The following is a 70376-nucleotide window of genomic DNA, read 5'->3' as shown; positions in this document are numbered from 1 at the left end:
CTGGGTCTGCAATCTGTGCTGTTTCGAGCAACGTCCATTCGATCCACAGATGAAAAGGATCCGTTCCTCGTATGTCCAGATTTCTCGATAGCTGAGATGAACTTCTTCAAATGCTTGATATATTCTGGGTAGAGCTCAAGGTCACAATGGTTGCCACCTTTAACCCATAATGGCTCGTACTTGTCTTTACAAAGCTCCCATAGCTGTTTACCATGGGAGCAATCTACTACATCATCTGCCGTACCCTGCAACATTTAAAAACATCATGGACTCTTAGAAAACAATTCAATAGCAGATAGTATAATACTAAAGCTTCAACAAAACTTCCAGCTATCATGAATATTGAGTCCGAATATTGAGTATGACAATGCAGCTTTCCAAACATGGTAAATTAACTCAGTTTAAAAAATAGAATTCAGAAAAAAAAAGTAGCAATAGTATCACAGTGGGAGAACAAATTCGACAGCCAAAAAAGTTTACGGTCTGAAATAGATGCAACATCCAAAGGCATACAATACAGGTTGAATCATCAAACCATCCAAGTGTTCTCAATTGCACTATTTTTCAAAAACTATACAGTATCAATGGAATTTTTCTATCTGTAGAATGTGTGTATATCTATTCAATCACTATTAACTACTTTTAACAACTGAATGTACAGAATAAATCCCTCTACCAGCTTGCCAGTATTAACGATCAGTAGAAGCACTTTTACAACCCTCTGAAGCATATAAAAACTTACATGAATAAGCAGTACAGGACATTGGACTAATGGGATTTTGTCGATATTCTGTGCCACAAGATAGAACAACATTAGTACATGGAGAATTCATACATACAGTACAATGAATAAAAGAAACCTGATACATTACTTGTATGAAATTAGATCGACCTTATAAATGTCAAACCAATATGTTCGCTTCACAGGATACATAACTCGCAATCCTGAGAGCATAGCGCTGTGAAGCACGACCGCTCTTAATCTAGACAAACGAGACGCCAAATCTAAAGTTGGTCCACTGCCAACAGACTGTCCGTACAATATTATATCCTCTTCCTTCACACCATAAATTTCTTGAAGGCATTCATATGCAGCTTCTATGTCCGCATAAGTGTTTTGCTCACTTGGCTTTGAAAATAAAGAACACACAAAAAGAAGTTAATAATTTCCATTAAAAATTTGCCATGGCTATTGAATTCGTTCCCCGTCACTCATACCTTCCCGGTGGACTGCCCATAGCCTGAATAATCATATCTGCCAAAAAGAAATTAATATTTAGAAGTTGGCACAGTGAATTCAAACTTTCGCATGCAAAGTTATGCTGGTTGGTTATTATTTTGTGGTCTACATGGGGTTTACAAAATTTGATGACAAGATTGAGAACTCTAAGACAGAATAGAGCTGAATACTTATCTTGTATGTGTTAAATTCTGGTTGAGGTAAACAGAAAACGGAAGACCTTCCAATAAAAGGAGGCAAAAAATTACTTCTTCTAAGACAACTAGAGTAAACCCATAGCTCTTTCTTGACTACTGAGAGGGGATGCCTCTAAACTAAAAAAAAATTGAAATTTCAAGCCTAACTTATTTTTAAAAATCGATGTTTCGCTCCTCCAAATACATGGCATCTGTATCCACTGGGCTTGTTTCAACCCCCTCCCTCAATTACAATCGTTTAACGAAGTAAATATTTTCAAAACATGTTCGAGTAAAAAACTGAAGCAGAAGTAACATTCAACTTAGGCCATCGCATCATTCAGAATCTACAAATTCACCCGCCTTCCTAAATATTCATATTCCACCACATGAAACCATGCATTAACAAAAAATGAATATATATATTTTACCATCCAACTATGCCAATCTCGTATATAAAAATGCAGAAACAAAACTTATACATTTATCGAAACAAAGACTGCGAATTTTGAAAATACCCCATCAAATTCACCCGGAGGTGAATGCTGAGCTCACTAAAGAGGTCATACATCTGCCCTAGATCAGCGGCGTTGCCGTGGGAGTACAACAACGTGAGCTTCGCCGTCGGGTTCTTCACGTAAACCACCACAATCTCCGTCCCCCTTTTCGATTTAACTTTCAGAACGTCAACATTTTCCTTCTCCGCCACCTCCGTCATCCGAAGCTTTCCCGTCGCCTCCGCCACCGTCACCGCATACGAAGGTGGATTCGGCGGAAAAAACGCAAACTTCGCCGCCATCGACGACGTCACCGCCCCCATTTACGCAAATATGCACCAATAAATTAAGCAAAAGCAACAATTAAAAACCTGAAAAATAATCGTTCTCCCTCAGATTAGAAAGCTACGGATGCGTACAGGTGATTGGATTGAAGATTCATTTCCAACAATCTAGAATTGCCCGTTGTGAATTTGGGAAAATTTTCGAATATATATTAATCTTAAATATAATCTTTAAAATCTGCTTCTGAAAAAACCAAAAAAAAAAGATAGGGGGAAGAACTGAGGAGAGATCCCCGGAGATGGTAGCACGTGTGGGGTAACATGCTGCTGGAGGGCTGTATTTAATTGCTGCAATTCAAAATTCAATTTATAGCATTCTTTTTTTTTTTTTTAAAAGATGCATTTTAAAATAAGATCTTAATAATATATACGAGTAATCTAATTTTTTTTTTTTTAAATTATGTATCTAAACCTGTAGATATTTTTCCCTTAATGACAAAAATTTATGTGAGACGATTTCATATGTCGTATTTTATGAGACAGATCTCTTATTTAGGTCATCCAGGAAAAAATATTACTTTTTAGAGTAGGTCTCTTATGAGACGGTCTCACGAATCTTTATATGTGAGAACAGAGACGAATCAAACATACCAATATTCACAATAAAAAATAATTAACTTGGACATAAAAAATAATATTTTTTCATGAATTACCCAAATAAAAAATCTGTTTCACAAAATAAGACACGTATGACCGTCTCACACAAGTTTTTGCCTACTTTTTATGCTAAGATAATTATTTTTTATTGTGAATATCGGTATGATTGACCATCTTACAGATAAATATTCGTTAGGCATCTCACAAGAGACATACTCCGACCTAAAATAAATATCTTGAACTGTCCTGTCCAGTATACATATAAGTTTACGCCTTGACATCAAATTCTCAAGTGTAAGATTTGACCTCGAGTTTGACACTAAATCTAACAAAATTTTCTCCAACTAAAAATAATATATACATACGAACCACGTTTGACAAAACAAATAGAAAACAGGAACATCTCAAATCAAGTCACGCCAATTTCTTTTGTTTTTCTCAATAATTTTGTTCCACCACCTTAACTAATTCAGGCAGTTTTTCCATTGTTCTGATTCCTAAGTAGAACAATACCCTAAACTAGAGTCATTCCGTTGTCTTAAGAGCCTAACACACACAACCTAGATTACATCAAAATTGATGGCGTGGATCGTTAAAATATCCCATCTAGAGGATTCATCGAACCATACCCGAGCACGCTTGACCGATCAATCTGAATTGGCACCAACCCGGTTCAAATACAAGTTGTTGGTTGTCTATAATCATACATCACGCGTTCAACCAAGAACAAATCCATGCCTCCCAGAATCACCACAAAGCATCATGTTTAAACAAAAGGACAATCTTGTCACCTTTCTCCTCCTTCTAGCTCCTCTTGATCCTCGATCTGTGCATCTTCTTTGCTGCTTACTTCTACTCCTCCCTCAGGACTCTCACCACCGCCACTCAGCCGGAAAAGAAGCCCAGTGGCGGTCGAGTCTGAATCTTCTTTTTCGAGATATTCATCATCTTCCTTGTCCATTGATCGAGAAGGAGCATCTCCATCCATCCAGGATGGACAATGGTGCATAGCTCCAAGAGCATCGTGTAGCTGCTAACGAGCTGAAGGGCTTGAAGCATGGGACGACCCTTCAGCTGGGTTGTTTTGCAAGCACGAGCACTCGAGAACAGGGAAGGACAAAAACGACGAGGTTTTCGATCTAGCGGATTCCTGAATCAGCCCATCGATTAAATTTCTTCTCATATGTACTTCGTACCGATGTTATCCAGGTGTGGTTGGCTTGGAAAAAGTGGTCCCAGGATCTCATCTAAAAGCTTCGCGATTTCTTTCCTACACCGCGACAAGAAAAACATAATAAGACGGCGTCTAGCATCCGGGGCAAATCCAATAAATCAGCAGAGCGGGGGTAACCGAGACAACTCGAAAAGGATTTTGGGGTTTGAAACTTCCAATTTGGAAAAAGAAAGAAGAAGAAGAAACGCACACACATAATTTCGAAACTTTTATCTGATGGGGCGTGGTGCTATGGTGTCACGAAAATCACCTGTCTAAGCGAAAAGTTTTGGAGGCAGCAAACTGATAGAGCCTGTGCCCCATAACCAAGCTAGCAAAATTTGGGTTTCCTTTACCATCACGATAAAATCCTGCAATAAATACATCTGCTTCTAGACAGATCGTGTAGTCTATCGCCTCCCATAGCAATTTATGTGCATTGATCCTCAACTCGATAACCGTACTCTCCGGCTCATTATCGCTCTCAGACACCCAACCCCACCAACCTTCAATGTTGTAAGGATATTTCGGTCGAGCTGGTGGTGGAGGGATCGGACGTGGTCGGGGCCCAGAATTTTTCCAGTCATCGGGCTTCTGTTCGACTTTCACTGGAGGTGATTTAGTCTTAGGAGCTTTGTCCACCGGATTAGCTTCCCCGCCATACATTTTATTTAGCTCCCACGGCACGCTCAAGGAAGTCCGGTCAACAACATTTTCAAACATCGCATGAAAGGGAATCAGTTTCTTCTGCCCACCAAAGACCTCGCCACCAGAAACATAGATTATTGTATCCCATGGGTAGCCATACGCTCGAAGAAGTATACCAACCTGTAGAAAAATATTTTTAATAATCATAACCAGTCTCAAAAGATGAAAATAACAGATTATATTAATGAAATATACCTCCTCAGGCATAAGTGGACATAGACCATTACGAAACTGCGCAGCTGAATCTACAGAGAGGTTCCCATCTGACAATTCCCCGCTTTAGCATCCAGGCTCGCTTATGTTGGATAAGTTCAGTATGCACATCCTAAATAGGAACAGTAGGCAAAACAAAGACAAATGTTTTGAAAACCTTAGCGAACTGACAAAAAAATAATACAGAAGCTAACACTGGCAGGCAAAAGGTTTAACTATAAAGGTACCTGAAAGAGCTCAGCACAGCCATGATATGCTAGAGCATCCCTAGTCATCTCTGGATCATAGGCTATAAATGGACGCCCAGAAGCTCGCAACCTGTACAGAATCTTTGTGGCAAGTTCCTGGACCTCCTCTCTGAACCTTAAAGCATGATACGCAACCCTACACCTCAGCCTTTGATATTCTTCTAGGTGTGAAGGAAGTACTGCCTAAGCCATACAAGATCATATCACAAAGAAATATTGGTCTAAGCATGATACGCCTAAGCAAGCCGCCGCCGCCGTAATTAAAAAGGATAGCTGTGTGCAACAAAAGATTACATGTTCTAGTGTATACCTGCAAGCACCCACCATCCGGTACAACGAGCTCGACAACTGAGTGCATATTCAACACTGGAAGAACATGGTGGAGATAGAAATATGGAGATGCTGACTTGGAGACTTTGAAAGATGGGATCTTCTTCTTTCTTCTCGCGCCTTTAAGATCCTTTGGTAGTGTTTTGACGACCTTGACATCCTCTGCTAAAGCCACCATAAACTGATCCTCGTTATAGAGGTAAGCGAAACTCTTAAACTGTGTGCTGCATAACATTAATGAGCATCGAGTTAACCAATCTTTTGTGCGGCAGAAACATGTATTAAAGTTGAAAAGAAACCAACCTGATTCCTTTGCTACTTGTGGTGGATTGTATCTCAGGAATAACTAGAGTGGCATTCAGAAGCCGGGCAACAACAACAACATCACAAATCTGCAGAAAAGTAAGATATTGCAAAGAATTCTTCTTTATAAAAAGAATGACAAAAAAACGGTGCCAGAAGGATGAGGCCGTGTTCAATAGTAACACTCACGGAGTTTTTTATTTCATGAAAACCACCTTGTATCCTCACAAATAAAACTCCGTTGCTAGTTACAGGAGCTGCAACATATCGGATCTCATTAAGTAATAAACAGGATAATTGGGACGAAAATATAAAGATTTCTTTATTTCTTTTTAATATTTTCATAAACCAACAAGACGGAATTGCCATCAATCCACCTCAACTCATCAAGTAAGTTCCGAACATCAAATGCTAAATCAACTGTAAAAGAAATAAATCTTACCTACATAGTGTCCTCTTGGATTAGCATAAGGATGTATCGAATCAAGAGGCCTGACTGGACCCCAAAGTCTTCTATAAAATGCAGTCTGCAAAATGGCGAAACTTCCATAAAACCACGAAACAAAATAAAAAGAATCTTTAATTATACCTATGAAGGTACGGAAATCCACAAAACAAAAAATAGAAAGTGTAAATTAACATTGGGGGATCTAAAACTAAAATTATGAGTAACTCAAAAGGATACTAATTAGCAATTATACCAGAAGATTGGCCCCACTAAACACCATGTTAGAAAAATATTATTCATAAAACCCACCCCATTTCCCTAAAAAGTTCCTCGAATTTTCGCAATTCAATAAACCAAAATCTTCTCTCTACAAGAAAAGCACAATTCAGTGACACAGTATCGGCAAACTCAAATCCTAGAATTGAACAGCGCAAAACAAATCACACCAGAAAACACAGGAAATTACACGGAAAGTTTGGATCTTTATCATATTACATCGCTGGAAAAATCTGCATTCTCGAAGATGGGCCTCCAAGAAAAGATGGTGATTGAAGACTGGTACTCAGAAGCAGCAACCCCGTAAGTGTATCTCGCGAGAAGAAAATGCGCGAAGAGTGAAACAGCAGAAAGAGCTAGGCCTATAAGCCCCACCCACTTCAGCCTGGACTTGAAAAACACTCCCTTCTCGCCGCCGCTAGCGCCGCCGCCTTTGGCGGACGAAACCCACCTCATTTCACGCATGCGCACACCAACTGAGAGTGAGAGAGGATGGAGACGCGGTGAGAGTGGAAGTCAAAAGAAAAGAAAGGAACGGGTGATGACGCGTGCGAGTAAGATCATTGCACGGATAGCGGATAAACTTCAGAGTTCAGACACAGACTTATTTGTTGTACATGGGGTGTCTATGTAACAAATGTGTGTGTCTGTATATGCATACATAAAGTGAAAAAATACTAAATATATCATATTTCTTATAAGTAGGTTTCTTGTATCGTGTCATAAATCTTTATCTGTTAAACAAAAAATCAACAATCAATAAATTTAAAATCAATCATATATAACCCATAAATCCAAGCACACCATAACATAATTTATCTACATTTTTTCGATTTCTATTTGCTGCGATTTGCCGCATTAAATTTCCACAAGTATCCAAGGTAAAAGGACACGTACACATATCTATACTATTATATTAAGTACGAGGCCCTAATAATAACCGCTCTGTGAGGACACCAACATTCTTTCCTGTTTTACCTTTTTTAATTTTTTTATATTTACTATTTATTATTTTATTATAGTTGAGCCCCTAATAATAACCGTTCTATGAGAACACCAACTTTCTTTCCTATTTTACCTTTTCTCATTTTTTATATTATATTTTTTCTTAACAAATAATATTATATTCACCGTCATAAGGAAACTGCTCACGTGAAAAATAATATTATTTCTTCTCCAAACTAGCCACCGTGAAAAATAAACTCTCTTCTTTATATTGTGACGTCATTATGTTGTAATATCATGAATATTTAATATATTAGCCACATGTATTCAGGACACACGCAACGTGTGTACCACAGTTACTAGTATCTATGAAAAACCCCTTTAATTTATTGAACACGTGAGGGGGAGGGGGGTATGGGATGGCAGCTCCAATTTAAGTTTTTAACTACTCCAGACGAAATAATAGCAGCCTAGAGGTGGCATTTTCCAACTATTTAAGAGACTAAGGTAAAGGTCCAGAATGCAAATGTACGTATAAATAAATTAAAAGAAGTGAAATAAGTGGACCATCTTATTTTTTTTAATTTTCTTACTAGATAGTCTCACTAAGTCGACAATGTTTATATTTATAATAACAAGTAATATTCTGACATAAAAAAATATTTTTTTCCATGGATAACCTAATTAATAGGAGATATCTCTTGTAAAATTGACTTGTTGGATCATTTAAGATTTTTTTTTAAAAAAATTCAAGTCGTTAGTTAGATTTGGTATAATAGGATAATAGAGCTTATATATATATATAATAATTATTTTTATCCGATTTGAGAAAAATAAATTAAAACATATAAACATAACTGTGAATCGAAATACATATGTCATATATATATATATATATATTTGAAATAGAATGATTGTCGATTAATTTGGTTTAATCCATAAGATCAAAACTAAAATGAGAAGTTTTGAAATATTGACTGCGTATGTCATATACATATAATGAGAAATAATTGAAATTAGTAATTCAAGATATACTATGTTTGTATATATTAAATTTTTTGTTACATAAAATATGATTTTACATAATAAATTTTTTTTTAAAAAAAAAGCAGACATAAAACTTTGACTAATTTGTTTGATTTTAGAACATTTGGTTTTCAAGAATTTTATGTTTTTTTTTATATTTTATAGAAGCGATAAATGTAATTTTCCCTGAAGTTTTATGTAATTTTTTTTTATTTTATCTAAATGGACACAATTTATAATGTTTGAAACTTTCGCCGCGTAAGAAATTTGACTCTCGAACAAAACCCACAAAGGCGGTGTGCCCAAGTCCACTCTCTAAACCCAACCAATCGGCAAATCTGGCTTCTTCTGCCAATTTCCCAGTGATCACCATTTAAATCTCGCCCCCAAAACCCTGTTTGCCTCTTCAATCAATGTTGTTTCGCTCCCCGTTTTTTCCCCCGCTGTACCAGTCAAACCACTCCACGAGTTATATAATGATTTGTTGTTTATCAGCTGAACAAGTCAATTGTAGCTGAAAAACAATTGATGGGATTTCCTCTGACATGGGTAATTTCTTCTCTTTAATCGTGTTCCGAGTTTTTCTTCCTCGAGTTGAAATGCAGCCAATATTTGGGTATGTAAAGCGATTCGTTCTCGCTTCGTTTTGGTGATCCATGTTGTTGTAAAAAACTAATCAAGAACTCCAGTTGCAGCTTCAAGATTCTTTGGCCTTTTTCCTAGTATCAGTGCATAAAGTGTGGGCTTGTATGAGAGATATTGACGGGTGATCGTAAGTGAAAATCGAGAGAAATTAAAAGAAATGAACACACAAGATTTTATGTGGTACGGTCGTTGAGACCTACTCCACTGCAGCCAACAGCAAAGGAATTTGCCACTACGAAGAATGAATGAAAAGTGTAGAATTACAAATGGCTTTCACGTATATATATACTTACTCCTAACCAACAATTTCTAACTGCTAACTGAATCAACCATCATATAAATATATCCATGCCAAGTGAAAGTTAACCAACCCAACTCTTTTGTGGTTGCCCTCATTCCCTTTGAATTTAATGTCTTAATGAGTGTAGGTGCAAAGCCAAAAGTAACACCTGTTTTGGTGCTGTTTATATTCTACCTGTACTGTTGTTGTTTGTGAAGTTTTTGGGAAACCCACTCATCTGATGCCTTCAAAATTCGTTTTTTCTGATGTTTACCTTTTGTATGTAAAACGTATATGAGTTAGATCACGTTTCCATTGTGTTTCTTTTTATTGTAGTATCATGTGGATCATAAAAAAAGTGAGATGCCACGATAAGAAGTCATTGAATTTATTTCTTAGGGTTCTGTGGTGCAAAATAAATATTTGTTTCATTTTGAATTGATACAATCTTTTAGTTTTGAGTGTTAGAACAAATTAGCGATAACTTCTGATGGAGTGATTTGGGAACCCATGTATATGTTGCTTTAATTCGTGCTTATTGTTATTGGCTATGTATTTATGTTATATTTTCATGGTTCATATAATTTGCATACATTCATAATTTAGAGGCGGATACAGAGTTCTACGATTCACAAGTTCTGACTGCAAGCAGCCGATTATATAGATGTATGAATTAAATCAAAGTATTATGTTCCAATTTCTCAATTTTTTGTTCTCTTAAAAAGAAAAAAACAAAGCAAGAATGGGACAAGGCGGAGCAGAATACAGGAAGATGAAATATTTTATGTTGTCACCACCACTTGAACCTCTCCCCTTTTAAACCCAAGTAAAAGCAAAAAAATATGTTATGTTGGTTTCTTCTTTACATGTGAAATGATGATTCATGAATTAATGATGGGTCAATGTTGTTGAACTATTTGCACTTGGTCCATCTGTAGATTTAACTATTGCAAATTTGCTTGTGTATGCAATAAAAAACCATTTCTTCGTTTGCGAATTATTGTCGTTGAATTTTCCGGTGACATTTTGTAGGGTGATCACCTTATTGTGCCGTAACCTATAAAATCATGTTCTGGAGAAAAAATTCTGTTGTTGCAATAGGACGACTACGTATAGTGTCTTCTACTGGCAAAATGGAGTTCTTATTCTCTTTAAACTGTTTGGTCTTTAATTGACTTGTGCAATTTTTTAATGTACAACTACAGTGACCATGGTACTTTTCCTGCAAAATGCTCCTGATTTGTAATACGGTTGAAGAACCATAAAATGGATTTGGTTATAATTGGCATCTCTGTTGGCTTGACTCTGGGCATACTCATAGCATCACTTGTATTCTTTGGCATTTGTTGGTATAAGAAACGTGCTCATTTTCGGCGCTACTCAAATGAACGATCTGTTGCTATCCTTCCTATACGAACTAATGGCTTAGGTACAAGCATTGATTCAAGCGCCTCTATCTCAAATTCTGTAGCTATCCCAGGGTCAGAGTTCCTTGACCAAAAACCTCAACATTCCTGGTGGAGTAAGCATACCAAAGATCGGTTTGCTTCAGCATCTGGTATTCCAAGATACCATTACAAGTATGTTGTCCAGTTGAATTACTTTTCACACTCATTCATGTTTCGCTTAAATATAAACGTTTTTTGAGATTCTTTTTCTTGACTGCGTATAATAGCATATTACCATTGCTAAAAGTTGGTGAATTCTGGACGATCAAGTATATCCTGGCTAATCCCACTACAAATTAGAATACATTTGGACATATATAATTTTGATATACTATTTAAAGTAATAGTTGGAGATATTAGGAGTGGAGGGTGTCGGACATTTCCTTATTTTTGTATTCATCCCATGAATTATATGCTTGGGAAGGGTGAAGTGGAGGAGTTTGATGAAAGAGAGGGCGGGAGGGATTTGCTCACTCATGGTAGGTTGATTTTACCAAGCTCGGTTATGCTTTTCAATCAGGATACTTTTCACTCGGTAATTTTCTTTCTTGTTTTGGGATATACGTCACATGTAGCATTCAGTGGAATAATGAGGGAACACAGAATTTCACAACTATTCTTGGCCAGGGTTCATTTGGCCCAGTATATAAAGCCACAATGCCTGCAGGTGAAGTGTTTGCTGTAAAAGTTCTCGCTTCAAATTCCAAACAAGGGGAAAGGGAATTTCACACAGAGGTAGCGGCAAGATCCTTAAATGTTCACCCGGATATTGAAATATAAACTGAATTTCACGTCACTCCTCCAATCAACTACCCTCACTTTACGATATGCATTTATATTTTTAATTCATCATTTGATATTATCCAACAAGAAAGTCCACCCTTGAATAAAGAGATCATTCACTTTCCCATTGAGGGAATACATTTTAGAACAAATTGAAACGTTATGGACTAAAACATAAAAACTCGACCTAGTGACAAAGAAATATTTGCAATTAGGAAATAGGAAAATTTTAGAACAATATACATTGTGTCGTTTTTAAAACATTTTCCAGTTCAAATAATAAACTCACTCCCAATATGCTGCCACTGTCTGAACTTGATCAGCTCCTTAAATGACAGGAATGTTAATGCTACTATTTCTCATCCTAATGGGAAGGCTTATTTTGCCATTTGAGCGGATAATATACAATTCCACAAAGTATGTGAAGAAAAAAATTATTTTATCATGAAATACTAAAAAAAGTAAGAAAACATATAGTTCAAAGGGCACCTTGGAGAAAAATAAATATAAAAAGTTAACGAATTTACTGTTTTGGCTGTATTTTTTTCTTTCTTAAAGTTTTTACCTGGTGAGATAAACTGCATCAGATTCACTTTATGTAGATGTTCAATTCAGTTCTTGATGTTATGGTATCTACCTTTTCTCAGGTTTCTTTGCTAGCTAGGCTGCATCACAGAAATTTGGTAAATTTAGTTGGATACTGTGTTGATAAAGGAGAACACATGCTAGTTTATGAGTACATGAGCAACGGCAGTTTGGAAAACCTTATATATGGTAAGTTAATACATATGATCTGGTCTGCTGAATACTATTACGCATAATCACTATTATCTTATAGCATTGCCTTTGCCACTCTCACTATGTATTTGAATAATAGCCAAGTGGAAGAATAAAACTAGTTATGTCCTATTATCCATGAATTAACCAAAGACACAGTGAAGAGGATTTTGCAAAATTTGAAAGATGTGATGGTTTCCATAATGTCCAACCGCAGTAACGAGTCTTATTGACTTTGATATGGTGTTGTTTGGGGCCATATGAATAATATCAAGAGTCATGTTCATACCTAGATAAATCGATGTGGGTCATGTATCATCTTCTTGTATACTTTTATGCTCAACTGGTTTTTGATTCATCACACTTTATTTTTGTTATAAGAGCGAGAAAAGGAGGCGGTATGATGACATTAAAATTAACGTTAAAAGGTCTGTTCTTTGACTCATTATATGTTGGGTCTGTTCTATCATGACAAATTCACTTTTTTAAGTCAAATCTTCTCTGCACAAGTAATTTTATGTTATGCAACGAGTTAAATAATTTGTTTCTGATCCAGGCCATTCACATGCACAATCTATAATGGATTCTAAGCTTTTCATTTTGATACTGTGATTATGTTTTAGTTTCTTATTTAATTTTCATGTACTACGTGTTCCATATGCAGGAAAACGAAAAGCCGGAAAACGAAAAGCTTTTTAAATAGATTGCCAAACTCCATATATTCATCAAGAAATTTTTCTCTCTCCTCGTCTCTGGTTTCTTTACTTATATTGCTCTTGATGGTGGCAACTTATTTTTTTATCCACACAATTTAGGTGAAGACAAACTAGTGGACAAACTAGTGTTAAGTTGGGATGATCGGCTACAAGTAGCACTAGACATTTCACATGGGATTGAATATCTTCATGATGGGGTACGCCAAACGATATCATACTTAGTTACCTTTTTTACAATTTAGAGAACTGGCCGTTAAAATGGTTTCGGATTTCTTGTTGTGTAACAGGCAGTGCCTCCTGTCATACATCGGGATTTGAAATCAGCTAACATACTGCTGGATTCCTCCATGAGATCTAAGGTGAATCACAAGTTGCTAGAACATAGATTTCTCTATAGCAAGATATTGATATTCCGCATCTTGGCTTCCTTCATTAATAGGTTGCTGATTTTGGACTTTCCAAAGAAGAAACCTATGATGGCCGTAATTCAGGCCTTAAAGGTACATATGGGTATATTGATCCCGTGTATATATCCACGAACAAATTCACAACAAAAAGTGATGTATATAGCTTTGGTGTTATCCTTTTCGAGCTCATCACTGCCATCCATCCACACCAAAACTTGATGGAATACGTCAATCTTGTAAGACTCTTGTCATCCATTTCTCTCAGTTTTATGTGACTCTCGCATTACTTCTCACAACATAAACCTTGTATTCTAACTTTGTGTTTCCGTTTCCTTTCTAAGGCTGCCATGAGCTCAGATGGTGTAGATGAAATTATCGACGCTAAAATTACAGATTCGTATAACACAGAAGAGGTGAGGACTCTTGCCAAAATCGCTCGCAGGTGTCTACATAAAACGCCCCGAAGACGCCCCTCGATCTCAGAAGTTTCACAGGGCTATTCTAAAGGTAAAGCAAAGGCGCCTTGTCAAAGAAGATACAATGTCATTTGCCGGAGAAGATTTTTCGAGAGCTGTGAGTAGGATAGAGTGTCAGCAACTGGAATTGAACAAAATCGCCAGCATCAGTGAAAGGCTAACATAATGAGGATGGTTTGGTTTGTGATCTTATTATTACATTATTTTTGGCGAAATGATATTGGTCATGACTCGTGACGAATGTAAAGTAGGATGATAACTGCTGATAATCAACATACAAGTTCTTGATATTGGTCGTGACTCGTGACGAATGTAAAATAGGATGATAATTGCTGATAATCAACGTGCAAGATCTTGATTTACAGTTTTTGAAGAGTAGGGCTTTCATTTCCTTTGAACTAACGTGTAAAAATATCTGAAATGATGGAAATGTTGTTCGAAACTGTGGGGCAATGGTTAGTCTCTAGAAGAGGACTAATAGAATTATCTTTTTTTTTTTTCATATTCGAGATTATCAAATTTGATTACCAGTATCACTTGGATAAAGTGGCATGAACCTCTCCCTTCGAGGAAGAGACGTAAGTTTGAATCCGCACATCTGTGGTTTCTTGCGTTAAACATTAGGTTCATAACTAAAATCTGAAACAACAATGAGCCAAAAATTTACGTCAATGATATGTAGCTATTTCAGTCAAATATTGCTAGATAAGGACGAAGATACAAGATTTTATTTCACTTGCTTGCCAAAAAAAATTTCATGCATCCCACTAAGTCACAGGGTACAATTTGTATATACAAGCTGATAAACAAAAAATGTAAAAGAATCAATAATATCAGTAGAATAACGCACACAAGCTGTGTATGATCAGTGGAAACTTTCTAATCGATCATAAGACATTCATGTGGATTGGCATAGAAGTAGTATTCTTCTTTTGGCTTCTCAAAAATGACGACACGCTTCTCTGGTCGTCCCACTCGGTTTTCATGGGATAGTTTCACGGAAGATGAGAATTCGTCCCAGCTCAATAGTCCGATGTTGTATTGATCGATCAGATCAACCAAAACTCGCCGGTTTAGTAGAATGGTCTTCTTAAAATCAAGAAACCTGGAAGGATTATAGAAGTCTTACAAACGTAACTATGAAAAAGATGATATCTAGTCTAGGATTTAGTACTTGTCACTTTTACTAAAACTCATAATTGATTGTAATTGTATAATTTAAGTGTTTTTAATCTTACCATAATCAAGGCACAACATTTTGATAGTTGTGACACTGATTGTCCAACTTAATAAATCAGCTAAAACATAGAAGAAATGAAGAATTCATCACATATAAATCACAAGAATATAAATGTACCTGCGATGTCCTTCTACAACTTTAGCCATATTTCCATCATACGTCGGTACAAATATATCACTCTCCAACGAGACTAGATAATCCAAAGCTGCCATTTGAGATGAATGGTTCCGGAAAAACATTAAGTCGGAGGGTTCCAGCAATGTCTCCTTTTTTACCTATTGGTACAAACTCGATTAGTGGTCAGAAAATGATGTTTTAAAGTCCAAATACATGAAAATAGTCATTTCGGGATCAAGCATTAATGGTTCACTACTAACCATGTTAGGAAATGCCTTGACCATACTTCTCAACCTCCTTTCTCCACCATAAATTTCTCCAGCAGCAATATATATTTGAATGTTACCATCAATACCTAGTGCAGTTAGTATCAGAGCAGTTTCTTCCGGTGTCAAAGGGCATAGACCTTCCTTCCTTTTAAGTTCGGGATCTATGGCTTTCTCCTTCCATAAGGGGTTATTATATCTAATTGTTAACCATTTATGCAGTCAGCAAAAGAATCTGGTTCAGTTTTTTACATGTAGAGACGGACACTTTCTTACCTCATTGCAGTTAGCTCATTCACTTCCTCAGCGTCACAGCCTCGAGTACATCCAGAAAAAGACAGCATATCCATCTCGTATCTAAGATGGAGAACCAAGAAATGACCATTTTGCCTCAGCATCCTCACGATTTTTCGGCCCAATTCTTCTATCTGGGCAGTGAACTTCAAAGAACTAAAATTCACCCGACACCTTAGCCTCTGAATCTCTAGTGGTAACCCATTATTAGCGAGCCGAGCATCCGTTCTATTCAAGCGAACAACTTTATACTTCTTAAGAAGAGGGAGAATCTGCCAATGAAAATCACAACATGAATTCCATCATCTAAAAATATTCATTCAAGGTACCAACTCCAAATTTTCTAAGAAAAACAACCTGAGACTGGTAGTAAGAAATGTTCGACCAACTAACAGGTGGTAACTCATAGAACATTCCCAGTTCATTTCTTTGTTTAAGCCTAGGGGGAAGCTCTTTAAGTATCCGAACTTCATCCCTCAAAGATGCAATGAAATGATCAACATCAAATATGTCCTGGAAAGAACTAAATGGAGAATATATTTTTAGCAACTATAATGATGGTAGTCTAACGTTAGAACTTAGAGAAAATACCAAATTTCCATCTACCTCGTATCCGCCCAAAATGAGGTTTTATCCAATTCTGGGACAATAAGTGTGACGTTAAGGTATCTTGCAATAGAGACCATATCACATATCTGCAAAGCGAACAAGTAAAAGCAACCGATGATCAAGAAATATCTTTGGAAGATGTACAAAATCGCACCTGATTTTCAAACATCTAGTTATCATGATAATCAGCAAGAAACAACTTACAGCGGCTCGCATTTGGTTAAGGCCTCCATTGCAAGAAACAATAAGATATCCATTGTTGTTGTACACCCCTGGAAGCAATACATTCAGATTCACATTAAGAAGAAGAATTACGAAGCAATAAGGTAAATGACATACAAACAATGGACCAAATAAGTTACAAGATTCAACATCTAATGTCAAGAATGAACTCACTCTTTGGAGAATAATGAACTTTAGGTTGAACGAACGACATATTGGTCGATAAGCTCATATCATGGGAACTGGAACAAGAAGGCCAGCTTTTCAATAACCTTGGCCCCCAAACTTCTCCTATCGCCACCAATTGAATGATACATGTCCACAGCAATAATGTAGTGATTAGCCTTATAATCCAGAGCTTCATTCTACAATGAGACACCCCAAAAAACTTGGCATCTTTCACTTTCTCTCCACCTAAAAACTTCATGTTTATATCCCAATGTCCACCTTTCTTTTTTCCATTCTCATCGTTATCCTCCACTTTACACATTTTGATGATACGACCAAAAAAATTCAGGCCAAAGACATGAAATTCCGAAGACCCTTGACAAAAATTTGGTGTCGATGTGCTAATACAGTTCTAAAGAATTAAAATACTAGTTCTAATATGGTTCAAAATCAAATCTTGAGACTAATTAGAATTATTTTAAGAGAGTGATTACGCAAAACGAGGCGAATCTAAGTCTTTAATTATTATACTATCATTAAATAAAACACATCGAAGCACAGACACAGAAAATCACGATGCTAACTAACGACGATCTAACTTATTTATCTTGAAAACTACTCTTTCCAAACTCTCATTTTCATCAAAACAAGAATACAATGCGAAGCATTCAACTTAACGCCATCACAGAGTTATTTGTGAATATGAACCAGCAGCGAAAAATGGGAAAACAAAAAAAAATGTTCGCGGGGTGAACAAGGCGAATGGAGGATGAAAACTGAGAGACTGGAAGACCCTTCTCAAGATTTTGGATTCCCCTAAGACTGCTGGAAGATTTCCACGATATGAGACTCGGGGAAGAAGGTTAACACAAATAGGCAAGCGCACACAGAGGACAAAAACTTGGTGACCGTAGTTATAGCGTCGGTGTGGAAATGTTTTTCTATGAACATGATGATTAAATTTTTTATTATTTTTCTAAAAGAAAACGGCATTAAAATTTGATTCGCAAATAAATTATTTCATTAAATATCCAATAATGGCAATAATATATATATATACAATTTTGATATGCTGCATACCTACCGTGCACACCTTTATGAGCATCGATGAGGTGTCATTCACCCATTGTATGCACAATTTTTCTATATTTCATTACATCCAATAGGTGATTGACACCTCATCGATGCTCACATAAGTGTGCACGGTAAGTGTGCAGCTTATCAAAATTGTATATATATAAACCCAAATTATCTCGATATATATATATATTATTGAGATAATTGGGTTTTTATTAAAAAAAAACTAACATATTTGGCAATAATGGCATGGTCACATTTCCACGGACAAACATTATATCACGGGCAAGGCAGGCCTCCAGATTTCGAAATCCCATGTACTCCCAAATTTGAACTGTCAATTATTTGTTTGTTCCCGAGTCTAAATCTATAGTCCTGATTAATAATTATATGTACTTTATTATCAGATTAATCATCGTGAAATTGAACTTCAGTCTCCAGCTGTCGATTTTTTTTGTGTTTAATCTCAAGGATACTTTTTTAGTAGTACATTTTCACATGAAATGTATCACATTTACACATGAAGTATACCACATTTTGTATGACATAGTACCACAATTTTGTGGGTATGGAGTGAACCCAAAAAAATGTTTTGATTCGTGAATTTTTCACCAACTTCCCCATTAATCATATTCATAATTATATGTAAATTTTTAATACTGAAAAATAAGATACAAATTTATCTCAAGTTTATTCAAATTTAACTGTAAGTTTATTACAATTTTACCCACGTTTAAATGATCATAGTACTAACTACATTTTTTTTTTATCATATTACTTTCAATACAAGCAACTAATTATGAAGCATCATAAATTTTAAAAATAGTTAAGATTATTATATTCAAATAATTATTAAAAGCTCTCATAAAAATCATCTCAAACATATTATTTTGTCTACTCTATAATATTTTTTAAAAAAACAAAATCAATGGAATTAAGTCCCACCAATTTATACTAAGTTGTTCGATTTTCTTCCTCTGAAAATACAATGTGATTAATTTTTCAAATAAAAAAACTAAGTCTTGTTAAAATGTTACTCAAAAGATTTAAAATTGGTTATATGTCTGGTTCACAAAAATAACTATTATTTAACTAAAAACAATCAAATCGATAGTTGAGACGACGTTTCGAGAGTTAGAGATTTAAATGTAATAAATACATTCTCCAATAAAAATAATAATCAAATATTGGGGGAAAAAAATTTAATGGATACCTATTCAAAACCTTCTCATGATCTCATTCAACACTCAAAATAGATCAAAGTAACATTTCTCTACAACGATAGAGAAAACAGAAATATCGATGTAATACTAAAGTCGAAAGGTATAGAGCAGTTGCCCTAAGTATTCATGGTTTGATTTCTTAAAAAATTACGACGTCAAACTAATTGAATGATTCAATCAAAAATAAAAAATAGCAAACAAACTAAATCAAATTTCTAAATTCCGAATTTCCAAATTAAACCAATTTGATCCCCTATCTCAATTTAACCCCGGTAGTTGGGGGGTTTGTTTCAACCTACCCGTGCAGGCAGTGCCTGCACGGGCAATGAACGGCCCGGATCACTCCACATGAGTGATTCGGGCCCACCTCCCTGTAAAAAAAAAAAAAAAAAAACTGGTTCGAAAAAATCCGAGCCGTTGGATCGACCACTGCAGGCAATGCCCGCAGGGGTAGGGTCGACCGAACCGTAGTTGGGGTGTGTAAAAACGGTGGAAGAATGGAAGTGCTCCATTTAGTCAAAAACCTATTGGTGGACACTAAGGAATTGGTCAATTTAAAGGGAATCAGTAGGTGAATAGTCTTACTCATGTGTTTTATTTTATAAAAAAAAACTTAAAATAAAAATAAAAAATTTATTGTCTCAATTAATTTTAATTCAACCATTACTTTAGTAATGGTGGTCACAAGGACTCAATTTTATTGGACGACAAGTCATCTTTCGTGGTAGGTGTAGCCAATAAGGCTATAAAAGATTTAATTGGTTGCGTGAAAACTTGTTTCTTCTTCGGTTCTTCCACCTTTTTACTTTTTTTAAAAAAAGAAAATAAACCTATTTTCAATATAATATAAATATATATATATATATATATTAGGGGGTTGAAAAGTGGAAAATGAAAGTGATTTGTGTATTAAATAAGAAATAAATGTATTTGACTTTGATGGGAAAGTATTCGGGTGAATTTTAAAGTTTCTAATGTCAAATAATTTAGAGCTATAGTTATTTTTATTACTAATAACATTCCCCCACCCCGCAAATGCAATAACGTAGGAGCATTAACATCGATAGGTGGAGGTATTATATAGGACCATACGTACCAAATTGGTACAAGAAAATAATTTGATCACGTCCCACCGGTGCATGAATTTAATTCGAATGCTTTCAAATTATATATATTTGTCAATTATGGAATATTTATTTAAATTATCGAGCTACTTTAGAAGAGATATTTAAAAATTTATCTGAAATTTGATCGAACCTACGCGTGAAAATTTACGGTTTCGAATTTGAGTTTGAGCCCGAGTATAACAATATCTGGTTGATTGAAAAACTATGACCTAATTTACAAAATGAGGCCATCACTCAATAATTTACGACGATGTAAAGAAATTGGAGTATGGGGACTTCGCCATATGTAGCTAATGCTCAAGGCCATTGAGAAGAATTTATTTGTCTAAATAAAATAATTATGTCAAATTATAGGCCCGATTTCAATCTTATCGGCCCAATTCCTCCTCGGTTTATTCATCTTAAACTCATTGCTACGGTTTACTAGGGTTCTTGAATTTCATTTAGGGCTCGAATAATATAGGCTCATCTTTATATCGTTTTAGCCTTACTGATTTTTAAGAATGTGCTAGAAATGATTGAATTTCAATTATAAGTATACTATTTAAAACGAAATAATAGACTAATTCTTAAATTCACACTTTATTAATTTACACATTAGTAATAAAAACTAAATGAATTTCAAATAACATAATTATTGGGTGAATTGAGAGAAATTCATCATAATCAACATGAAATATCATATGAACGTGTAATGTGTAGATTTGAAATTTATGATCTTACTTCTCTAAACAATAAAAATACATTCGAAACCCATCAATTCAAACACAACATAAATATATTTTGAATTAATCTCGACTATATATATGAAGGATACCATTATATTAAACTAAAGTCATCCAACAAACAGCGTGGATTTGAAATATATGACTTCAAATACCTCAATCCAGATACGTGTTCAGTGTGCTAGAGATTTAAAATAATTTGATGGAGAGACAAAGTAGCAAATAACGAATATATATAGATGCATGCTGTAGATTTGTCATTCTTCTTTTTATCATATACTTGTGTCATCTAAACATTATATTTTCGAGTAGGTCTCTTATGAGATGGTTTTATGCATCTTTATTTGTGAAACGGATCAACCATACCGATATTCACAATAAAAAATAATATTTTAGCATAAAAAGTAATATTTTTTCATGGATGATCCAAATAAGATATCCATCTCATAAATACGATCTATGAGACCGTCTCACACAAGTTTTTGTTATATTTTGTAGGAAAAAAAACTACAGAATAAAATTTGTTATTTAATATGTCTAATCTGAAACATAAAAATAAAACCTCAAAGGTAAACAAGTATCGACGGAGTTTATTTTTTCAAAGCAGTATTTAATTATGCATGTGGTGACTGCTATATATATATATGTAAACTGTAAGATCAAGGGGAGCTTGAAACTACAGCAGGCGGCACTCCGGGAAACCCAGGCGTTGGCTGGAAGGGAAACGGAGGGAAAGAGATGTGAAAGGTGGCGGCAGTGGCGGAGCTGATGGAGTAAAACCAGATATTGGCGGCAGCTTAAAAAACGGGGGTGAAGGTGGCGCAGGGAAAACTGGAGGGAAAATAGTAGTTGGCGGGGAAGGAAATACAGGCGGAAAAATCGACGCAGGTGGCGAAGGAACAACTGAAGGAAGTAAAGATGGCGGTCGAAGAGGGTTTGGAGGAAATATATTCGGTGGGTTGAACGGATTTGGTATCAACGGGATTTTGGAAGTTGCAGGCAGATTTATCTCTTCATCAGATAATTTGGGTGGCTTTATTGCAGTTTCTATACCAGGTACGGGTGGTAAATATGGAATTCCGGGGAGTGGCGGCAGTTGGGGAAGCTGCGGCAGCGGTGGAAGCCATGGAAGCAGCGGAAGCGGCTGGAGATGGCCTAAAACAGGTGGATTATACAGCGGATCTTGAACTGGTTGCAAAAATGCGGGGTCATTAGCGTTCGAAACCATCGAAGATTTGCCACCATCAACACTTTGTTTCTTGAAATTCCCGATTCTCAGCTTCTGATCGCAAACCTGTGGCTGATTCAAAGGCTTGAACGTGAAAAATCCTGCAGAGAAAATGTGCACGCCTTCTTTTTTTGATTTAAGGTTCAACGATGTAGAAGTTGCGGTTGCAGCCACAGCACAGTAGGGTTCATTGCTGCTGATTAGCTTCACCGAACAGCCCTTGATTTTCTTGACATGTTTGCTTACAGAGAAAGGGAGATCAACTTTGAATTCTCCATGATTATCTGTCTTCACTTCTTGCCGAAAACTCGGACTTGATCTCGTGTTCATGCATTCAACCGCAACAGTTGCACCTAAAACACAACATGCAAAAAATCTAAGCAAAGTCCACCTTCGATATCGAATTGAAAATCGAAAATTTTGTTTTAATGAAGAAGTTTTAGATGAAATGAGACCTTCCATAACGTGGCTGGCTTTGAGGAAATCCTGGTGGAAGCATGTATCACAGTACACAGTTCCTACAAGAACTGCAGATGGAAGCTTCTTCTGATTCTTGGATTCTGAGCAGTTGATATGAAAAGCTAAACCAAGAAAAATCAGTGGCCAAAACAAAGACATCTTGAAACATAAAATCAGCTCTATAAAACTAAATCAAAAGTATCGATTAATTTTCGAGAGAGAGATTTTGTAAGAATTGCATGCTAAAATTCCTCTAATTAAATTTATATTTTGTGATGGAGATCTATGTTTTGTAAGAAAGGAGCTATCTTTTTATATTAGGTAAGAATAAGGGGTCTTAATGTCATTCATGAAGAAACAAGTAAACCGCAACAAACTAGCAGCAGTTATTAGTAAGTATCAAACAGGGAAATTTCATGAAGTGTAAAGAAGATAAATAAAATATTCAAATTAATGTGCAAAATTCTTCATTAGTTGAATTTTCTGATTGAAAGTTGGGGTCCAGTTAGCTCACGAGATGATCAAATCTCTCACAAAGTTCATGTGTCTTTGTCTAGGTTCACATCCCAAACGTGGCGTAGGTTACATTTGCATGAATTTGCTCATCAAATTTTTGCATGTAGTTCACTTCGTCATGTGATTTTTGTGTGGTACTTGAGTTTTGGTAGGGTCTAGATAGATTAATGGTAGAAATAACTTAATTTTTAATACGTATAAATTCATTTTATCTAAAAGAAAATTGTGTTTTTGAACCTGTACTTTTGACTATTTACGATTTTGGTAATTTATATATATATATATATATATATATATATATATACCTGAAATTGAAATTTTATAATATAAAATACAAGAATAGATAAATATACAATAATTTAACGAGATTTTGTTGTTCTACGAGTCTTTGACGAGTACAAGTGGTTGACAGTACCCATTGTTTTCTCGGGATTATTCCATCCTACCCCTCTGCAGGCACTTGCAGGCAGTGCCTGCAGGGATACATCCAAGGGCCAGAATTTTTTCTGGCCCAATTTTTTTATTTTTTATTTTCCCATGAAGTGGAATCCCAACAATTCATATGAGATGTGGGCACTGCCCCCACACCCAGGATCGAACGAACCGTTTTCTCGGGAATTCTAGTTCTTCACGGGTTCACATCCATCAATAATTCCCTTATTAGGTGATATATATAACTATATCCAATATTATATTATATAATGTTGATGTGAATCTTTGCATCTAGTCCGAGTATACAACATTCTGTCTAATAAACAAAAAAAATCATTTTTTAGCGACTGTTTTTTAAATTTGCGACGATTTATACAAAAACCGTCGCAAATAAAATATTTGCGACATTTTTATTAGCGACGGTTGTTCTCTAAACCGTCGCTAATTACGAGAAATCATTGCAACATTTAGCGATGATGACTTTAGCGACGTTGCGAGAAATCGTCGCTAAATGTCATTAGCGATGGTTTTTTCGTCGCAAAAATCGCGCAATTTTTTTTTTTTTTTGGTAGTGTAATTTAGAAATTTCATGACTAATGCTGCTTCGGTATATTTGAAATTCCAAAAATCTTGTCAAATACAATGAAATTGGGCATAGCTAAACTTTGTCTGGTGCTAATATATCAGGAAGAAATTTGTTTTTCTTGTTAATAACCCAATATGAATTTCTTTCGAATTTTTTTTAAATATGTTATATTGAATGTTTTTTTCGGAATTTTTCTGTCTAGATTTTCCTTTTTTAATATCTTCAATCAATTTACTTCATTTTGTGAAAAATAAATCAGTTCAATGTGGACCAATTCATGCTCCAATTGAAAATTGGGACCAACAATTTTCAAATATACATAAAATCAAATTCATATCTTATACGTTTATATAATATTTTATGTTAATTAGTCAATTTCACTCAATAATAATATCATTTGAAATCCATTTTATTTTATACTTCTAATGTGTAAATAAATAAGAGATTAAATTTATGATTTTGTTTATTGTTTAATTGTAAATAATAAAACTATAATCGAAATACATGTTAATCGAAATACATGTACACCCGGAAGATTTCAAATTTTAGTTGGTTACAAACATGTAAATCTATTGTATAGAAGAGTCCCTTGGGAAAATTTGGTTTGGACCCTAGTGTGAAATTTATGATCATAAGTGATTTTTTATAATTGTGTTGTTTAATCGGTAAAACTTATTTAAATTATTGTTATATCTGTGCCTCATTACTTGAAAGTTTGATTCTTATTTCAAGAATTGGTGATCACAAGATTGTGCATATGTTACTATTTTTTCAAGATCAATTAATTGAAATTTTATTTTGGTAACAATCATCAAATATGAAAATTTAATTTAATTTATATTAAAACAAAAATATATTATAACTGAATTAAATAGCGAGAAACAATAATACAAATTGTGAGGGCTAGTATTGAAAATAAAATGTGATGTCAATTTCAAGAAAAAATATCAATGTAAGGACAATTTGAAAAATAAAAGATGGTGGGAGAAAGTGTTATAGTATTGATAAAATTGTAAACTCAAGGCTACGGTTGGTTTGAGGGATAAAATAATGAAATGATTAAGAAAGAAATGATAAAAAAAATGATTGAAGTAGATAATGATAAAATAATATTATGTTTGGTATGATTGTCAAGAATGTGATAAATAATAATATTTTGATGAATCGAAAAAATTGTCTTTCTAGTTTTGTGATGGCGGTGGTCGCCGGTGGTCGGCCGGCTGGAAGCGGCGAAGGCGGCGACGGTGGTCCGGCTATCGGCCGACCGACAAGAGGAGGCGGCGACGGTCGGCCGGCGGCGGGGGTGGTCGTCCGGCGGTCGGTGGATGAAAGTGGTTGTGAGTTTGAATTTAGGAGAAGGGTAAAATTGAAAAAATAGGATGTATTAAGAGTGTGATAAATAATCCTAGAGGGTGAGTAGTGATTATTTTATCACACCTAATATAACATAATCATTCATAGGAGGGATTGACTTGGTTAAATAAAAAACGTACCAAACGTGTGATTAGGTGGGTTAAAAAAAATAAACCTACCTAATCATCCAAACCAAACGCTGCGTTGAATATAAAATAATCATTAAATTTAATTTTAAAATTTTAAAAGCACAAAATGTTGACACGTTCAATCGGGTTAAGGCACATATCGAATCTAGAAACAAGGAATAAGGCCCAAAGTAATATTCTATCCACTATAAATAACTAACCAACCCCTAATTAAGAAGCTCAGCTTCCTAAATGGAAATCTGTGGCGGCGATTTGCTTCAGCTATGTCGGAGGGGACGGCGACAAGGGATCGATGAGCCATCGGAAACATTTGGGTGGGTGTCATTTGAAAGGATTGCTTCAAAATCCCTTTCCGATTCCACCCATACCAAAGGCTTCCGATTCATCCTCCCCTTTCCTCCCCTCTCTTCCATTTTCACATCCGATTATCTTGGGTATAGATCTTCTGCGTTACGACTCCACTTCTCTGTTTTTTTAACCTTTTCTACTACAGATTATACGGTATAGAGTACGTATTTTTGTTAAAATCGGGATTTATCACTTTTTCAATTTTTCAGCTGGCTTTATCTTGTTTCCGTAGGCCACCATCACCGTGTTCTGGATTATTACTTGGAAAAATTGTTCTACAGTAGTTCTGAAAAACGGATCTGCAGAGCCACCCTGGTTCTGTCTGCTTATTTTTTATCAAGAAGCAAATTATTACTAATACCTAATTTCAAAAATTTAGATTGCGTTTGAACGAAAACAATTGGTTCATAAGATCATGGTTTTGTCATCGTGGTCGGAGAACGGAAATATAGAAATGAATGACAAGAACAGGTGCCATCGTGACAGATTAAAATGAATGTGCAACTTTAATATTGTTTTTTAGGGAGTATTGGTGAACCAATACTTTAAAATGAATGTGCAACTTTGAATGGAACAACGATTTCTCAATCGTATTTATGTCAATTTTTTTCCATTAAGGATCCTCCAACTTATCTAATTATTTATATTTTTGTTTAAAAAACGTCAATCGGCTCTAAAATGTCAATAGAACTGGTAATACTTCCGACTACGAATTGCTAAAATGATAAATTATGTAATGTTAAATTGGAAAATAATAATAAATATTTTTTAGATCCAACTGAAAAATAAGAAATTTGTCGCACAAAATACGTGAGATTGTCTCAGATAGGGATGTAATCGAGCCGAGCCAAACCGAACTCTTGAATGTTTGAGCTTGACTTGTTTATAATCGAGCCGAGCTCGAGCTTTATTTAACGAATATATTCATGGCTCACGAGCTTATTCAAACTTTTATCGAACCGAGCTTAATAAATATGAACTGTACATTTAAATATTCATTAAAAATAAATTATACATTTAAAAAAAATATAATATTCTTATTAAAATTTGTCAATTTATTATATTAAATAAACTTAATAGATTTTTCTATATATTTCATAATTAATGTGTTAAATTAATAAATTAAACATCAAAATTTTCATCTAAGATATTATTTATGAATTTACCAACGAACATGTTCACAAGCTAACGGTCCGAATATTGTAGAGCTTGAACTTGGTTCGTTTATCTTAACGAGCCTTATTAAACGAGCTCAAACGAGCTTTTATCGAATCGAACTTCGAATAGCTCATAAACGATTTGGTTCATTTACGTCCAAAGTCTCAGGCAATTTTTTTTTTAGATTTTAAACTCTAAAATTATTTGTTTTATTCAAACAAATCAATGGATGGGAAAAAAAATCCATTTATTCCTTAACCACGTTTTGTTCTTGGCCGTTTTTTTGTAAGCACGGAATCCGAGCACTCACTCCAATCATGTTGCCACACACATACAGGTAGGGTTTTTCCGCTTTCCAAATAAACCCATGTACTTGTAATTCAAAACTCCAAGAAGAAGAACCCTCCTAAAGTTCCCGAATTTTGCGCTCCTCCCTCGCCGCCAAGAGTCCAATCAATTGTAGTCCGCCGAAGAGATGGGCGGCGCTGGTGAAGTAATCGTGGATGAACGGGAAAAGCATAACGGTGCCCCTGCAGTGGAGCAGTTTGATCTCAATGATTTCATCGTGATTAAAGAAGGGAAGGCTGAAATCTTAATGCACACCAAAAATCAAGTTTTTTTCAATAAAGCCCAGGTGCCTTGTTAAATCTTGTGTCACTGTTTTTCGCTGGAAGATTGTGTTTTTCGCGGTTGTTAATCTATATTCAGTGGGTGGGAATCTAGTCGTTTGCTACATTGATTTAGTATTATATTACTGTTAATGGATTTAATATTCCATGTCCCTTGATTAATTATTTGAATTACTAGCGGTTTTCTTTCAGGCCTAAGTACTTTCTGAAAACTCTGAAGTTTTTACTCTTGCTTTCGTGAATGATCATATAATTTCTGAGAGGCTACTCCCAACTAGAGTAACTTCAGGCTTGCTCATTGCTTTAATTACCTCACTTTCCTTATTTATGATCATATTGTTGATGTAATTTGAGGTTTGCATTCATAATAATTATGACAGGTTAACAACAGAGACATGTCCATTGCGGTTTTGAGAACATTTATATCAAAACACAAACAAGAGCACGAAGCGATGATATCCAAAAGAATGAAAACTAAGCCCAAGGTTGTAGAGGAGCCTTCTGTTGAGCCAGAAGGCATTACTGATTCCATTCCTCATAATGGGAAAGATAATGTAAAGTGTGAAGTCTCTGAAGAGATTTCACAAGAGGGACCTTGCAGCATCTCCAAAAATGCGGCTGCTAATCACCTGGAGAACACTCGGAGAGAATTGACGCCACCGCGAGTTCTTGAGGTTTTTTTTATCATTTCATTTTATCATCTTGCTGAATTTTCTTTCAAGAAATTACATATGGTATGATCATTCAATCAGTTTTGTGCAATAGTGTTTTACATGAGTGCTACAATTTTGAATTCACAGGCATTGTCGGCCTCTGGACTTAGAGCTTTGAGATATGCTCTTGAAGTTGATGAAATTGGTCAAGTTGTAGCCCTGGACAATGATAAAGGCAAGTTCATTCATTGTGTGTAGAAAAGGAAAGCAAGCTAAGGTGGAAGACCCATATTTATTGCTGGTCCATTGAAATTTTGTGAAAGGATATTAATTTTCGTAGATGAGGATATTTTTCTCATTTTACGTACCCATACATGTGCTCTGAGTCCTCTTACAACCATGCACAGTTTACTTCTGGGAGAGTCTATATAATTCCTAGATAGAAGCTTCCCGTCACTTCGGCATCATTGATTTTGTGGGCCCCTCTTAAAAATTATGAGGGACCGCCGACATCATTTTTTAGGATCCAGTGGCTATGATTTAGCCACACCATAGGGGTGAATTTCACCCTTGTAGCATAGATTATTCCTGTATCATGATGCGATCTCGTCAAATGCTAATATTACTCCTTTTGCAGCATCTGTGGAAGCTTGCAGGAGAAATATAAACTTTAATGGTTCAGTAGCACGCTCGAAGGTGGAATCCCAGTTTGCTGATGCTCGAGTTTACATGCTTACCCATCCAAAAGAATTTGATGTGGTATGCTTAATAACTTCATCAAAAGATAAGTTCTTTTGTTGCATGTATTTACTGATCAGAAGGAGGACATTTGCTAAAATTCGTTTGTCATTCACATGATAAGGATAATACTTGCCCAGCTATATACACAAGCAAGAGATGCAACAGTTTTCAGTAAAAGTGATCACTGATTACATTTGAAATGAATTAGGGGTATCGTATGGAGAGTTTTTGAAGATAGTCCAACAATCCCATAATATCGATGGTGAATATATTTTGTATCAATTATAATATTGGCAATTTAGTCAGTACTCGAGCACCACATTTATGATATTTTCTCTGTAGACTGTAACATCTTTACAAAGTACATCACTCCAGGCTCGGCTTTTATTTCTGTCCCATGTTTTGGTATTTTATAGAATATAGCTGTTAAAATTCGTTGGCTTTTATTTATTTGTTTGTTTGTTATGTTTTGGTGAGATATACTCTCTGCTCACTTTGACATTATTGCAGGTTGATCTTGACCCTTATGGTTCACCATCTGTCTTCCTAGACTCTGCTGTCCAATCGGTTGCAGATGGAGGGATATTGATGTGCACAGCAACTGATATGGCTGTGCTGTGTGGGAGCAATGGTGAGGCATGCTACTCCAAGTAAGATTTTGCAATCATTGAACTCGTAGCTATGTGACCTCAAAAAGTAGCCATGATTAATAACACAACTTGTGTGGAGTAGATATGGCTCTTACCCGCTGAGAGGAAAATACTGCCATGAAATGGCTTTGAGGATTCTTCTTGCATGTATTGAGGTATGTTTTTTAAATGAAATTTTAACCTTCATATTTAATATTCACGACCAAGGCTATTTTTGAAAACAGAAAGCTGTGAATTGTGATTCTGAATTTTTGTATCAGCTCCATTTTTTGCTTACTTTCTGTGCTTGATATTATTGTTTTTCATTTGACATGGTTGCTGGTTTTAGTTGGTTGGTTTGATTATGTCTTGATCGACAACAAAGTGGAAATAGTTATGTTTTATCAAATTACCTCAAAACAGCTCCTTTATTATCTCAGTCATGTAGTGTATGTAAAATACAATTTTATTAAAGATGAAGGTCGTGTTCAATTTGGTGGTTATACAATTGGTCAACTTACTTATCTCAAGGAAGTAAGGCTTCAATGGGGTCCATGTGAAACACTTTTTTTATTGGATTGAATTTTACTTGTTACCTCATGAGCTTATATTCCAAAAATAAATTAAAGCAGTTATTCTTACTTTAATTGTCTTTTAGATTGTTGATACAGCTGATTTTATATTTCTTCCTTCATGCTGTTATTTACGACCTTCTGACACATGAATACTCTTTTGGAATACAGAGCCATGCAAACCGTCACAAGAGATGCATTGTTCCCATATTATCTGTTCAAATGGATTTTTATGTACGAGTTTTTGTTCGAATATACAGGTGAGTGTTTCTCCTCCAAGATTGTTGATCAGTATTGCCAGGTGGTTTGATTAGCAATCTGTGTAGTATTGTCTACTTTATGGAATTGTTGCTTACAGTTCAGCAAGTGCGATGAAGAACACTCCGTTGAAGCTCTCATATGTTTATCAGTGCACTGGTTGTGATTCTTTTCATCTCCAGCCAATTGGAAGGACTGTCTCGAAGGTATACAAATCTCGCCTATTATTTGTTCAACGTAATTCATCATCACATGATGCTATCCAATTCGTATCTTGAATAATGTGCATGAAATGATGTTTTCCCCCTATTTATTCCTCTAGAATAACAATGTGAAATACCATCCTGGATTTGGTCCTGTTGTTCCCCAAGTGTGCAGCGACTGCGGCAAGAAATACAACATGGGCGGGCCTGTATGGTCTGCTCCAATCCATGATCAGGAATGGGTAACTTCAATTTTGGCGGATGTTAATTCCGCGAAAGATAATTATCCTGCTTATGATAAGATTTCAGCTGTATTGACTACTATTTCAGAGGTATGCCGCCTTTACTTGGCAAACGTTTTGTTTCGCTCTAGTTGGTTAAGATTTAGATATTAATAATAAAACAAGCTACTCCACATTTCTTTGCTGATTATTGCAAGATTGTAGAAATACATTGCAAATTGTGTTGATGACTTCTCTTGTTAATGGGAATCAATCACCATCATGGGAAAATTAATTGGCTGTAAAACAATTGATCACTGCTTATGTTTGATACTTAGAACAAAGTAGCATTTTTCATATTTATTATCGTAGAATCTGTCGTGTTCTCCAGTTTTCGTGGAATTGTTTTTATGCTTTAATTTTGAATATTTTCTTGAAATCCCGAGCTTAAATAAGGATCTTTTTAGTTGAACCCTTTTAGTGAGCTGCTTTTCAGAAGTCCAAAAAAAGTTCCAAAAGGAAGCATCCTGGTTTATTTCAAGTTTACATTTGGTTTATGATCTCTTCGTGTGAACTGCCAAAGTTTTGAGGGATTTGAGCAAGATATTTTGCTGCATTCATTTCCATTCATTATTTTAAGTATTTCCAAATATTGTGAAGAGAACGAAGAGTTTGCAGCAAATTTATACCGGCAATCTCTGGTTGTGTTCTTACTTGATTCTGATCCATTTTACAGGAATTGCCTGATGTCCCTCTGTTTCTGAGTTTGCACAATCTCGGTGCAACATTAAAATGCACATCTCCTTCAGCGGTTTTATTTCGTTCCGCGGTGATCAATGCAGGGTATCGTATATCTGGAAGTCATGCCAATCCCTTGGGATTAAAAACAGATGCTCCCATGAATGTGATTTGGGACATTATGCGCTGCTGGGTAAGCATAGCATATTTCCATATTCGTGCAAATACCCTACACAGATTTATCTTCGGAAAAGATGGTTTCACAATTTTAAATTCTCGATGCTTTTTGCTTAATTTGATGTTATCCTTCTATTTAGGTCAAGAAGCATCCTGTGAAAGCTCAGCCACCTGATCAGGCCGGAAGCATAATCCTTGCCAAGGAACCTGTTTTGCAGGTAATCAGCAACACCCTCCCCCTATTTCGAATCAATTTATACGTCCCCTCATCGATTACGTTCTATAATAAGCTTGAAACAACATTCAATTTAACTGAAAAAATTACCCCCCTTTAGTGAGAAGCGTGTTAAAACTTTGTTGTACCTTCTTGCAGGCTAATTTTGTACGAGCTGTTGCTTCCCTTAGCAAGTCTCAGGTGAACAAAGTTGCTAGATTTCTTCCAAATCCTGAGCGACATTGGGGTCCTAAGCTCAGGGCCGGTCGTAAGATTACTAGCAAACACATATCTCTTCTTGGTGCAGAAGCAGTCAACGGACTAAGTAATCATAACGAAGAAGACGAGAACCCAAGCAAGCGTATCAAGACTGAATGCTCTACCCCTAATTCATGATTTTAAAAGATGTCCTTTTTATCATTTGTTCAGTGCCTATATTAACTTTGATGCGAAGATTAACTTTATAGTCACTTTGTCGTCTTTCCTCAGCTGCATTTTCGTTGCAAATTTTACCCGTCTTGAATTAAAAGTCGAGTTATTTTTGTCACATCCTTGGTTCTCTGCCAGAGTGGTTATGTTCTTTAAGAATCACATTCGTGGCACTTTGAGGACTTTAGATAAGTGGGAAAATAAAAACATATGTTAACAAAATCATTGAAAAATGTTCATTTGGATACAGCAAAAGCATGGATATTGCCTAGGATAACATCTCAGTTTGTAAGAACAGTCAAAATTCAACTTGCACACACCATTGTCTATGATCGCGACTGATAGAAAAGTAAATGAGGAAAACTCCAACACTACACTCTTTTCAACTAAACAGTAACTAATAGAGACATATATATAAATTACTAGAGGTCTAATTCAACGATGCTTCCCACTTTAAGGAACCTCGTTTACTTGGCCTTTACAGGGTTGAGCTCATCCCAAGCTTCAATCCATGTCTCCATAGCATCTGCCAGCTTCACAAAATATGGGTCTACTTCTCCAAGCTTTTTCCTCACCTGTTTAGCAAGTTCGAGGTAACACTTCTGCACAGTGGTTGACTCCTTCGAAAGGGTGGCGGATTGGAAGAATGGGATTATTTCCTCTTGCCAAAAGATTCCTTTGTACTCCTTTTTAAGATTCACAAATGGATTGCTAGCTTTGCTGTGCCATATGTAAGGGAGCCCTGTTTTCACTCCCAATCCCAAATGATCACAGATAACCTACACGATGATCAAGAACAAGGAAACAATCAGAATACCTAGCACGCTTGATGTCCTGAATCGAACAAAAGTCATGGTTCTGTTAATACGTGCTGTAAAGTGTAAAAAAATATCGTACCTTGATACACCAGCCTGCCCACATGTCGTCGTATCGCCCGATGGGCTGACCATCACCCATGAGTCCGAAGTACATTGCGGGGCCGATGAGGTCTCGATCAAATCCCAGGTTCATGCCACACATTGGAAAAAGGGTGCCTTTTGGTATGGTCAAAACTACATCAACATACCTATATATGCATATCCCACAAGACACATCAAGGGAACTCATACAGCCTACCTTTTCTGTTATAAATGTTATTACATATCTTGTTTCACGTACGTAAACGAATGTGACTGAATGGCTTCATACCTAGTGTTTCTCTCGAGAGGCTTGACAAGCTGTGTAGGAGCATCATAATCAGGGATGTTCAACCAGAGGCCGTGAGAAACGGCCGTTGGAACACCCTCTCGGAGACTGAAAGGGTACCCACGCACAAAATCCGCGCCCTCCCTGAAAGGATCATACAGCGTGTTGAAGAAATGTGGAGTTGATGGGGAAAGCAAATTCTTGATGTGTTGTTCGAGGGCGTTGATGTCTTTACCAGATGGATCTTTCGCAACCTACAAACAATTCACCATTAAATATAAGTAAAAAGTTCTAGATTATGCAGCGCACGAAGAGTTGAGTATTTATAATACAAGACACGACTCACAGATCTTTTGCTACCTAGATCTAATGCGCCATGAAACATCACACAGAGAAGGTGAAAATACTATTTCTTCCATATCACTCAGTGAACTAATCGTATAGGTTATTATGTTTTCTTTATAGACGACACTATTGTCATATTTGCTTGACAAAGGTAACGAGTGCATCCAATGTTCACTTACAAAGCAGTCATCATCAATGGTGTATATGTACTTCTTCTTGGAGACCATGTATCCGAAGCAACGGCAAGCAGAATCCTTGAAGGAAATGCAGGACGCTTTGGGGCCAAGGATCTTATTAATGTCGTTCCGATTGTAGAGTTCGTAGTCGAAGCCATCAGGGACCTTGATTGTCTTTGAAGGGTCACCATCTTGGACTATGATCAAGTGGTACGGCTCAAAGAATGGTCTCCACATCTCCAAGAAATCAAGGTTTCGGATCGTCGGTATCACGATGTCGAGCTCATTCTTCAATTGTGGTGGTGCGGTGGTGGTCATGGTGGCGGACGGTGGAGGGGATAGAGAAATTGAAGTATATGGTGGTGGTGATAGGCTTTACTAAGTGTAATGTAATAACGTGATGACAATGGACAATGTCTTTGTCCAAATTAAGACGGTACGTTATTATATGGATCATGGGTAACGTGTTTGCACGTGCGAGAGCGGCGGGATAGGCACGTGTGAAGGGTGTTTAATTTGGAGATTAACTTGTATGGTATGGGAATTGTTCAAAGTGGCAGTTGACCTATGTTTTTGGGAGACCTCAAGCATTCTCGTTTCTTCTTCTAGTCTGGTTTTTTTTTTTTTCAAATTTTTTATAATTATTTTCATATTTATTTATCTGCATTTATGTGGTGGAATTAAAAAAAAGGATATTTTTATTCATAGATATAAATAGAAATATTGGGAGGGACATCATTAAGTTCGTTCAAAATAGATACAAAATTCAAATAAATGTACCACAAAAAGCACAAAAAGCTTGCCTAATTATATTTGAGAGTAAGTCTCTTGTGAGACTGGTCTCAGCGAATCTTTATCTGTGAGACGGGTCAAACTTACCAATATTCACAATAAAAAGTAATACTCTTAGCATGAAAAGTAATAATTTTTCATGGATGATCCAAATAAGGGATCTGTCTCACAAAATACGACCCGTGAGATCGTCTCACTTACATTTTGCGTATATTTGGACAATACATTTGAATTAAATATTATCTTATTGATTTTTGTTTAAAGAAAACGAGTATCCTTTTTTTCAAATATATTAATCTGAAATGCAATTTCAACAATAATCGTAGTGTATGTCAAATAACATCGATTTTCGGTATATTGAAATTCATTATGAAATCAATTCCAAATCAACCATAATGATAATTATGAAATAATCTCAGCCTAAGTCTCATTTCAAATTCTTTGTTCTGATTCCTCCCGAGACAATCAAATCCTTTCATTAAATATGACTAAAATTATTTATTTTTATAAAATATAGTTTTTAAAATTTTATTTTGTAGTTTTTTATATATAAATGTTAAATATATGTGCATGAAAGTAAACGATGATAAGTATTGAATATGTGAAAAATATATTTTTAATAAAACTCCGAAGAAAAAAATATCACACAAAATAATCCCCAATTCGGTTGGGGCATAGGGCTGGAAGTTATCACGCTTTGATTAAACCCTAAACTCTAGATCCATTGATAAATAGAATTAGGCAAAAACTTGTGTGAGATGATCACAGATCGTATTTATCGTGACTTCTCACAAATAAAGATTCGATTTATCCAAATTTGGTAAAGTAATGAAACAGCCATGCAGGCCCGCACGGGGGATCATCGCAATCTATGACTAGATGGTGGCGCTGCCAGCACGGGCAGCACCGAAGACGTTATTCGTGGTCCGCGGTGGTCCTCGCCACCGGAAGCACCTTAATTTCTTTCAACCGAGTCTATGGTTAATGATATGGAATTCATATTGATGTAATTTTTATATAGCTTTAGCTTAATGTGAAGACAAATGGATGGATGGAACATTTGAAGAATTATTGATCTGGAAAAATGGGTTTCAAGTCTCTAATTCGATGTGTTGGTTGAAAAAAAGATAATGTACATCCCGATCGTTACTCTAATCTACCGTTGCTATTCTTCTCTCTGTACATTGTTATTGTAGATGGATATTTAGTGAGTGGAAATCTTAATGTGCAGTCCATTAGGCGCTTCAACTCTTGGGAACTTCATCAACTTGTCTCCCCCAACTTCTTCCCATTTATATTTTGTCACAAAATAATGAAGAAATGTTGATATTTCAGCCAATCCCAGTTCTTTTCCAGGGCACTGCCTCGTGCCTCCTCCGAAAATCAAAAAATGGTGTTGTTTTTCAAGGCCTTTCTCCTGCAATGTTCGATACAGTCTCAGTTAGTGCCTTTCGTCAGTGATTGCTTAGTTTATTTTTCTTTAAATGATTGATTTGTCGTTGTCTAGTATTTGAAATAATTGAATCTGGGAGTTTTGCATACTAACCATCCATCTCCATGGATTGAAAGTCAATGGATCCGGATACAATCGTGGATCGTAGTTGACCTCTCTTGTGTACACATATATTCTCCATCCTTTGGGGATGACATATCCTGAAATGGAATCAAGCAAGAGGTAAGCATTTGTAGCAACATTTGATTTCAAAATACAGCAAGATCAGGGCGGATCAGCTATCCTGATGAACGCACGACTATGTAGTATATATTGATGGCAACCTTTTTTGGGAGTTAAACTAGTGTTTCTTGTGTTAACATGAACTCTAGCATATTTTGCTGTAAACTAGATCAAATCACAATAATTGTTTGTTCTCAAGAGAAACAGAAGGTGCCAATCCTGAGTTTCTGGCTGAAGTCAGAAATTGCACTTGGAAATTTGAGATTCCTTCTTTCTTATCCACAATTATGAACAAAATAATTCATTTGGACAGAAGAGGGGACACCAATGGAATGTCTTGGGTTGGAATGGTAGGTTTTCCATGTGGATCTTGATAGGATAGGGTCCATTAAGAAAGATGATCTCTTATTCTATCATTGCTTAGGTATGCAACTGCTACTTTTATAAAATATTTTAATACAGTAAATCTTGATTTCCTATCTATTGTCACAACATTTTCTTTTTAGAAAGGCAGCCTAGGTTAAAACGTGATAGGATAAAAATCACAAAGAACACACAAGGGCATTAAACTATTAAAAATATACAGCAAAAGGAGTATTTTATATACCATTTATTTCCATATCTGTAGTTGTTTTCCTCAAAACTCCATTGACTATTGTAGCAAATCTTGATGTCTCGTATATAACCTGCATAAAACATATCAGGAAAAAAAGGGATCAGCTCCTTGAAAATTTAGCGTGCTAAATTTTCCATGCGAGACTTTACGTTACTTACCGCACGTGTGAAACGCATTGATTTGTAGTCATTGTAATCAATTGGGTCCTCTGGTTTTTTCTTTTCCCTGATTGCCATATGTTCTTTCTGAAAATTCGAAATTGAGTTAGGATAATCGGGAAATATCAAACTAAACATAAGCACGCACTTTGAATTCAAACGTTCTACACTAACCCTTAATTCTTCAAGTACTTTTGGATGATCATGAAGGTACTTGACAGCCATCATAGAAGTAGTCGAAATGGTTTCATATCCGGAATACAAGATTGTGATGATTAAGTCAATCATTTCCTCGTCACTTAACTTATATTTATTCTCTTTGTGAAGAAGGTAACCAAGCATATCATACTGAGTTTCTCCACTGGCTCGTCTCTCTTCTACTAGTTTTCTCAATAAGTTTGTAATGTTACGCCTCGCCTGGAATCCACGATGATAGTTTGTATTGGGAAGGTTAATAGGCAGCGAAAGAGTTCCCAATACAAGCTTGAAGAACTCAGGCATGAAATCGTGAGCTATTGAGTTAGCTTCATTGCTTGCTATTTGCCTCAGTGAAGATAGAAACGCCATCTGAAATAAACACGGATATTCTAGTGTCAGAAATAAGAACCACGGAGCGTAGCAAAAAACCGATTCTTTCACTGGATCTTGAGTTTCTGAAACATACCTCTTTTGTTTTTTCTTGAATGTCTATGATTTTGCTATCCCAATCACTAAGATGCGATCTCATAAAAACGTCGATTTTCGGCAGGAGTTGCTCTTTGATCATGGTGGGGGAGATGAGAGCAAGCAATGCCCCTCTCATGTACTTGTGAGCAGAGCCGTGGATTGCTGCAATATTGCATTTCCCCAATATGTCTAACATGGACTGAGGATATCCAGGTACTAGCCCTTTTGCTTCATTAACTAGAATGTATCTGTTTAGCTCTGGATCCATTGAAACAACCGTGGGACATCCCAGGATGTGGGACTTGAAGAAATTCCCATATCTGTCACAGCAGTAGAAGTTTTGTCAAAGAATGGCCAGAATCTGAACTATATTTTACTAAAAAAGAACGAAAATAACATGGAAAAATGAATCTTGCAACAAGAACCGTGAAATCTACCTTGATCTCTGGTTTTTCATGAATCCAGGACCTTGTTTGAGAAACTCAGTGGTCTCTCCAAAAACAGGCCACCCCATGGTACCTGGAGGCAATCCCTTCTTCCTGTATTTGACTTCATTCCATCTCAATAAAGCAGCACTCAAGATGCAGAGCCCCCAGAATACCCCTGCAAGTACTAGCAAGCCTGCCATTGTTTCTTCAGAGAATCTCCAATAGTGAGAAAGAGAGAGATGGAGAGAGGAGAGGTGTGATTTGCTCTTACTTAATACTGGCTGATCATGAGTTCGTGCGGGTGCTTATATAGACATAAGAAACCAGTAGGCGTTTGGATGACAGAGAGACAGAGGTAGAGAGAGGCAGAATACGTCAGAATCATGCAAACTGCAATGGTAGGACATCTTCAAACTTATGGTGAAAAAAAAATAAGAAAACAAGGTAAAGCCATTTTGGAGGTTGTTAAATTTAATGTGTAATTTTCCAACACAACCATATTATTAAGGTTTTTTTTCCTCTTTCTTTCCTTTTTTTTTTAAAAAAAAAAGAATTTTTTTTAAGAAAAGGTGACAATTTTAAAACCGAGTGTTTTTTCAAAGTTTTATAAGATAAATACTAACATACATCAGAAGTTTGGAAGTCACATTTTTTTATGTTCCGATTTCGAAAATTGGTTCAGCCGAATATGTTTTTTCTCGATTTATACATCAGCCGTGGGGAGACCGGAACTCTAGTTTGGTTTAATTATCATGAGATTTCTTAAAGAGCATTAATCAAAAAATTAGGGGGTTAGGAGGAGCACATGGACGCCACTCTATCAGAAGAAAATTAAAACTTCGGTATCGAGTAGTTCACATGTCTATCACATAGATTTGTGCATAAAATAAAGTACAAAAGTCACTCGAAAATTGAAAGGCATATTGTTTGCGGTTTTGTTCATGATCGATCCCTTTACTCATTGAATTGATTTAAACGTAAATTTCGGTTCCTGGGCACTTGCTACTCAAATTCCTCATATTAAAAGCAAAAGTGCAAGTGTTCTTTTGTGAAGAAAATGGTGCTGGTTATTAAATTGGAGACAAGGTGTTATAATGAATTGAAGGTAGTACTAATGATCGAGTCGGTCCCTCTCCTAATATTTGTACATATAATGAAAGATTATAGCATATAGGCTTGTGATTAATAGCAATTTGTTTTGCGAAATTTGACTTTTTGAGGATGTTTTCCTCTTTCCCAATGCACGCCATGTTCTAATATTTAATCATATTTCGAACAATCCTCGTCTTTATAGAGCCTTGTGTATATAGGAGACTAAACGAGCTTATAAATTTTTTACTTAGATTTGGTGCTGTCGAGCAATAAAAAGAAGTCAGATAATGAGAGGCAATCAAATTTTCTTCATTTGCAGTTGTCCACGTAGAGGACATTATTTTTAATTCCAGTTCTGCACATTTCAAGAAACTGGTGAGTGGCAACTGACTTCGATGAGATCACATTTTTTTAAAAAATGGCTAATAAATTTTTAGTATTTTGTACTATCTGTCTCGGTCCACCCTTAGTTTTATTGCCCATTTTAGATTTCATGTAACGTTTCCTCGTCTGGTAATTTGGAAGCCATACATAGGGGTAGTATAAGATGTAATTAAAATTTAGATATGTTTCATGCAATTATATTACATTAATGGTAATATGACTTGATAGATGTGCAAGTTGGTGTAGATAAACATGAGGTTAAATAATCATGAATTGACGTGATTTATAAATTATTATGTTAAGTTCGAAGGTCACTCGCATGAACTATGATATAGATGACTTGCGGTCAAAATTTTTTTAATGGAAATTTTTCAAGATTTGATGCAGTAAACATACTACTAGAAATATGACAAACTATTAGATAAATTCTAATAGGTAGCAAATACCCATTATTTTGATATATATATATATGTAAACATTTTTATATATTGATTGTACCATTCAATGTGGAGAGGGACTATTCACGCGTGTTCCTATCATATACTGCAAATTTAATTAGGGGGGCAATAGAGGGGAGTTGGCTCTTTGCTTTAGAATATTTTTTTTAATATAAAAATCACATTTTTTATAGGGTTTAAACTTATTTCAAAATATTAATTTACCCATCAAATATTTGTTGGCATTCTATTATTTTTATATTATTTTCACAATTTTTTGAATGAAAATTTGGATTTGTTTCACATTTCTATGTTTATCACATAAATTTTATTTTAAAAAATAAAAGAAAAGAAAAGAAAAAATGTGATGTGGTGATACCGTACAAAGGATTGCTACGGGCTTACATGCTTGAGTAGTCTTATCGGTTGGTAAGAAAAATATTATACATATCAATGCATGCGACAATAATACTTCTCGTGTCACAATTTTCTTGGTTTTATTTTTCTTCGTGAAATAATATTTTTTAAGACAAATTTAATTTTTTGGTCAAATCATTTATCTTTTCAACTATAAAGTGATTATCTCCGGCTTGATTTAATATATGCTTAGCTAGTATGCTAAAAAAATATAAAACAATCATGTCAGAACAATTTGAATATTCAAACTTTGACTTAACTTACAATATTATATCTTGTATGTCGTATCGGAGATAAATATTTTAATTATTTTATTTTTTTGAAATTACTTACATTTTTGAATGCTCAGGGAAAACATGCATTTTAAAGCTCGAAAGAATATTTTCTTCTACGATAATTCAATAGTCTATTAAATTGTATGTAATTGATGGAAAAATTAATTTAGCTCGAAAGATCATCTGACGTGAGATAATTACATGTTTCAATCTGTTTGGTAAAATTAATTTAAGTACATGCATGCATCGGAAGACTTTATATTATTACCATTGATTTTATCACTTTTTTGTTCATAATACATTGTAATAATGTTTGTAGAGATAATGAAGTATTGTCATAATGTGGCACAAAAAGGTAGGCTGGACAACGACTTGAAGAAAAGTGTGGATCCTTAGGCAGATCCTTCGAAAGGGATTTGACACAGTCCCTCTTTTTAATATCAAAGAAATATGCTGGTTTTCTTTCTTTTTATTTTTTATTTTTTATACAAGAGTCGTGGTAATTTATCCAATTTATTCTTATTACAAGAAACGATGTTCTGGAGATAGAACTGGTTTTTGGAATTTGTTATGTATGAACTATTGTAAATTTTGGCATTCTTGTTTCTTATTATAGCTTGTATAATTTATTTTAAATCGATAGTTTCTAATTTTTTTAAAAAAATTCATTGTATTAATTTAAGATTTTTCTAGAATATCTTTTTAGTCATATATGTGCTGAGGTATGACATTTTAATTAGTCTGGTATCTTTTGTTGAATCAATTATAGTCATTTAATTATGTGTTAGTGATCGATTTTTTTAATTAATTTTCCCAAAATCATGTGATTAAATCATTAATATCAGTGTTACATTTTTTTTAATCGCGGAATCAAAAAATCTCTTGTGACATGTAAATGTGTTTATGAATGTAAGTATCAAAATTATTAATTATATTGGTCATTTACTTACATAATTTTGGAAAAACATTACTAATTGATCTACACACACTATATTATTAAATAAGAGTCTGAGTCGAGGAAAACGAATCCATAGATTATTCAGCAAGAGATTGATTTTGATTTTCCGAAAACATCAATTTCCTCAAAATTTCCATTACCACGCTATAATAATTTTATGATTAGAATACAGAAAATAAAAGGCTAATGCACAATTAGATAGAAAAAATATTCCAGCATAGTCGGTTTAGGTTTGATAAAATTACAATATATAATATTAAAGCTTATTGTATATTTATGCATTATATTCTCTCCTTGGCATCAATTAAATATATAAACAAACTTTAAATCATTTAAACGAAAACAAGATTTCAATTTGACATTCACACATTATGTTTATTTTACAAGAATAACACAATTTTAATTCCAATTGTTTCAGTTTTTCATCTGTTTGACAACAATTAATGATTCCTAACTTTCATACTTTTGGATATCCATGTTAATTTGTTTGTAAAATCCATTAATTTCATCCACCAAAATAACTTAATTTTTTATTTAGAAAATTACATTTTTTGTGCCATGTATGTTTGTGTTTTTTTACGAATTTGATTATTTATATTATCAAATTTCAGTTTTAGTTTCATATATTTCGATTTTTGGAATTTTGATATTTATTCAAAGAGAGTGATGATATGAAAAAACTGTCGTCAGTGTTCCACCTGTGTCATATTAGCACCACATTATTAAAAATAATTAAAATTTAAAAAATATATATATATATATATATATATATATATATAAACTTATGTATAACATTATTAATGTTACGTTAGTTTAAACTTATGTAGTTGTAGCTAATTACCTATTTTAAAAATTGATAAAAAAAACTCAGTATAAATATATCACACTAGACATATATACTATATTTATATATAGAGTGATTTCATGATATACCAAAAATACTTATCCCTCTGTGTATATCCAAGACGTTCATACAAACATCTTATACAAAACAAAAAAGCACTGACAATCTCACCTAAATTGTTTTTTTTTAAAAAAAACAAAAAAATTTCAGATGTTCATCTATAAAAGTTCGCATGAAGTTAGAATCATCCTTATATATAAACACACACACTTGAAAAGCATATCATTATTGAAATAGAACATTTTGTATAAAAATACACGCAAAATTAGAATCACTCTTATATATAAACACACATTTGAAAAAACAGTATCGAACTGTTCTTTTGAGCGAAACATTGAATTTCGTATTCTATTACAATTCTCAATCTTACATGAATTCGGCTTATACTTGATTTGACCATTAATTTCATTATCTAAATTTTTCTTTGTATACTATTATAAAGGACAATTTGACAACTATTGGTAATATTGGACCAAAAAAATTAGATGGACCATATCTCTTATTAGATTTTTTTTATTACTTTAAATTTAATTTGTATATTCCATAAATTTATATATTTTTTTGTTAGTAAATTTTTATATTATACATATCTTGATGACTTGTGTCATTAGTGACGATTGATGATAACATAAACAGGAGAAGAAATGCTGCCGACAATCGATAAAAAAAATTAGGGAAAAATAAGATCCCAAAATTTATTTATTTTTAAATTAAAATTGCAATAAATCGCGGGGTTATTGAAAACGATTGGGAAATATGATTGGGTAAGCTAAGAACAAGTGCGTGGAGGGAGACTACTACACACAATTGGCTGCAAAAAGTTGCTTGCATAATTGTAATTTATAATTTCGAGAGAGAAATATATAATGCAAGGAAGGAATGTCTTGTCCACCGCACGTGCGGCATGTATTATCCCCTCTTCTTTATTTTAGCCGATATTACTTTTTCAATTATATACATTTAATTTATTGTAATTAAATATTCATATTTATATAATTTAATGCAACATGTCCATAAATTAAATATTTAAGAGAACCAAATCGATATGATGCTGGATGATTCGTTCGAGTCATATACCAGCATCTCAACAACACCCGGCCGGTTCGACCCGACTTCTACTAATTTAGGTCATTATGTATCGACTTGACTCGACTCATTCTTTATTATCACGGGTTTAACATCATTATAGCTATATGAAAAAAATGATAATTTTAAATGTATATATATGAAATTTAGAATTGAAGTGGGGGTGGGGACTGTAGAGTTATTTGCTGCAATAAATGTGTGATACACAATCAAAGCTCCAGACTTGCACGAGGGCCTCCATTTTGTTGTTTTATGCTTTTTCATAAAGTTGGCCACGGAAGACATCCTCACTTTTCTCTCCCTACAATTATTTTTTTCCTTCCATTGAATTATTGACAAGATTTTTCTCCTTCTATATAACGATAAAATGCTAGCTATTTTCAAGATATGTACAAAATTATATATATAGACTCGATTAAATTAAATTAAATTAATCAAATACGGGAATTTCACACGAGCTTTTATTCAATTCAATTTGATTCTATCTTATTTTAGATATGTACGCAAAATCTGATCGCGATTGATCGATCGATCATCATCGTTTATTAATTTTGTGCGAAAACGGGTGATACTCTCGGGATAGCCCGGGTTGTGCCCGAGTCATGGACGATTCTTGTGCCCGGGGCATGGACGACCCAAGATACTGGATGGATAGCCAGAATCAGGACAAGTCAGCAGGAAGGGTTTATCAGGAGCCGGGCAGGTGAATGCCCGAGACGTCTCCTCCTCGGGCCACCGGATGCCCGGGCTCTCGTTCAAGCTCCCGGGAACTTTCTACCCGGGCCACCTCGATATGAGCACCGGACTCGAGTATACTAGCAGAATAGGATGTGGGTGACTGTCACATCTCTGACATCGATCCAAGTGGTTGACTAAATCAGATGGGCTGGATGTGACTAGTATATGATTTGACTTGTCAGAATATAGGTTGTACTCAGCCGTCCTACTATAATTAGTAGGTAGCACGGAGAACGAGGTCATCATTACTTTTCCTACTATAAATACCAGGTTCTCTCTTTACATTTACATTCATTAATTCACACCAATATCACAACCATCACTTAGTTACATTGGTTCTTGACTTGAATCATTCACTGACTTAAGTATCGGAGTGGTCATGCCGGACACCCCTCCGGCGCCCATTCACGTGGTTACCTTCTTGAGTGCAGGAGGAAATCCTCTCCGCTCGGGAAATAAGCTTCTGGTTCAGATATCTACATTGCTCTTATTTCCTTCATCATTTTGATAGCAGATCCAGTGGAGCACCCGACCCTGCTCACTCATTTCACCAGGATCGCATCAACGGGTATTGCATGAGTATTTTTTTTTTATTATTTATGTTAGGATTATTTTGTCCGACAGATACGTAAATTAATGAGAATATCAGTATAGGATGTAAAACAGAAAATTTGTGTTTTATCAGAATTAAATGTTGTTCCAGATGTTACAACATCTCGGACAACATCCAGCGTAATATTATATTTTGTAACACAAATTGACTTTAAATAAATAGATGGACGATATTAAATCAAGTATAAATACTTGTGCGGTGCCTTATAGCAAAAATTAATCACTAGAAAAAAACAATCGTTTACAAAAAACCAATCACTAGTGATTCTCACTAAAATCAATTTCTTCAACAAGTTGAGAAAACAAATGCTTTCTAAAAACAAACAACCAGAATAAAACTAAAACAAAAAAGCAAAAACGTGTTGCCAAACAGTAGATCCACGAGAAGCAATCTTCGGTCAACTTCTTCCCAGATGTTGTCCGCAGATGTTCTCAACATTCACAGCAACACCTTATCACCACTCTTCTATACACAACACGTCTTTTGAATAAAGTTTTCTCTGAAATTCTGAACGTGCACATTTGTGTGAATATTTGACCGAGAGAAAAGATCACCACGAAAATCTCCCACGAAAATCACCTCCAGGAAAAACTATCTCCACGAAAATCTCTTCCACGAAAAATCTCTTCCACTAAAACTCTCTGAATTTTTCTTCGTCTCTCTCTCTCTCTCCTAAGCTTTTGAATCTCCATATCTTATTTATAAATGTCTCCTCTTCTATGATTTATCTTCAAGTAAATCTATAAGATATGATATACAAGAATTATATTAGAAACAAAATCAATAATATCGTATCATGTAAATCATTATCATAAATATTATATCTATAAAATCTTTATCATAAACATAATATCTAGAAAAGTAAAACACAATATTACACATAATCTTATCAAGATGAAATTAAAATTAAGGAAGATATTATATCACAATAAAATCTTAACATAATTATCTAGAAAGGCAAAACCATAATTAAATATTATACTTAATCAAATCAACAAGGAAAATATAATATTAGGAAAATCAATTTAATATGGAAATTATATTTCCCTTCAATCTCCCCATTTTTGCCTTTCTGGACAAAATCAAATCAAACTCAATTTCTCAGTTGAACTCCAGTTAACTCCCCCTTAATATGAGAATTTCTCTCTCCCTGAATAAAATCAAGTTGGTACGGGTGTTGGTCGTTGTGTTGGCAACACCTGAGACAACACCTGCAAAAATCATTAGCAGTTCATGAAAACAGAAACACATCAGGGAAGCAGAACCTTGACAAAGCAGAACATTAAAAACGAAATCAAGCAAATGTATCAGATAGATGGTATCGTTTGATCCTTTCAATTCACACTCCCTTGAGTTTGAGTCACGTTCTTCTCCCCCTTTTTGTCCAGAATGGACATATACCTCCATAGCCAGACGATCGTCAGAAACTAAGTTCTCGTAGGAGATCAGATCAGTTTTGGCCCGTACTCACATACCAAAATTACGGAGATAATTGCGTCCAAAATCATTTCAAAATAATTTCCAGAATTGGAACCCACATCGATTTTAACACCACTGAACCATCAAAAATCACAAATATTGGATTTCTAGCAAAATCCGGATTTTCATCGAATTTTATCTGTTGAAATACGCATACCCTTTTGACCAACAATATTCACCATGTTATGTTTATGCATGACCTATTCATGCCCAATAACAAAATGTAATAGAAATGGAAACATGAAAACAAATATGAGATATGTTCACAAATGAAGTGTTTTCACAAATGTTGGCAACATCTTCTGACAACACGCACAATTCCAGAAAAACAATTTTGATTTTTCTTCACATTTGGTGACTTAACAGCTTTCTGATCATAGAAGTTGTAGCTCCCACACTAGAAGAACGGTCTTCTTAAGGACTCCTCTATGTAGCTTTTTCCAGTTTCTTCTATTTGCCTTTCTGTATTGAATTCAGAAGAGGTAGCTCCACACTAAAAGCACAGTCTTCATTGGACTCTTTTAAGTAGCTTTTTCCATCTTTTCTTCTGATACAGAGCATATGCATAATTGATTTTTTTTTTATATTTTTACTTAATCTTTTCAAGTCACCTTTCGTATGGGTCAATGTCATGGAGTACATGATCATCCCTCAACTACTTTGTGATTTAAACATATCATTAATCATGTCCAAGTGTGTTAAGATTAAATAGAACAAGAAATTGTAAGTGCACCAGAAGATTGTACATCATTATGATAACACATCATATAACAATATGCATGTAATGCAGAATGCCGAAATCCTAAAAATGCACATGCATGTTAGGTGTTGTCCGAGATGTTGTAACATCTGAGACAACATCTATGTATGATTAGGCAGAACACATACTGAGAGATTTCCTAAGGTTGGAGAATATCTCAAAAACTAATGCTTTTGTGAATATGTCAGTCATTTGGTTATTTGTACCAACAAATTCAATTCGAATCAATCATTTTTCTACTAAATCTCGAATAAAGTGATGTCTAATGTCAATGTGTTTTGTTCGAGAGTATTTTACTGGATGTTTTGAAATATCAATTGTACTAGAATTATCACAGTATCCGATTTCTCTCTAATGAAACTAACCTATGAAAATTGTGAGAAATCATAAACATAAACTTGACAAATAAGACTCTCACCTTTAGACTTTCTTAATAAAAAGAGTTTTGTCTACCTCACCTCGTTTGAAGCCAATTTCCAATAGATATTCACTTAATCTGTGAGTATAATGAGCTCATGCAAATAAGTCCAGCCATCTTTCGGTAATCCACTTTTTCTTTCTTTCGAATTTGGACACCTTCATGCATACTTCCAATTATTTGAGATGATGGATGGTTTTTCTGAATTTTACATGGAATATTCTGTCCATCATCTACTGCGTCATCATCATTATTCGTTTCGTCCGCAGCTTCAGTGACTTCAGTGTCAGGTGTTGTGTCAGATGTTGCAACATCTGGGGCAACATATGCATTTTCCAGTGATATTGGAATTTTCAGAAACTCATCCACATCATCTTCAGCTGTTTTCTTTTTGAGATCTACAAGGTCATCAAAAACAACATTAATAGATTCCATAATAGTCCTAGTTCTTAAATTAAACATGCGATAGGCTCGACTATTAGTGGCATATCCCAAAAACAAACACTTATCACTATTTGAATCAAATTTTGCAAGTTGATCCCTGTCATTCAAGACATAGCACACACAACCAAAAACATGAAAATATCTAAGGTTAGGCTTCTTTTCCATAATTATCTCATACGATGTCATAGTCGAACCACTTCTCAAATACACCCTATTTGAAATATGACATGCAGTGTTAAGGGCTTCTGCCCAAAAACGCTTTGAAATGCACTTTGAAGTCAACATCACCCTTGCCATTTCTTGAAGTGTTCTATTCTTACGTTCGGCTATCCCATTTTGTTGTGGTTCCTTTGGGGCAGAAAATTCATGTGAAATACCTTTCTTGTCACAAAAAGATGAGAATGAGGAGTTTTCAAATTCCTCACCATGGTCAGTCCTTATCCTTGTCACCTTCAAATTATGAAAGTTTGTAATCCTTGTGACCAATTTTTTAAACACATTGAAAGTGTCTGATTTCTCCCTAATGAAACTTATCAATGAAAACTATGAGAAATCATCAACACAAACAAATGAATACTTCTTACCTCCAAAACTTTCCACTTCCACAGGACCCATAAGATCTATGTGTAGCAATTCGAGGCAACGTGTTGTCCCAAAGTGGGGCAACGTGTGATGTGACACGCGAGTTTGCTTACCCTTTTGACAGTCTCCAAAAATATATGGTGTACTAGATGATAGGTTAGGCATACCTCGTACAACATCGTACTTACTCAAATTCTTCAGGGTTTTGAAACTAGCATGTCCAAGTTTTTGATGCCATAGGTCGAGTTCACTAACTTCTGCATGTTTACATGAAAGTTCTTCACCTATTTGGTAGAAATTGTTCCGAAGACCTTGTACCTGTCATAATGCACAAATTAGTTTCATCAAAAACTTCACAAGTATGTTTATCAAACTTTACATGCAAATTATCATAACACAATTGGCTTATGCTTATCAAGTTTGAATTTAATCATTCGACATGAAGCACATTGTGGAGCTTTGGCAATCCTTCAACACTCAAAGTACATTTTCCAACAATTTTTCCTTTAGCTCCCCCTCCATATGTCACTCTACCACATTTTTGCTCAACATAATCGGTGAGATATTCTCATGATCCCGTCATGTGGCGTGAGCTTCCACTATCAAAGTACCAATGACATGCAATATTAGTTTTCAACGAAGTATAGACAACTTTACAGTGAGTTTTTACCTTTGGGACCCAAATTTGTCTTACTGTAGGTCGATGGTGGGAGGTGTTGCGGAAAGTGTTGGACAACATTCGGGGCAACATCTTGCTCGAATTTCAATTCATTCAGTCATCCCTGAGTTTAAAACAGTATGGCCTAATATGTCCAGGCTTAAAACAGTAATGACATACATACCCTGCGTTTTCTTTTCCTAGGAACGGGTGCAACATGTTGTTTTCTTGGTGGAGAACTTTTGATTGATGTCTCGGGTTGTGAATGTGTAGATATATCAGTTTTTTCCTTTCACAAAGACTGTTGATTTGGAACATTCACCAATTTCAAACACACCGTCTTTGAAATCTAAGCCCTTTTTGTCATCTCTTCCCATCGAGAGTATGGATTCAAGCTTTGATGTGCTCGAATTAAATTTGGACAATGTTTCAGTTGCCTTTTGAAGTTCTTCTTTGGTCTTTCCCATTTCTAAGTCCTTATTGCACAGAATTACTTCAAGTTTGGCAACAACGGCTCTTAGATCAGTGTTTTCTTTTACAAGAGTGGAGTTGAGCTTATTTCTTTTGGTCCAATCCTCAAACAATTCTTCATAAAGCTTTTGAACACTTTCAAGAGTCATCTCTTCATCATCAGCTTCTAATTCATCATCTCCACTCGAATTTCCAGAAGTTGTGGATTTCAAACACACTGAATTTTTGCAGATGTTGCGGCCAGGTGTGGCAACACCTAGGACAACACCTAAAGGATTCACTTGCAACCAGCGTTTTTCTTCATTCCTTGGTCGAAACTGTTGTTGGACAGGAGGTTTAGGAGCTGGTGGTCGAAGTGCTCCGTTTGCAAGTGACGTGTCCATTAAATATTTCTGTCAAAACAAAATAAAAACCAGAATCAGCACTTAGTATATTAAGAGTAGGCTCTGATACCACTTGTTAGGATTATTTTGTCCGACAGATACGTAAATTAATGAGAATATCAGTATAGGATGTAAAACAGAAAATTTGTGTTTTATCAGAATTAAATGTTGTTCCAGATGTTACAACATCTCGGACAACATGCAGCGGAATATTATATTTTGTAACACAAATTGACTTTAAATAAATAGATGGACGAGATTAAATTTGCACAAGTATAAATACTTGTGCGGTGCCTTATAGCAAAAATTAATCACTAGAAAAAAACAATCGTTTACAAAAAACCAATCACTAGTGATTCTCACTAAAATCAATTTCCTCAACAAGTTGAGAAAACAAATGCTTTCTAAAAACAAACAACCAGAATAAAACTAAAACAAGAAAGCAAAAATGTGTTGCCAAACAGTAGATCCACGAGAAGCAATCTTCGGTCAACTTCTTCCCAGATGTTGTCCGCAGATGTTCTCAACATTCACAGCAACACCTTATCACCACTCTTCTATACACAACACGTCTCTTGAATAAAGTTTTCTCTGAAATTCTGAATGTGCACATCTGAGTGAATATTTGACCGAGAGAAAAGACCACCACGAAAATCTCCCACGAAGAACTCCCACGAAAATCACCTCCACGTAAAACTATCTCCACGAAAATCTCTTCCACGAAAAATCTCTTCCACTAAAACTCTCTGAATTTTTCTTCTTCTCTCTCTCTCTCTCCTAAGCTTTTGAATCTCCATCTCTTATTTATAAATGTCTCCTCTTATATGATTTATCTTCAAGGAAATCTATAAGATATGATATACAAGAATTATATTAGAAACAAAATCAATAATATCGTATCATGTAAATCATTATCATAAATATTATATCTATAAAATCTTTATCATAAACATAATATCTAGAAAAGTAAAACACAATATTCCACATAATCTTATAAGATGAAATTAAAATTAAGCAAGATATTATATCACAATAAAATCTTAACATAATTATCTAGAAAGGCAAAATCATAATTAAATATTATACTCAATCAAATCAACAAGAAAAAGATAATATTAGATAAATCAATTTAATATGGAAATTATATTTCCCTTCAATTTATATAGTTGATTTTGGATTCTCGGATTCAATGAAAAATGTGAAATTGCAAGAAGAATGTTTAGGTTGACCAAGTTAAGCAATTTGAATTTTGTTGTGTCCAAAATTGTAATTGAAATAATGTGAAATGTATGATCGAAATGTTGTATGGATTGGTATTCCGTAATTAATGGGTCAAGTGATATTAATTATATTCGTCGTCTAGTCGACTGAATGTTTTTAGTAAGAAGCATCCTCACTTAATTGGTTATCATGCACATTCATTTAATTCAGTGTCTCGGAGATGATACTAAACTATAAACTTATGTGAACATCGAATTATTGTATAAATTTATACGATATATGTATAGTTTGGTACACTGAATAAGAGAGATATTGATAAATAATCCTTCTTATCTCACGTTTGGTATCTTTTAGAAAGCACATTATATTGATAAATAATTTTATACAAGAATAAAATATCACTTTTATGAGAAGTGATAATTTTAATTTAATGATAAAAAACACTACAAATGACTAAATTGCTCTCAATATATAAAAATCTTAAACCTTATATATGATCAAGTTCGAAATTAGTATCACTAAATGATAATTATATAAATGATTTTTATAATCTCTGCTAGTAGGTAAAAATTAAAATCAAATAAATATTTTTATTTATTTTTATATTATATAATATGATAATTATATAAATGAACTCGAAATAATTATATAAATGATTTTTATAAATCTTAATAAAATTATTATATCACTCGATTAACCTTAAAAATTGATATTTGTCTTGATTCACAAAATCAATTACTCAATTATCATATTATATAAAATTAAGTAAAAATAAATAAATCATTCAAGCACTGTTGGCGCATGAACAGATAATAAATATGAACTCAAGCAACAACTTTGAAATCATAAATTTTATTATGATAAAGTTAATTTTGTCATTACAATCTAATATATAAATTTAATCACTCTTATTAAAATTATACCAAATATTAAATATAATAGCCTACATCTTATTTATCATTAACTTATCCTTATATTATATATCACATGTTTATTCTATCATATGTACCAAACTATGTTTAAGTATATAATATATCAAAACGATATATATATATATATATATTATATATATATATATGGAATTCAATTTCTCTGAGCTTGTCTTATGATAATCCATATGATACAAAAGACTTAAGTTTGATATAAGATTTCAGGTTCGATCACAACTCAATATGTATATAGAATTCTATTTCTCTGAGCTCGTCTTATAATCCATGTAATACAAAAGACTCAAGTTTGAGATAAGATTTCAGGCTCGATCAGAACTCAAAACATATTTTCTACCAAGATTATGTTGTACTTACCCATCCTCACAGAGTATTTGTGCGTAGGGGACAAGTACTTTTGTGATCCATAATCAAAGTCGTGTTTGTTATTAATACCTGATCTCGCATACGTGCGTATCCTGTTTGAGGACTGAGGAGGGGGACCCACCCCCTCGGGGATGGTGGTTGCGAGGGGGGTTGGGCGGATGGGCCTCCACGCATGATTGACCGCACGTGTGGTGGTGCATCCACGTGCACTCGTTTTTATCCAGGGGAAGCTGAAATTGATTGGTTTTTGTCTTTTTATTACACCATAATTGTCGTTCCATCAAACACGCTTCTGTACCCGAAGATGGTTTCACGTAATTTAGGAAATTGCCCATTTCATCCTATGTTGCCCCCAATGCTTTGTGCGCGTGTGTCCTACCTAACAAATCGAAAATTGTTTTCTAAAAAGTTTGTATTTAAATTCGAAAATTTCTGAAGTCCTCCTACATTTTTCTTTATTCCGTAATCGTTATTAAATTAGTAATTATTTTTAAAAAAATCTTATTATCTCGTGTTACTAGCTATAAAATGGTTTAATTCTGAAATTCCCGATTTGAAATATTATTATTATTGTTTTTGTTGTTGTTTAATGGGCCAGATTTAAAAAAAAAAAGAGTGTCATTCATGGAAAGGGACAAGTTGATATGTGTTTATCTTCACGTCGATCCGAAATTGGCCTGATTTGTAATAATGTGTGTGAATTCAAATCCAAAAGATCCGTACATCTCGTATGGATTGCCAAAGCGTGGCTTTTTAAGTGATTTTTATGTTCACATGGTTCTAATTTAATGAAGTTTTCCCTATTGGGTTTCTTTATTTTCCGTTTCTGTCTCTAATATATTAAATTTATAATGAAAATAAAAACACAGTCCCGATGCATTTAGTGGGATTTCATGTAGCTTCGTCTTCTTTTTTTCCCTGACCACGGAATCAAGAAAATTAATGAAGAGGCCTATAAAGGGGGATCGAAAGAGAAAAAATTAAATGAGATGTGAATGCCTAATTGACCCGAATGGGTCTAGAACCGCCGGTTGTTGGGTTGAACCGGTGGTTTCACGTATCAGGCCTTTAACGATAGTATAGACCGGACAGGGTCGATCCGGATAATAGGAAGGTTGACTCGATGAATGATGCAGAAAGACAAGTGTAAAACAGTTAAATGTCATTTTCATAAATTAATTGTAATGGTCCTCTCTGACACTTTAAAATTCAATTTATTAATGTCATTGGCGCGAAATTCTTTAATTACTGCATGAGCTGAAACATAATAATATCCACAGGGAAAGAAAGCTGCTGCCTTTCTTTTCTAGTTTTTGCATTTTATTTACTACTGCCGCTCAGCGGGTGGCAATGGCATCAATTGCTCGTGCATTCCCCAGCCACGGCAGACCAAAAAGATAACATTATATATATATATATATATATATATATATATATATCTATTTATTTATTATAATGCAAAAACTTCTAATTGAATTGACCTATCTTTTTTACAAAATTGCAAATTCACTCCAAACAATTTACAACATTTCTGTTTGTTTTCGATTTCGATGCTTGATTTTCGCATTTTAATTTTTTTTTGCCAAATAAAATACTTTGTAAATTTCCTGAACTAGCTATTATTGATAGACAAATATTGATATTCGCCCACTACCAATTTATCGCAATTTTAATGTATACTTTAAAAAATACTTTTATATAATTGGTTCACTTTGGATTTTTTAAAACTAAGTTTTGAACCAAATCAATTGTTTCGGTTTGGTTAATTTTAAAATCAATCCAAACCATGATAGGCTAAAAACCATTCCAAACTAGCGGTTTGATATGGTTTTCTGGATTGATTCGGTTCCTGGTCACCCTAATAAAAATCATCATCAATTTCTCAATCACTTTGTCAACTTGCAAGAAACTTATTTAAATCGAAACGCAAATGACAATAATTTCTAAGCGCGATTTTGTTTACAGTAAACGGAAATCTTATCGCACTTTTCGATTATATTCTTCTTCATCAATTGGTTTCGATTTCTTGATATATTGTACGTATGGGACCATGCTTGTAATGCGGCATTTAGAGATCATTCATTACATGGTCCTGAATCTTGAACTAATAAATCAAGAATTCCAGGTCTTTATTCCACCACGGTGCAACAATAAATACATATTAAATGATATCCAGAATCAATATATGGAGATTGTTTGCTGCAAATTTTCACACGCACATGTTGATGTGAAATTGATCGCTTTCTGCTCTCAAGTACCTACTAAACATTAAATGGATTACGCCGTACCAATTCTTTTTGTAGGATTATGAAAATATTAGTACCAAAATATTTGTACAAAAAATTAATTTATATATATATATATATCTTGTTTACGCCATTTAATTATCAAGGTTAGGATGGGTAGGACGAGTTAAAATGATTGATAATCTCATCTTAAAACTCATAAGATATCGACCACTCCTTCAAATCGCCCCTGATTTTATTTTATCCAAGTTAATTTACGCGAAAAATAAACAAAATCGCTTTCCTCGCCCTCCTTCGATCCCTTGGTTTGCCTTCGATTTTATCCAACGTTGATATATGTGGATGTAGGTAAATGAAGTATCTAAATCTCATCTTCATGCATGCACATGTGACAGACAATTAGACACTGACTTCGTGCAAATAAATATCCTATCCATCCTTTATTCTCATTATATAACATATATATTAATTGTATAATAACCTTTTGTGAGCGAAGATCTTTATATATTCTCATTCGATACGCAATCGTCACTCATATATTTTTTTTTTTAAAAAAAAAAATGAATTTTAGGGTTTAAATTCGAATTATATATTTTCACAAGCATTCCCACAAATATATATGTATGTGCTCTTCCAACCAACATATGGCGAAAGAATCTTAGCTTTTGGCTGGCACCATTGCAAAAATTACTCAAAAAGCAGCCATACGGAACCCCACACCATGTGTTAATAAGGTCCCCCTTTTGATTGACGACCCTTTGATCAATTTCTTTGTCCCTGCTTTTGTTTCTTCCCATATTTCACCATTGGCACACATCGCTCTGTTGCAATCCATATATCAACTTTATATTCTCCTCTTGCATTAATTCCATATAGCCCACGTATCTATATTATATACTGGCTAGACATTGCACGGTAATGATCGCGCTTAGCAAGAACAAAATATTCTGCGAGCCAGAAATCTACTGCCATGTGATCCGGTGATTGCTTGGCCACAATAAGCAAGAAATTTAGCTCTTCCATGGATTCATTTTTTCCCTTATGTTAAATAAAGGGGTCCATGGAAAATTTTCCGATTGCATGTTACCCCTCGTAGGACTATCGTAATCGTCCTTGAACACCCACCTCTCATTATCCCTAGCCCTACGGTATTTTATTTTCATAAAATTAAAAAAAAGGAAAGAAAGAAAGAAAGGAATCCAGGAATATTTCCTCTTTGGATTGCTTGTGAATTTATATCAGTTTTGGCTATGTGTTATTTTCTATTCGGTATCTTGCATTGCGTTCTTTTCTGGCTAAATGATATTATTTGATTTGTGGCTTGATTCGGAGATGAGAGTTGTTAATTGTCCCACATCGGTTGGATAAATAACTTGGGAGTTGTATATATGGGTTTGGACAATTCTCCCCCTTGAGCTAGCCTTTGGGGTTGAGTTAGGTCCAAGTTCCAATCTTAACATGATATCAGAGCTCGGATTCCACCGTTATGTGTTGGACTGCCTATAATTAGGTCGCACGTTTTGCCCATAATTGGGTCATTTGTAAACTCCACGCTCCAGATGTTCATTCTTGGACGTGAGAGGGGTGTGTTAATTGTCCCACATCGGTTGGATAAATAACCTGGAAGTTGTATATATGGGCTTGGACAATCCTCCCCCTTTGAGCTAGCTTTTGGGATTGAGTTAGGTCCAAATTCCAATCTTAACAGGAGTAATTAAGAAGTTGTAGCTTATATATTTTAGAGAAAATTGTTTTTCCCCGTTCTCTATATATGACGTTTTGCGATTTTGGTTCGATATGTATATTATTAGCATCGGGTTTTAGCTAGTTTCATCTCTTTCTTTTTGTTTTGACAAGTTTGGTCATTTGTTTTTGCAAAAATACAAAACTTGCAAGTTTCCCTATACTTAATAAAACCCTAATGACAACATCCTTGCTTTATTTGTCTTCCTCCATTAAACTTATTTATATAAAAATAAATATTAATTAGATAGGAAACTGAAAATTTTAATTTTGGCAAACGATTTCATTCTTAGGATCCGAAGAAATTGAAAAAAAAATTGAAACTTCTTTTATTTCAAAATTATTATGGTTTAAAACAAATAATTAGACGTTTAATTATCTTTAAGCAATGTAAACTCAAGACATATTAGATGTAACACAATTGTAAGACAAAGCATATGACATTATAAAGGACATTAAATTGACTTTTTTGTATTTGCATCATACTTTTCCAGTCATAACATTCTTTAAATTAAACATTAATTAGTACTAATTTTTATTTACCACATTATTGTTCTTAAAGAAATCATGAGAGATAGGGAAAGATCATGATGATCCTCTTATTCTTTATTTTAACTAAACATAAACCCATATACAGTTTTATTTGTATTATATATAATATAATAAACTAAAGAAAAGAGTTATTTGGATTTCTTTGAGAATTTATTTTACAATTCTTTATGGTTATTTTATTACATTTTAGGATCTGGAAGCATGTGTTAGATGCCACAAAATTCACCTAATCACATGATTCCCACAAATATAATTTTAAAAAATTATTAAATTTTGATCAACTATTTATTTTGGCACGCACGCTTATTAATTATTATATATTAATATTATTTCACTAATAACACCTAATTTTTTGTATTTTCTGTGTTGCCAATAAATAGCTGACAGAATTTTCCAAACTAATATAAAAATGATTGGTCGTTTCAATAAATTATTTAATTGAATTTATATTATACCCTACAAATCAGGTTTGTTGACTGCCGTTATTACTTCAAAAATTGTAGGTTAAATCTGCTAAATAATTATTTTATGATATATGCTTTTAGTTGAGACGTTTACATTATAAAGTTAGTTAAATGACGCCACTTTAGTACAAACTAAAAGGCACAACTAAATAATACTAATTGATAATTGATGATAAAGTTCCCTCTTTGGACCCATCCACGATCATTAATGGAGTCATGTTGGGAAGTTGTGCACAATTTTTTTCCCTAACAAGTTTATTCATTGTACCGACATGACAATCGACAAAACATTAATATAGCGTTGACGTGATGTCGAAATGATGTTGATGCACAGTTCTCTCAAAAATGACTAGTTATGTTGCAAGAAATTAAAAAACATATGATTGCAACTGAAATTTCACAACGTATGAAACCAAAATCATGGTAAAACTGAAATTATAATTGTCCACACACACACACACACATATATATATATATATATATATTATAGAAAGCCCCATTGCTTAACAATCTAATTGGGCCATCTTTAAAGTACATTATATATAATTATAGAAAGCCACATTGCTTAACAATGTAATTGGGCCATATTTAAAGTACACTACATCGCAATAAATATGTATATATATATATATAAATAAATATATATATATATATTTATTTATATATATATATATATATATATATATATATTATAGAAAGCCCCATTGCTTAACAATCTAATTGGGCCATATTTAAAGTACATTATATATAATTATAGAAAGCCACATTGCTTAACAATGTAATTGGGCCATATTTAAAGTACACTACATCGCAATAAATATGGGCTCCAAATTTCTCGGAGTGACGGTCATTCACTTATAGAATATATGTTTCTAAATGGCAGATAATAAATATTTCAATATGTTCAATCTGCAGCAGTAAATTTTATTATATTATTTTGATTTTTTTATAATATATAATTAATCATCAATGTACGCAATAAAATGCCAAATTAAATAAGACGTCTAAATGATATTATAAACATTATTTGATTACTTTTAAATGTGCTAAACTATATAAATAACTTATAAAGATATTATTTTATGATGGATCACAGCTTGAAGAATTTCACTCAAATTCCAATAATACAGAAATATTGACCATATGTGTCATTTATACATAAAAAATTGAATAGTAAAAACCTTAACATAAATTTTTTTCCCCAAAATTTGCTTCCTTTATAATTTTGTCATGTTAACTTGATTACTTTTTGGTATGTATGTCATGGAAGATATATGTTAATTTGATCGATTGTAATACCTAATAAGTTTATATATATTTTAATTTATTCTAACTAATATTTTTTTTATTAACATCTAACGTACAAAATTTTTAAAATAGAGTACTCATATTACTCTTCAAAATATATTAATTTATTGTATTTATGACTCGTCTATGGTTAATTAATCTTTCCTCTCTTTTTTCACTTGCGTAAATTAAACTACACTTGGTAAACCACGATCATAACTTCGCCTTAAAAATGGAACATGATTACAGTGGAAGTGAAAATCGCAATTGTTTCGACTTTTGAAACATGACTAACCACGAGCTAGGGTTTTTATTTTACAAGTTGTGAATATAAGTTTTGAATTGAAGAAAGGGGATGATTATAACAAGTTCATTCAGTTTTCATTGGAGAAGAAGCGGTTGACAGTCGGCATGACCTCTGGTGGCCGTGTACGGAGGAACTTACGGAGGCCGTGCTCTGCGTATCTTTCGCCTTCCTCTTGGTTGTCAAGAACAGCTGTTTTGCGATGAACTTTGTTTATTCTGCCAACAACGTGGGAGTTTTAATTTTTATCATTTTATCATGCATGTAATTAATATTCCACTTACTATTATTGGGTCTAAAATATTTAATTCAATTAGCAATAATAATAATAAAATGGAAAAAAAAGGAATTTGTACCTGACATCGGGATTAAGTAGTAAATTCCTTGTAAGTTGAGATATGCACATCCCAGTAACAAAGGCCATGGCAGCCATCAGAGGGTAAACCTGTTTTCATTTATTGAATTTTTAAAATAGTTACTGTCATTCTTGAACAACATAAAATTCCTAAAACAAAATTTTAAAAGAATTATTTTAATAGGTGTTAATTAAATTATTAAAAGATAAAATGATGTATCCTAATTAAATTTGAAGGTAAAATATTACATACGAATGAGTCAAATTAATATTTTTATAATTTATAACACAATCCCACTTAATATATAGTAATGAATAACATAAAACTCGAGATATATATATACACGAAATTCATAAATATACCTCGGGTTTCATCCAACGCCCCATTTGATGTCTCTGGCCTATGTATGTATAATAATAATAAGTAAAAATATATTTCTTCTAAGATTGGAATTAATTTGTTTTAGAACAGTGTAGCTACATATTTCCCGATATTTATACATGTAGAGCATCGAAAATTGGCTACAAAATATGGACTAGACTATTCTAAACTGAAAATTACGTATATTTGAATATTATGAAATATTGTTTGGACAATTGTTAAAGTTACTATGGGCTGTTTTGACTTGAACAAAACCAATACAAGGTGCCTTGCCTCTTGTTTTCCTTTTATACCTTGTTTATTTCATGTTCATTTTAATCCATTCTAGTAAAAGAAATCTTGTTCTTCGTTACTTGTCTTCTTATTTCTATTTTTTTTATGCAGGCTATCGGGTCGAGATTGTGTCACAGATAGGTAAAAAGTCGTCTCTCCAAGTAACTTTTTCGAATTTTATTGGAAAATTATTAGTTTTATCAATTTAGAATATTGTTTATAACATTTAAAGTGTTATCATTCATCTACATTTAAGATAAACGTTAGGATGAAATTAGATTAAATTTTCTTTTTTTAGTAGGCCTATTTTTCTGCTCAGAACTTGAGGGCCAGTTCAATATATACATGCTTGATGAACCTTGGTTTACACGATACGTGGACTAGAAATCCTGGGTACAAAGCAGAAAACAAGAGAAAATTAAATGTAATAATTATTATGTATTATCAACAGGTTAGTCAAAAAGCCAAGCAAAGCCATTAAAAATATATAAATATCAATTATAACTTCTTCTTTTTGGGTTTTGCAACACTTCTTTTCATACAATGTGTGGAGAAAAGAATTTGATATTATTGACTCAATATTGGAAGAACTTCAAAATTATAATATTGATTCATAAAATACATACATACATGTGTGTAATATCATAATGATTTGACAAATATTTATTATACGACCATATTCAACCCACGAAATTCTAGAAATGGAAACTCGCATATGATGTCTCCATGAGTGGTGATATCGAAGTTTTACCAAAAACAGTTTCACTTGGTCGTACAGACAATAAAATACCAACATACTGAACAAGAAAAATGGCTTTATAATGAAACAAATATATAAATTTAGACCATAGTTTCTTCATAAATAATTATGTAGTTTAAAGTTACAAAACCACGTTAAAAATGCATTAGAAGGAAATTTCAGAGTTTCTTGAATTTTCTTTTTTAAAAAATATTTCTGGTTCCTTGCTTCAAGATACAGGAAGCGTCCAACCGCCAGTAGTTGAACGTCAAAATACTGTAAAAACCTTTCAAGTTCACGCACTCGTCGCTTACATTTATTGGAAACATAGATTAAAAATTCAGGCCTTTTAACATAGAAAAGAACATGAGATTCCTTATTGTAGCTCTCTTCTTTGGTTTGCTGTTTTCTTATATAGGTACAGTGTTGTGTCAGTCTCTCCAAATGAAGTTTGAATCTAGATATGTTTGTTCGATGAGTTGAAGTTTTTTGTTTTCTTGCAGATGCCTATGATCCGTTGGATCCAAATGGGAACTTAACAATCAAATGGGACGTGATATCTTGGACTGCAGATGGCTATGTGGTGAGCACTTATATCCAACCATAGTCAGTTACGTTAGTCGTTACGTGAATCGACTCTGATTAATTTGAGATCAAAACTTTAACAATGATCAGGAACATATCAACATGTGACAGCGTATAGAATACTTGCAATATTCCCATATTTTAGTATCCGAGCAACGCAGGGCGGCACTCTGCTATCCATAAATTTTTATAATCTAGTATGTTCTTTCTGACATCACCACTGCCAAAGATTATAGATTAGAAAGTTTAGTATGGTGAAAAATTCTAGCAACGTAGCAAGAAAGTTGATGTCTACAGAGTACGTGTAAGAAATATCTAGGATATGAACATTATAATGAACTTCGTTTTGGGTGCTTCGTAGGCTGTTGTAACAACGAACAATTTCCAAATGTATCGGCACATTATGAGCCCTGGGTGGACCATTGGGTGGACGTGGGATGAGAAAGAAGTAATATGGGATATGAAGGGTGCACAAGCTACCGAACAAGGGGACTGTTCCAAGTTCAAAGGAACTATCCCTCATTGCTGCAAGAAGAACCCAACCGTCGTGGACTTACTTCCAGGCGTGCCTTACAACCAGCAATTCAGCAACTGCTGCAAGGGTGGAGTCCTGGCTGCCTGGGGCCAAGATCCAGAGGCAGCCGTCTCCGCATTCCAAATCAGTGTTGGCCAAGCTGGAACTTCTAACAAGACGGTTAAACTTCCTAAAAACTTCGCTCTGTTAGGCCCTTTACATGGATATACTTGTGGCCCTGCCAAGATTGTGCCTCCAACGAAATTTCTCACCCCGGATAGTCGAAGAAAAACTCAGGCCCTCAGTAAGTCTTAATGCCCTGTTTCTCTGAAAGTTAGGTGATATAATTTTGTGATTTAATCGAAGCTTTCTGTGGGCAGTGACATGGAATGTAACATGCACGTATTCTCAGTTTCTGGCGCAGAAGCACCCCAGTTGCTGTGTCTCATTCTCGTCTTTCTACAATGAAACAATCACTTCCTGCCCTTCTTGTGTTTGTGGCTGTGAAAACAAAAACAAATGTGTAAAGTAAGATTTCACTTTTTTGCACCAAAACTTCTAAAATCATCCAAGTAAATCCAAGTATCATATCTTCGACCTGGTTTTGTGACAGGAGTGATTCGAAACTTCTGAGCGTGGTGGGGATAAATACTCCAAAAAAAGACAACACGCCTCTGCTCCAATGCACGCACCACATGTGCCCGATTCGGGTTCATTGGCACGTTAAGGCCAATTACAAAGATTACTGGCGTGCAAAGGTTGCGATAACTAATTTTAACTACCTGATGAACTACACGCAGTGGATTCTAGTCGTCCAGCACCCGAATCTCAATAACGTGACTCAAGTTTTTAGCTTCGATTACAAGCCTCTTGTTCCATATGGCTCCATCAGTAAGTTTCTTGATTTTTAAAGCATGTTATATTAACAAAGTTCAAACATAATATATAGTACTATAACTTGACACGCATGCAGATGACACAGGGATGTTCTATGGCATGAAATTCTTCAATGAGTTGCTAATGGAAGCTGGGCCATTTGGAAATGTGCAGTCAGAAGTACTTCTTCAGAAGGACAAGGAAACTTTTACCTTCAAGCAGGGGTGGGGGTTTCCCCGGAAAGTGTACTTCAACGGAGACGAGTGCACTTTACCCCCGCCGGACTCTTACCCCTTCTTGCCGAATTCTGCTGATTCAAATCATGCTTTCTTCCCTAAATTTGTAGTTTCTTGTGTAATTTTGTATCTCATTGTATTCTGCAGGTGAGCTTCCAGGTTTTCAAAATAATGGAAAGTTTTGATGGTCATTTAATTTGTAAGCGTGATCCGTGCCTGTTGCAAGTAACAAGAATTTGGACCCCGTTAACTAGGGGCCAAATTTTTTATTTTATTTTATTATTTAATAAATAAAATTTTAAAAATCTTCTAATTGGTTAATATCTGGTCTTAGTGCTGTATTAATTGGTTATTTTTTACGTAGTGCTGAGATCAAGCTGGGACACTGTTAATATGACAATAAAAAAGTCAGATCATTACATAGGAATTAAGGCAAAAACTTGTTTGAGACGGTCTTACGGGTCGTATTTTGTGAGACATATATCTTATTTGGGTCATCCATGAAAAGTATTACTTTTTATGCTAAGAGTACTACTTTTATTGTAAATATCGGTTGGGTTGAGCCGTCTCACAGATAAAGATTCGTGAGACCGTCTCACAAGAGACCTACTTAAGAATTAAGGTACGAAAGATTCTATAAGCTAATTTATATGAGCGATTCTTGTTTTTGCCCCTTTTTATGCACGTACACGTAATTATATGATATAAAGTCAATATATTTTAAAAGAAATTGATCATAAGTTAAATAAAGTGGATAATTATCCATCCCGATTTGTATCTATCTCCATCGGTCATGGAATGGATTTAATATTGACATATATTGTTTAAAAAATTAGTATATCAGATAACTAGTATAAAATGTTTTCGGGCCATTACTTGAAAATAATTCCTTCCAATAATAAATATATAAATAAATTGTTGGAGAGATGTTTTATGATGTAAAGAATGAGGCTATATAAATTAACATTTGTCAAAACTTTTGGTAAAATGAAATGACCATCCCTAATCTATTATATATATAAATATGTGACTTTATATGTGAATTTTCTTCTATGTCCTTATTAATTGCTTACTTTACATTAATTGTTTATTTTAATTGTGTCTTTTCTTTCTCCTTCTAATATGTTATTCATATATAATGATATCTTTTTATTATGTAAATTAGTATTTGGTTTTTTTATGCATACCCACATTATAATATGTTCTTTTTAATCCAATTATTTATATTTTTTATTTATCTTTTCATTATATAAATTAAATTAAATTACTTAAAGTTTAGAAATAACTCATTATCGAATTGTGAATTTTTTTTGGTGTTTTATTAATTTTTTCATGTCCTCAAGTGACAGTTTGCTAGAATTTATGTGTTTAAATTAAATTTTTTTGCAACCGAATTTTTTTTGCGGTTTATGATTATAATTTATTTAAATAAAACACGGTAAAAGATCGTTGTGATTTGAGCCGTCAATTTGGGTTGGGTCTGTCGGTTTGGCCTGCGCCGCCAAACAGTTTAAGTGAGTTTGATTGAAATTTTGTCGACTCATTTAAAGGTGAACCTAAATGAGTTCGCACAAGTTTATATTAAATATCTATATATATATATATAATATTATCGATTTTCAATCATGAATTCTTGATATAAAATGAAAAATATCAGTTTGATTTCAAAATGCTACTATCTTGTCCAAAAATTGTGGGTTATTGAGACATTTTGGCAGTCACTTAAAATTGAGTGTCAAAGTTGACAATTGAATTGTATTTTTGGATTCCTTACAATATGTTCGTCAACATATTATTTTTAAGTTAATTTTATCAGTATCATGAGTGTAATATGTTTATTACAATATATAAATATTATCATCTCTTTAAATTAATATTCACTTTCATGTTTGACATATTATGAGTCTTGGTAAAATGAGGAATAATAAATTCAAACGAACGAATACACAAAAGTCTGGGGCGAAACCAGAATTATATGGTAGCGGAAATTAATATATAAATTTTTAGTGAATTTATCGATGTTAAGATGTATAACAAATCTTATATCATAATATATAAAATTTCAATTTTATAAATGAAATAAATCAAACATATATGAAATATACAAAATTTTATTATATATATAATCAAGTAATTTATTATAATTGTATTTTATTCTACAAGAATTTTTGTCAAACTCAGTGATTGTAGATTTAACATCTATTAAATCAGCAAATTAAAGAGCGTGTCAATTAAACTAATTGAGCAACACATATTCCTGAATTTCTTAATTAATTTTTTATCTTGATAATTTGTTTCATTTAATATTTTAAATTATAAGACACCATTACTATAATTAAATACATATTTTTTTTAAATGTTCAATAGGAATCAATCAATAACTTATATGGAAAAACATTTATCGACATACTATATTGAAAATATTTTAATTAATTCAGCGCATATGTGACTTTATATGTGAATTTTCTTTTATGTCCTTATTAATTGCTTACTTTACATTAATTGTTTATTTTAATTGTGTCTTTTTTTCTACTTCTAATATGTTATTCTTATATAATGATATCTTTTTATTATGTAAATTAATATTTGATTTTTTTATGCATACCCACATTATAATATGTTCTTTTTAATCCAATTATTTATATTTTTTATTTATCTTTTCATTATATAAATTAAATTAAATTACTTAAAGTTTAGAAATAACTCATTATCGAATTGTGAATTTTTTTTGGTGTTTTATTAATTTTTTTCATGTCCTCAAGTGACAGTTTGCTAGAATTTATGTGTTTAAATTAAATTTTTTTGCAACCGAAATTTTTTTGCAACCGAAATTTTTTTGCGGTTTATGATTATAATTTATTTAAATAAAACACGGTAAAAGATCGTTGTGATTTGAGCCGTCAATTTGGGTTGGGTCTGTCGGTTTGGCCTGCGCCGCCAAACAGTTTAAGTGAGTTTGATTGAAATTTTGTCGACTCATTTAAAGGTGAACCTAAATGAGTTCGCACAAGTTTATATTAAATATCTATATATATAATATTATCGATTTTCAATCATGAATTCTTGATATAAAATGAAAAATATCAGTTTGATTTCAAAATGGTACTATATTGTTCAAAAATTGTGGGTTATTGAGACATTTTGGCAGTCATTCAAAATTGAGTGTCAAAATTAAAAATTGAATTGTATTTTTGGATTCCTGACAATATGTTCGTCAACATATTATTTTTAAGTTAATTTTATCAGTATCATGAGTGTAATATGTTTATTACAATATATAAATATTATCATCTCTTTAAATTAATATTCACTTTCATGTTTGACATATTATGAGTCTTGGTAAAATGAGGAATAATAAATTCAAACGAACGAATACACAAAAGTCTGGGGCGAAACCAGAATTATATGGTAGCGGAAATTAATATATAAATTTTTAGTAATTTATCGATGTTAAGATGTATAACAAATCTTATATCATAATATATAAAATTTCAATCTTATAAATGAAATAAATCAAACATATATGAAATATACAAAATTTTATTATATATATAATCAAGTAATTTATTATAATTTTATTTTATTCTACAAGAATTCTTATCAAACTCAATGATTGTGGATTTAACATCTATTAAATCAGTAAATTAAAGAGCGTGTCAATTAAACTAATTGAGCAATCACATATTCCTGAATTTCTTAATTAATTTTTATCTTGATAATTTGTATCATTTAATATTTTAAATTATAAGACACCATTACTATAACTAAATACATATTTTTTTAAAATGTTCATAAGGAATCAATCACTAACTTATATGGAAAAACATTTATCGACATACTATATTGAAAATATTTTAGTTAATTCAATAATAAATAGATCAATATATTTAAGATAGAAAAAAGTAATGTATTGAGAAGGATAAAAAAAGAATGTTAGAATTAATACTATAATTATCTAATGTCAATATTAAATTTAACATCCTACATTCGAAAATGTGTTTATTTATGTAAAAACTATTATGATAAACTAAAAATAATAATTTATTTATCATTATAACGTAATAATAATGTGATCGTTATTCGGAATCAGAAAATGATGTAATTTGACTTTTTTATTAAATTGTATAAACAATTCTTTCAATATTTTCAGTGGATAAACATGTTAAATCAATTAAACAGTAAAATTTAGTGATGAATATGATTATATGAATATGTTAATTCAACTTTCAATTTAGGTCTCGAGATTTAGCAATTAAATAAATGAAAAATGATTTTTTTTCTCTACTACTTATGTAGAATATCAATTATATATTCTACTCAAATGACTTATAAATTCATATGATATAGTAAAAGGTTACTTGCATAAACTTATTTGTTTGGATACAATAATTGATCATGTTGGGTAGAGTAATTGAAATGTTGTGCTTGAGATGTTGTACTATTTAAAATATTTGATTTGCACTGTTACCATAATATATAGTTTTGATAAAATAGTAAACGCTTGAGCCTACAATTGGTATCAGAGGCAAGATCGCGACTTTGATTGTAATTGGTGCAATTATTAGGAGATAGATTGTTTGGTACAATAATTGTCCACGATGGTTAGGATCTTGAGTTGTTGTATGATTTAATGATTCGACTTGTATATTTACCATCAGTTATAACTTTTGGTAAAGCGACAAACGCTTCATCCTATATTATTCGATTGTAAAGCTAGAAGAAACATGTTGCATCAACTTTTATTTTTGAATTGATCCCTTACATGTTACTCGATTTTTAAATTTAGAAGCATTCTACAGTTTTCAAATATTATTATATATTGAGTTATAATTTGTCCATTTCAAATTGGATAATATACAATAAAGAGTAGGTCTTTTGTGAGACAGACTCACGAATCTTTATCTGTGAGATGGGTCAACCCTACCGATATTCACAATAAAAAGTAATACTCTTAGCATAAAAAGTAATACTTTTTCATGTATGACTCAAATAAGAGACATGTCTCACAAAAGATGATCTGTGAGACCGTCTCACACAAGTTTTTTGACTACAATAAAACTCAAGTAAAAAATATTAACAAAAACCTTTAAAGGAAATATTGGATTTGTCGATAATCAAAATAAGAAATAAACAAAGTTTGATCCATGAGTGAGAAATAAGATATTTAAATAAAGTTATAATTGCCACAATAAAATAGTACACATACATGCATTTATCACTGTATTTTGCAACTAAAATGTCAAAAAAATTTCCACGTATTATTTTTATATCATATTTAAAATAATTATGAATCCTAATTTTTATTATTTAGAGTTGGCCTTTGTTATGAAAATTCATTGTGAATAAATTGAATTTGAAAATTCTTATATCTATGTATATCACATATTAATATATCAACCTAAGTCCAAGTAAAAAAAAACTACAAAATGAACTTCATCTTCAATGTACACAAATTATATAGTAAAGATATACAACAATTAAGACAATGAAGTAGAATATATGTTCACATATAACAAAATATATAGACAAGAAAAAATAAAATATTTTTATAGATATAAATACTTGTTTTATAACTTTTTACAGTGAGTAGGAGAAGATAAAAGAGAAAAAATTATTAACTCTTTTGGGTTACACAAAAAAATAGAAATGGAAGATACAGAGAGTTGGAGAAGATAAAAGAGAAAAAATTATTAATTCTTTTGAATTACACAAAAAAATAGAAATGGAAGAAGTGTTTGTCATATAATGAATTCAGTTTCCAAATTAAATGTATTATATAAAGCTATATTTACCGTTCAAACTTTATAAATGCAATGAATTTTTCTCAAGATAAGGGTACACAAATGTTCCCGTTAAGATATTTAAACAATTAAGAAAACTAAATAAATTATTTTTCTGGAGATAATACCAATATGACATTAGTAATTTGATTGTGCTAATTATACTTATGAGTTAATATGAAATATTAAAATAAGTGTCATAAGAGTCGGTAAAAAGATGATTTATTGTCAAAAATATTATTATTATAAATTGCAAATAAATGACAACATTTAATCAATATTTTTTTAAAATCAATTCATCAGTACTTTTTATGTGAAGATAGATTGTTATAATAATTAGGGATGAGCATTCGGTCGGTTCTGTTATCGATCGAACCGAATTATTCATAACCGGATGGAACCGAAATATTTAGTCGTCCAGCACCCGAATCTCAATAACGTGACTCAAGTTTTTAGCTTCGATTACAAGCCTCTTGTTCCATATGGCTCCATCAGTAAGTTTCTTGATT

The 70376-nt window shown here is 33.5% G+C and overlaps 8 protein-coding genes, 1 long non-coding RNA gene and 2 pseudogenes across 10 annotated transcripts in view; 4 read left to right on the top strand and 7 right to left on the bottom strand.

Moving 5' to 3' along the window:
- The window catches only part of LOC142549910 (uncharacterized), a 3369-nt gene extending 832 nt beyond the window's left edge, over positions 1 to 2537 (bottom strand). Inside the window, exons 1-5 of one of the 2 annotated variants that reach the window (XM_075659175.1) lie at positions 1935 to 2536; positions 1219 to 1255; positions 893 to 1129; positions 743 to 790; positions 1 to 245 (exon numbers count right to left, since the gene is read on the bottom strand). The exon at positions 1 to 245 is cut by the window's left edge and continues 195 nt beyond it. In XM_075659175.1, coding sequence (XP_075515290.1) covers positions 1 to 245; positions 743 to 790; positions 893 to 1129; positions 1219 to 1255; positions 1935 to 2236 — 869 coding nt within the window. In that variant the 5' untranslated portion in view covers positions 2237 to 2536. Of the gene's footprint in view, positions 246 to 742; positions 791 to 892; positions 1130 to 1218; positions 1256 to 1934 lie in introns of both variants that reach the window. The other variant, XM_075659213.1, reaches the window with a different exon arrangement.
- Positions 2538 to 3174: 637 nt separating this feature from the next.
- Positions 3175 to 7215, bottom strand: LOC142549771 (O-fucosyltransferase 27-like; annotated as a pseudogene).
- Positions 7216 to 8822: 1607 nt separating this feature from the next.
- Positions 8823 to 10787, top strand: LOC142549717 (uncharacterized). Its single transcript, XR_012821247.1, has 2 exons — positions 8823 to 9180; positions 9260 to 10787. It is a non-coding gene; the product is annotated as an uncharacterized LOC142549717 (long non-coding RNA).
- A 553-nt stretch (positions 10788 to 11340) lies between these two features.
- On the top strand, positions 11341 to 14458 carry LOC142544942 (calcium/calmodulin-regulated receptor-like kinase 2; annotated as a pseudogene).
- A 344-nt stretch (positions 14459 to 14802) lies between these two features.
- On the bottom strand, positions 14803 to 17935 carry LOC142549639 (rhamnogalacturonan I rhamnosyltransferase 1-like). Its single transcript, XM_075658732.1, has 8 exons — positions 17019 to 17935; positions 16827 to 16894; positions 16620 to 16708; positions 16371 to 16536; positions 15996 to 16285; positions 15714 to 15918; positions 15454 to 15611; positions 14803 to 15201 (listed from the first exon to the last, which is right to left on the bottom strand). Exons 1-8 carry the CDS (start codon positions 17332 to 17334, stop codon positions 14976 to 14978), a joined length of 1518 nt encoding a protein of 505 aa, XP_075514847.1. The 5' UTR covers positions 17335 to 17935; the 3' UTR covers positions 14803 to 14975.
- Positions 17936 to 21715: 3780 nt separating this feature from the next.
- Positions 21716 to 23195, bottom strand: LOC142515561 (uncharacterized). The gene is made up of 2 exons (XM_075619805.1): positions 22848 to 23195; positions 21716 to 22745 (listed from the first exon to the last, which is right to left on the bottom strand). The coding sequence occupies exons 1-2, from the start codon at positions 23008 to 23010 to the stop codon at positions 21841 to 21843; spliced, it is 1068 nt and encodes a 355-aa protein (XP_075475920.1). The 5' UTR covers positions 23011 to 23195; the 3' UTR covers positions 21716 to 21840.
- A 4445-nt stretch (positions 23196 to 27640) lies between these two features.
- LOC142549489 (tRNA (guanine(26)-N(2))-dimethyltransferase 1-like) lies at positions 27641 to 32922 on the top strand. The gene is made up of 12 exons (XM_075658493.1): positions 27641 to 28027; positions 28403 to 28696; positions 28823 to 28910; positions 29313 to 29434; positions 29927 to 30066; positions 30149 to 30221; positions 30789 to 30877; positions 30976 to 31081; positions 31198 to 31410; positions 32036 to 32230; positions 32355 to 32432; positions 32588 to 32922. Exons 1-12 carry the CDS (start codon positions 27869 to 27871, stop codon positions 32822 to 32824), a joined length of 1794 nt encoding a protein of 597 aa, XP_075514608.1. The 5' UTR covers positions 27641 to 27868; the 3' UTR covers positions 32825 to 32922.
- A 98-nt stretch (positions 32923 to 33020) lies between these two features.
- On the bottom strand, positions 33021 to 34968 carry LOC142549566 (putative UDP-arabinopyranose mutase 1). The gene is made up of 4 exons (XM_075658615.1): positions 34567 to 34968; positions 34046 to 34296; positions 33755 to 33923; positions 33021 to 33636 (listed from the first exon to the last, which is right to left on the bottom strand). The coding sequence occupies exons 1-4, from the start codon at positions 34879 to 34881 to the stop codon at positions 33325 to 33327; spliced, it is 1047 nt and encodes a 348-aa protein (XP_075514730.1). The 5' UTR covers positions 34882 to 34968; the 3' UTR covers positions 33021 to 33324.
- Positions 34969 to 36240: 1272 nt separating this feature from the next.
- LOC142549404 (cytochrome P450 85A1-like) lies at positions 36241 to 39113 on the bottom strand. Its single transcript, XM_075658372.1, has 7 exons — positions 38908 to 39113; positions 38469 to 38790; positions 37979 to 38371; positions 37805 to 37891; positions 37638 to 37716; positions 36902 to 37008; positions 36241 to 36772 (listed from the first exon to the last, which is right to left on the bottom strand). Exons 1-7 carry the CDS (start codon positions 39096 to 39098, stop codon positions 36560 to 36562), a joined length of 1392 nt encoding a protein of 463 aa, XP_075514487.1. The 5' UTR covers positions 39099 to 39113; the 3' UTR covers positions 36241 to 36559.
- A 20909-nt stretch (positions 39114 to 60022) lies between these two features.
- LOC142515545 (uncharacterized) lies at positions 60023 to 60934 on the bottom strand. Its single transcript, XM_075619804.1, has 3 exons — positions 60846 to 60934; positions 60484 to 60572; positions 60023 to 60345 (listed from the first exon to the last, which is right to left on the bottom strand). Exons 1-3 carry the CDS (start codon positions 60867 to 60869, stop codon positions 60198 to 60200), a joined length of 261 nt encoding a protein of 86 aa, XP_075475919.1. The 5' UTR covers positions 60870 to 60934; the 3' UTR covers positions 60023 to 60197.
- A 1223-nt stretch (positions 60935 to 62157) lies between these two features.
- LOC142515528 (COBRA-like protein 4) lies at positions 62158 to 64300 on the top strand. Its single transcript, XM_075619803.1, has 6 exons — positions 62158 to 62294; positions 62380 to 62459; positions 62823 to 63279; positions 63356 to 63503; positions 63589 to 63866; positions 63949 to 64300. The coding sequence occupies exons 1-6, from the start codon at positions 62243 to 62245 to the stop codon at positions 64236 to 64238; spliced, it is 1305 nt and encodes a 434-aa protein (XP_075475918.1). The 5' UTR covers positions 62158 to 62242; the 3' UTR covers positions 64239 to 64300.
- The last annotated feature ends 6076 nt before the right edge of the window (positions 64301 to 70376 follow it).

Source organism: Primulina tabacum, chromosome 1, assembly GCF_025594145.1.
Source record: "Primulina tabacum isolate GXHZ01 chromosome 1, ASM2559414v2, whole genome shotgun sequence".
In the NCBI taxonomy this organism is placed as follows: Eukaryota; Viridiplantae; Streptophyta; class Magnoliopsida; order Lamiales; family Gesneriaceae; genus Primulina; species Primulina tabacum.
Note: the sequence above shows the minus strand (reverse complement) of the source record. Positions and strands in the feature narration are given on the sequence as shown.

What these genes read in the sequence shown, in the direction of transcription:
- LOC142549639 (XM_075658732.1), bottom strand. Translation starts at nt 17,334, where the DNA reads ATGTGTAAAGTGGAGGATAACGATGAGAATGGAAAAAAGAAAGGTGGA. An exon ending in TTAACCAAATGCGAGCCGCT is followed by an intron (nt 16,709 to 16,826) that starts GTAAGTTGTTTC and finishes TTCGCTTTGCAG; the next exon opens with ATATGTGATATGGTCTCTAT. An exon ending in TCAAGGCATTTCCTAACATG is followed by an intron (nt 15,612 to 15,713) that starts GTTAGTAGTGAA and finishes TTGTACCAATAG; the next exon opens with GTAAAAAAGGAGACATTGCT.
- LOC142515561 (XM_075619805.1), bottom strand. Translation starts at nt 23,010, where the DNA reads ATGTCTTTGTTTTGGCCACTGATTTTTCTTGGTTTAGCTTTTCATATC. An exon ending in AGCCAGCCACGTTATGGAAG is followed by an intron (nt 22,746 to 22,847) that starts GTCTCATTTCAT and finishes GTTGTGTTTTAG; the next exon opens with GTGCAACTGTTGCGGTTGAA.
- LOC142549489 (XM_075658493.1), top strand. Translation starts at nt 27,869, where the DNA reads ATGGGCGGCGCTGGTGAAGTAATCGTGGATGAACGGGAAAAGCATAAC. An exon ending in TATTGACTACTATTTCAGAG is followed by an intron (nt 31,411 to 32,035) that starts GTATGCCGCCTT and finishes TCCATTTTACAG; the next exon opens with GAATTGCCTGATGTCCCTCT. An exon ending in CCAAGGAACCTGTTTTGCAG is followed by an intron (nt 32,433 to 32,587) that starts GTAATCAGCAAC and finishes ACCTTCTTGCAG; the next exon opens with GCTAATTTTGTACGAGCTGT.
- LOC142549566 (XM_075658615.1), bottom strand. Translation starts at nt 34,881, where the DNA reads ATGACCACCACCGCACCACCACAATTGAAGAATGAGCTCGACATCGTG. An exon ending in CCATTGATGATGACTGCTTT is followed by an intron (nt 34,297 to 34,566) that starts GTAAGTGAACAT and finishes AATTGTTTGTAG; the next exon opens with GTTGCGAAAGATCCATCTGG. An exon ending in GGGCAGGCTGGTGTATCAAG is followed by an intron (nt 33,637 to 33,754) that starts GTACGATATTTT and finishes ATCATCGTGTAG; the next exon opens with GTTATCTGTGATCATTTGGG.
- LOC142549404 (XM_075658372.1), bottom strand. Translation starts at nt 39,098, where the DNA reads ATGGCAGGCTTGCTAGTACTTGCAGGGGTATTCTGGGGGCTCTGCATC. An exon ending in ATGAAAAACCAGAGATCAAG is followed by an intron (nt 38,791 to 38,907) that starts GTAGATTTCACG and finishes CTGCTGTGACAG; the next exon opens with ATATGGGAATTTCTTCAAGT. An exon ending in TTCAAGAAAAAACAAAAGAG is followed by an intron (nt 38,372 to 38,468) that starts GTATGTTTCAGA and finishes TGTTTATTTCAG; the next exon opens with ATGGCGTTTCTATCTTCACT.
- LOC142515545 (XM_075619804.1), bottom strand. Translation starts at nt 60,869, where the DNA reads ATGGGGCGTTGGATGAAACCCGAG. An exon ending in GGCGTTGGATGAAACCCGAG is followed by an intron (nt 60,573 to 60,845) that starts GTATATTTATGA and finishes AAATGAAAACAG; the next exon opens with GTTTACCCTCTGATGGCTGC. An exon ending in CTACTTAATCCCGATGTCAG is followed by an intron (nt 60,346 to 60,483) that starts GTACAAATTCCT and finishes CGTTGTTGGCAG; the next exon opens with AATAAACAAAGTTCATCGCA.
- LOC142515528 (XM_075619803.1), top strand. Translation starts at nt 62,243, where the DNA reads ATGAGATTCCTTATTGTAGCTCTCTTCTTTGGTTTGCTGTTTTCTTAT. An exon ending in TTTGCTGTTTTCTTATATAG is followed by an intron (nt 62,295 to 62,379) that starts GTACAGTGTTGT and finishes GTTTTCTTGCAG; the next exon opens with ATGCCTATGATCCGTTGGAT. An exon ending in AACAAAAACAAATGTGTAAA is followed by an intron (nt 63,504 to 63,588) that starts GTAAGATTTCAC and finishes GTTTTGTGACAG; the next exon opens with GAGTGATTCGAAACTTCTGA.